The following is a 69909-nucleotide window of genomic DNA, read 5'->3' as shown; positions in this document are numbered from 1 at the left end:
AGAGTGGCAGCAGGCTCTGGCTCACAGGCCTCTTCAGGGCCTTCTTTCCCTTTGCCGCTACCAGCTTCATCACCTCCTCCAAGAGCTGAATGGAGAGCAGCTGCACAAGGCTCTTCTCCTGTTGGAAAGGAAGCAAAAGCCCTCCACATCAGCTGCTCCAGGCCCCCCTGTGTACACGCCCCAAAGTCCATGGGGCACCACACCTGCGGGCAGCAGCCAGTGCCCGTGGCTGGTGGCACAGAGCCTTACGTGGTCAAAGAGTTGCCACAGCGCCTCAGCCATGTGCAGGGCAATAGGGCCGGATATTTTGAGGTCCTTGTGCGAGAGCAGAAAGCCCAGGACGACAAGGGTCATCTCAACGATGTCTTCCTTCACATGCCACAGCAGGTGCCCAAGGCTTTCTGTCAGGCTCCTCAGTCTTTTGCTCTGTGTGGAACACAAGGCTGGTGTCCAGCTGGGCAAGCCCACGCTGCTGCTGCAGGGCCCCGAGGCCGAAGGCCTGCCCCAGGGCACTCAGGCAGCTGAGCAGCGACGCACGAGAGCTGGCAGCAGCTGCCGCAGCTGCCACAGCTGCCAAAGCCCAGGCAAGCCCAAGGGGCTGCTTTCCCCAGCCCCACGCTGCCAGCACAGCTTCAGCTGCTGCCTCCTTCTCACCATCCAGGGGTCTTTGCCGAGTCCCACGAGGCCTCTGAGCACCAGGCGACGCATCTGCGTGGACTTGTTCTGCAGGTGCCTTGGCATGATCTCCAGGATGTTTTCCCGGCATCCTTTCAATTGCAGGCACTCCAGGACCTGAAAGGCAGAGCAGTGGCAGGGGTGCCCGGCTGGCAGGAGCTGAGAAGTGCACAAGGCAGTTGTGCACCGTCCCAGGCAGCTGCAGCTGTGAGAGGGCAGAGAGGTGGGAGGCCGGGGGAGCGCCCGGCCGGGTGGCCCTGAAGCTTGGCCCTGAGCCAGGTGTGAGCCCAGTGCCTCCAGAGGCAGGGAGATGCAGATGGAGGGAGGACAGAGAGCTAGCTGCTTGACAGGTGGCCTGGCTGCAAGCAAAGGTCAGGAGGAGAAACTCACCGGCAGGGCAAAGACTCCTGTGTTGTCCCCATGGGAGGTGTACACAGCCTGCAGTGGCCAGGGGCTCAGCACTGCGCCGAGGATCTGCAGCGCCAGCTCCGCAGTCCCGCTCGAGGTCATGATGGCCCTCCACATGGCGGCGGCAGCTCTGCGGGGTCACAGCTCTGTCTCAGGGGCGTCTCGGCCACAGCACCATGGCCTGGGCAGCTGCAGGGGCCCGCTCTGGCCGTCAGCCCTGCTTGTGCCACTGCCCCTGGCTGGCAGCACCCAGCCAGCCCAGCTTGGTACAGGCCCCGAAAGGGCAGCGAGGGAGCGTGGCAGCAGGCTCAGGGGCTGACATGGCAGCACGGGAAAACACAGGAGCCAGAGAGCCCTGCAAGTCTCTGCCTGTGTGGCCGTCAGCAGGGACAGGCTCTCCAGGGTGGCAGGGCCCGTCAACCCTAAGGCCTGAAGGCAGCTGGGGCTGCTCTACCTGTCACACGATGGGGCCCAACGCAAGAGAGTCATCAGCACGCTGCAGGGGTATTCCTTGGTCAGCTTCACAAGGGACTTGTCCAGCCTGTGCTCAGCAGACTCATTGGCCGTGAGCCAGCGGTGGATGAAGCTCACCATGCCTGGCACCTGCAGAAGGCCCAGGGAGACTTGGAGAGCTGCCAGAGCAGCCATTTGCCCAGCTTGCCCCGACAAGGGCTTCCCTTGCCACCACCTTGGGCTGGGCCTCAAAGGCTGAGGGAGCCCAGCAGAGGCAGCCTGAGGTGTCACACGATTTGTGGGGCAATCAAGGCCTGGCCACAGGCTGCTTACTTGTTTTGCATTGGAGACACCCTTGTCCACAAGCAAATCCAGCAGGCCAGCACTGGTGTCGGCACCCAAGAGGTGAAAGTGTGCCGAGAGTCCAGTGCCCACACCAGTGGTGTCTTCCTGGCCAAGGCACACGAGGAATTCACAGATCATCTGCAGGAGAAGGGCAGCAAGAGAGGGAGAGTCCATGGAGTGCTGCAAGCACGGTGCTGGGCTGGGCAGGGACAGCAGGCCCAGCGCAGGTGGGGGTGGCTGCAGGTACCTGCGCTGCCCTGCGGAAGCGGCCACGGGCAGGGTGCTGCTGTTGTGCGCGGTCCCTCCCTGCATCTGGTAAAGAGCGAGCGCAGCCAGAGCTGAGGGGCCACGGGAGAGGCCAGAGAACACAGCCCAGCCCTGCCCTGCCCAGGCAGGGACAGCCCCGTGGGATGGCCCGGGGATGGAGCCCAGCTGCCAGGGGGTCCAGCCCCAGCCTCTCTTCTGCCCTATCCATGGGTGGGTGGGATGGGGCGGGATGGGGCAAGGTTGGCTCTAGGCACCAGCCCTTCTGGCCCAGCTCTGCCACTCACCTTCGTGCAGCAGCTGGAAGTGCTCCAGCTCCTGAGGCTGCTGTGCTGAGGTAGCTGCAGCCTCCTCCTCCTTCAGCCCGGCCAGCACAATGGGGGGTTTCTGCTCCATGTCACTCTTTGGAGTTGGGACTGTTGGCAGGAGAGATGCTTCAGCAAAGCTCCATAGCAGCAAGTGCTGCAATTGTGCCTTGAAGGCACCTCCAAGAGAGAAGCCTTGGCAAGGCTACAGGACAGCAAGTCTTGCAGTCTCTCCTGGAGGCCACCGGCCACAGGGATGCCTTTGGAAATGCTCGGGCTCACCAAGTCGTGCAGCCTGGCCTCGAGGTCACCTGCACAGGGAACGCCTTGCAAGAGCTGCGGCTCAGCGAGGAACGAGTTGCCTGTGTGGGGGCTCCTCACAGCGCTGCTCTGTCCCGTGCTGTCCCACTGCGTGCACCAAGCACTGTGGCGTGGCCGTGTCAACGCCAGCACCTATGTGCCGACGCGTCACAAAGGGTCACGGTTCTATGCTCCGTGCCCACGTGTCACAAAGAGCGCTAGGACACACCCTGCCCTGGGGACACGCCCAGCCCACCCAAACTGCCCCAGCTTGCAAAGAAGTTCTTTTCAGGCTAGAACTACATCAACAAAGGACCGTGAACAAAAAGAAGAAAGCTTGTTTATGTTGCAAAGTGTGAGCAAGTGAAAAACTGACCCTTCCTATTGTACAGAAACTAGAGAGCTGACTCCTTCTTATGAACAAGTAGAAGGCTTTCAAAAAAGTCAGAAAAAGCAGGGCAACGCCAAGGGCAACTTTAGGAATGGCTCAAACAACAAAGCACATGCTCCTCTGCTCTGCCTGCTCAGGGCAGCAGAAGGAGCCCCCAGGGCTGCTGGTGCAGCTGCAGCAGGAAGGGCACAAGGACCTTCCAGAGATGCTGCCACGGCCTCTTTGGGCCATGTGCCGGGGGTGGGTGGCCCTCTCACACACAGGGCTGTGACACAGACACGAGGGCGTGTGCCCCAGGGCACCAATGCTGCTCTGAGCCCTGGGGCCAGGGAGCACGGACATCAAGAGGCGTGGCAGAGTCCCTGCCAAAGCAGAGCTGCCACCCCCCAAGCCCTGCCAGTGCTGGTGCCCCTGTCCTGCCACACACAGCTGTGCCCCTGGGGACTTCTCTGCCACACGGCAGCCAAAGCCAACTTGGTGCACTCGGGCCTGTGCTCCTTTCTGCACGAGCACCTGCAGCAATTGGTGGCAACACTCGGTGTGTGTCACATGTTGCTCCTTCCTGGAAGGATTTTGGCGTGGCACTGCTCATCTGCAGCGCAAACCCACCAGCCACGCTTGGCTTCCACAGGACAAGGAGATTCTTACAGAGATAGTGTTTCCTTCTGTTCCAAGTTTTCCTTCTGATACAAGTTTCCTTCTGTTCTTCTGCCTGTTTTTCTTGCTTTCTGCACAGAAACATCAGCCCGGTGTCTGATGCCCAGTGCTGTGGCTGCTGCCAGGCTGGCTGTAGCCAGCAGCTCATGTCCAAACACAAGCGGGTGCCTGCGGGGCAAGGGAATGGACAGGCACGAGCAGCGATCTTCCCTGGCAAAGGTGGCAGGAAGGTGGGCAGGTGCAGAAGATGGGGAGAACTCTGGCATGAGAGAACCTGCTGTGTGTCTCTGATGATGGTGCCAGCAGCGTGAAGGAACAGCCAAGACAAGTGCTGGAAGCAGACATCTCCTGCCACTTGCTGCTGCACCAAGGGCATGGAACACACTCGTTCGCACGGCTCCACAAGGCTTGATCCAGGAACAAGAGAGGGCCTGCACTGGTAGGGAATGGCCTTCAACAAGACCAGAGCAGAATGGTCGTATGAGCAGAGCCTCAGCTTGTGACCTGGGCCATGTGTTCAGCAGACACCAGAGTGCTTCCTTCCCTCCGTCCCTGAACCTCAGCCACACGAGTGCTGCTTTTCTTCAGCATCTGCTGCTTGTCCCTTTGTTCTCAGCAAGTCTAGGGTTTAGAGGCTCCTAGGGCTTTTGTTTCAGGTGTCTGACTGGAGGAGAGTGTCAGCTGCTGCAGCTCAGGCCTTGTGTGCCACCGCAGTAAGGATGGCAGCAATGCTGCTGCCTTGGGCCACACAAGTGTGGAAGGTGAGTCTGCCTTCAAGCACAGCCATTGAAGACACTCAGGGGGACAGGCTGCAGCCAAAGCTGCCAAACGTTGCTGTGAGGCTGGCAAGTGCCGAGAAAGCCATGGTGACCGCTTTTTCTGACACCTTCTGCCAACCTGTGTAAAATGGTGCCCATAGCATGCCCTCTTTTGGCATCATCTCAGCTGCTGTGGATGCCTTGCTGAGGAGGCACAGCCTTCTGGCTCCTGTTGTTGCCATGCACACTCTGGTGCTTTTTCTCTGGTATCCAGAGCCACGTGGACAGCAGCGACTCGGCAGGCCAGCTCAGTGAGACGTTGCCCTTGCCATGGTGGCAGCAGCTGTGTGGGCCCTGAGCTCTGTGCCAGGGGCCTCTGGGCCACACAGCACCGGGGCCTGGGCAGCTGTGGGGAGCCCGGCTGAGCAGCAGCCCTGCCTCTGCCCACTGGCCCTGGCCAGCAGCAGCCAGTGGCCGTGCCCCAGCAGGGCCTGCTTGCCCTCCTTGTCCCTAGCCAAAGCAGCCTGGGCACCTCGGGGATGTCCCCACCGTCCCGCTGAGGCTCAGCCTCCAAGCCTTCTGCCGCAGGCATGAGAGGTGCGTCGGGGAAGCGCCAGAGCAGCCGTGTGGCAGGAAGAATGTGGCAGTCTGGGGGCTGTTCATGGCTTCTGCCACCCAATTGGTCAGGCCTTCCCACCAGCCCATCCAAGTGCAGTCCTCCTGTCCCGGCATAGCCTCCCGCCACCCAGCACCACGTGCATCCCCCTCGCGCCTTCCCACTGCCTCCTCCTGTCAGCCCTTGGCAGCCCCGCATCCCCTCGTGGCCTCCCTCTGTCCTGTCCCCTCCAGGCCTCCCCCAGGCCTGCCTGGCTGCTGAAGGAGCTCCAGAGGAGCCCGATCAAGAGGCAGCCAAGAGCCCTCAGCAACCCAGCCAGCAACACACGGCCACGACACAGATGGCGCTTCCAGGCTGGCACAGGGCTGGTGGCCATCTGCAGGGACCCCTCTCACGGATCCCTGCTGCAGGGTCGGCCTCTGCCCACCCGCTCTGCCGCAAGCCTTAAGGCTTCAGCACAAGCACCAAAGGCCAAGGGCTTTTTGGACGCTTTCCCTTCCACACCGCATGCTTGGGCACCTTGCTGAGCACAAGCACCCTTTTTCCTCCCTTCCCTGTGCGTCTGAAAACTCTGGGCACCAAAAGAAAACTCCTGCATCTCTGTGTGTGACAACAACAATTTAACAATCCTAACACAGAAGAATTGAACAATCTGAACATTGAACAATTTAACAATCCTAACAATATAACAATTTTGCAATATAAAAATATATCAAAATAACAATATAATAATAGAACAATAAACCAATAAACAAATTAAAAAAACCAGTAGAGCAATAGAAAAAAAGAACAATAGAACAACAATATAACACTATAACAATACAACACTATAACAGTATAACATTATAACACTATAACACAATACTATAACACTATAACAGTATAACAGTATAACACTATAACAGTATAACAGTATAACTGTATAACACTATAACAATATAACACTATAACAGTATAAGAGTATACCTGTATAACAATATAACAATATAACAAGATAACACTATAGCACTATAACACTATAACACTATAACTATATAAAAATATAAGACTATAACAGTATAACAGTATAACAATATAACAATGTAAGTGGTGTGAAGGAAGAGCTGTCAGAGGTGTTCCCGGCAGGTGCAGGTGGCTCCAGCAGATGCAGCCTCCCGCATCAGTTGTGCAGTGCGCTGCAGCAGGAGAAGCAGGCACAGAGGGAAGGCCATGACCTCCAGAGGTGCTGGTGTTGATTTTGCATCCTCTGGAGTTAGGAGGAGGGAATGTTGTGCACAGCTAAGAGGATGTGGAATGTTTGAAGTGCCAGGCATGAGATGGCAGGGCTGGGGTCCTGTGCCATGTCCTGAAGGGCTGGAAGAGAGAGAAACAGAGCCACAATGAGAGCCTGCATCTGGGGGCGCCTGGGGAGACCCTCCTGACACGTCCATCCCACCCAGGACCTTCCTGACACATCCATGCCACCCAGCCTTGCCATGGCCTGGAGGAAGCAGGAGACAACAAGGAGCAGCTGCAAGGTGATCACAGCATGCCCTCCAACAAGAATCAGCTGGCCACCAATCTCCCACAGGCCCCTGAACTGTGTCAAGTGCTGTGAACGGGGAGCAGAGCCCTCGGCAGGCGGGGCAGGGGCCGCAGCTGCCAGCGGCAGCCCCTGCTGGTCTCACTCACCCCGCCAGATGATGTGGAGCTCTTGGTGCTGCTGCTGCTGAGTCAGGTACCTGCCGGCCATGCCTGCAAAGACAGAGCGTGTCTGGGCCCCAGCGGCACAGCTGCCCCACCACGGGCGCTGCCAGCGCTGTGGCCACACGGCCTCCTGGCCCGGCAGGGCTCGGCCGGGCCCTGCCGCATGCTGCCGCCCAGGGGCGGGCACGGCTGCGGGAGGGCGGCAGCAGCCCCGAGGGCAGGCGGGGCTCCACGGCGCCGCGCCCGGAGCCTGCTGCAGGGGCAGCGAGCGGGGCTGGGGCCCAGCTGCCCCCGGCGGGCCGGGGAAGGAAGGCTCGTGCCTCACCGATGAACCTGACGGCCGCCTCTCGCAGGGGCTCCTGTGGGCTGCTCACATACGACACGGCCAGGTGCAGGTGGTCCGGCACTCGGCTCCTGTGCTCTGCCAGCTGCAGAGAGCGGCACAAGGGCAGGGTTGGCGCGGGCTGTGGCCCTTGTGTGGGTGCCCACGGAGCCCTGCGCTGCTTGCCCTGCCCGCACGGCCCTGAGGCCCGGGCAGCAGCCGCTGGCGCCGGGCTGTGGAGGGCGCAGAGGGCCCGGGGAGCGGCGCTGCTGCCCCGCAGCAGAGCCCAGCCGGGCCGGGGCTCCATCAGCACCCGGCTTGGGGCCACAGGAGCCTGGCCAAGAGCCTGCACAGCCCAGGCAAAGGAGCGGCGTGTGGGGCACAGGCCAGTGCCGCTGGCTGCAGCACCAGCCAGGGGCCACCGCTGCCAGCCCCGCAGACCGGGCATCGTGGGCTTCTCCAGGCTGGGGCTGGGGCTGGGGCTTGCGGGCTGTCCTTACCAGGCACTCGGCAAGCCTCCACATCTGATCTGTCTTCAGCAGGTGCTTGAGATCCCTCCTGTTCAGGAATCTCACAGCAGCAAGCAGCGTTTGCCGAGAGGCCTGCAGGGCAGCAGAGAGGCAGCGATGGCACCGCAGCCCGGGCCACAGGACCTGCATCCCTGTGCCAAGGCCAGCAGGAGGCTGGAGCCCGTCAGGTGCCAGGCTGCTGGGGGAGAGTCGAGCCCCCTCCCACGGGGACACAGCGCCCACGAGTCCTCACCTTTGCCACAGGCCCGTTCTCATCATGGCAATGGAAAAAGAGTGGCAGCAGGCTCTGGCTCACAGGCCTCTTCAGGGCCTTCTTTCCCTTTGCCGCTACCAGCTTCATCACCTCCTCCAAGAGCTGAATGGAGAGCAGCTGCACAAGGCTCTTCTCCTGTTGGAAAGGAAGCAAAAGCCCTCCACATCAGCTGCTCCAGGCCCCCCTGTGTACACGCCCCAAAGTCCATGGGGCACCACACCTGCGGGCAGCAGCCAGTGCCTGTGGCTGGTGGCACAGAGCCTTACGTGGTCAAAGAGTTGCCACAGCGCCTCAGCCATGTGCAGGGCAATAGGGCCGGATATTTTGAGGTCCTTGTGCGAGAGCAGAAAGCCCAGGACGACAAGGGTCATCTCAACGATGTCTTCCTTCACATGCCACAGCAGGTGCCCAAGGCTTTCTGTCAGGCTCCTCAGTCTTTTGCTCTGTGTGGAACACAAGGCTGGTGTCCAGCTGGGCAAGCCCACGCTGCTGCTGCAGGGCCCCGAGGCCGAAGGCCTGCCCCAGGGCACTCAGGCAGCTGAGCAGCGACGCACGAGAGCTGGCAGCAGCTGCCGCAGCTGCCACAGCTGCCAAAGCCCAGGCAAGCCCAAGGGGCTGCTTTCCCCAGCCCCACGCTGCCAGCACAGCTTCAGCTGCTGCCTCCTTCTCACCATCCAGGGGTCTTTGCTGAGTCCCACGAGGCCTCTGAGCACCAGGCGACGCATCTGCGTGGACTTGTTCTGCAGGTGCCTTGGCATGATCTCCAGGATGTTTTCCCGGCATCCTTTCAATTGCAGGCACTCCAGGACCTGAAAGGCAGAGCAGTGGCAGGGGTGCCCGGCTGGCAGGAGCTGAGAAGTGCACAAGGCAGTTGTGCACCGTCCCAGGCAGCTGCAGCTGTGAGAGGGCAGAGAGGTGGGAGGCCGGGGGAGCGCCCGGCCGGGTGGCCCTGAAGCTTGGCCCTGAGCCAGGTGTGAGCCCAGTGCCTCCAGAGGCAGGGAGATGCAGATGGAGGGAGGACAGAGAGCTAGCTGCTTGACAGGTGGCCTGGCTGCAAGCAAAGGTCAGGAGGAGAAACTCACCGGCAGGGCAAAGACTCCTGTGTTGTCCCCATGGGAGGTGTACACAGCCTGCAGTGGCCAGGGGCTCAGCACTGCGCCGAGGATCTGCAGCGCCAGCTCCGCAGTCCCGCTCGAGGTCATGATGGCCCTCCACATGGCGGCGGCAGCTCTGCGGGGTCACAGCTCTGTCTCAGGGGGGTCTCGGCCACAGCACCATGGCCTGGGCAGCTGCAGGGGCCCGCTCTGGCCGTCAGCCCTGCTTGTGCCACTGCCCCTGGCTGGCAGCACCCAGCCAGCCCAGCTTGGTACAGGCCCCGAAAGGGCAGCGAGGGAGTGTGGCAGCAGGCTCAGGGGCTGACATGGCAGCACGGGAAAACACAGGAGCCAGAGAGCCCTGCAAGTCTCTGCCTGTGTGGCCGTCAGCAGGGACAGGCTCTCCAGGGTGGCAGGGCCCGTCAACCCTAAGGCCTGAAGGCAGCTGGGGCTGCTCTACCTGTCACACGATGGGGCCCAACGCAAGAGAGTCATCAGCACGCTGCAGGGGTATTCCTTGGTCAGCTTCACAAGGGACTTGTCCAGCCTGTGCTCAGCAGACTCATTGGCCGTGAGCCAGCGGTGGATGAAGCTCACCATGCCTGGCACCTGCAGAAGGCCCAGGGAGACTTGGAGAGCTGCCAGAGCAGCCATTTGCCCAGCTTGCCCCGACAAGGGCTTCCCTTGCCACCACCTTGGGCTGGGCCTCAAAGGCTGAGGGAGCCCAGCAGAGGCAGCCTGAGGTGTCACACGATTTGTGGGGCAATCAAGGCCTGGCCACAGGCTGCTTACTTGTTTTGCATTGGAGACACCCTTGTCCACAAGCAAATCCAGCAGGCCAGCACTGGTGTCGGCACCCAAGAGGTGAAAGTGTGCCGAGAGTCCAGTGCCCACACCAGTGGTGTCTTCCTGGCCAAGGCACACGAGGAATTCACAGATCATCTGCAGGAGAAGGGCAGCAAGAGAGGGAGAGTCCATGGAGTGCTGCAAGCACGGTGCTGGGCTGGGCAGGGACAGCAGGCCCAGCGCAGGTGGGGGTGGCTGCAGGTACCTGCGCTGCCCTGCGGAAGCGGCCACGGGCAGGGTGCTGCTGTTGTGCGCGGTCCCTCCCTGCATCTGGTAAAGAGCGAGCGCAGCCAGAGCTGAGGGGCCACGGGAGAGGCCAGAGAACACAGCCCAGCCCTGCCCTGCCCAGGCAGGGACAGCCCCGTGGGATGGCCCGGGGATGGAGCCCAGCTGCCAGGGGGTCCAGCCCCAGCCTCTCTTCTGCCCTATCCATGGGTGGGTGGGATGGGGCGGGATGGGGCAAGGTTGGCTCTAGGCACCAGCCCTTCTGGCCCAGCTCTGCCACTCACCTTCGTGCAGCAGCTGGAAGTGCTCCAGCTCCTGAGGCTGCTGTGCTGAGGTAGCTGCAGCCTCCTCCTCCTTCAGCCCGGCCAGCACAATGGGGGGTTTCTGCTCCATGTCACTCTTTGGAGTTGGGACTGTTGGCAGGAGAGATGCTTCAGCAAAGCTCCATAGCAGCAAGTGCTGCAATTGTGCCTTGAAGGCACCTCCAAGAGAGAAGCCTTGGCAAGGCTACAGGACAGCAAGTCTTGCAGTCTCTCCTGGAGGCCACCGGCCACAGGGATGCCTTTGGAAATGCTCGGGCTCACCAAGTCGTGCAGCCTGGCCTCGAGGTCACCTGCACAGGGAACGCCTTGCAAGAGCTGCGGCTCAGCGAGGAACGAGTTGCCTGTGTGGGGGCTCCTCACAGCGCTGCTCTGTCCCGTGCTGTCCCACTGCGTGCACCAAGCACTGTGGCGTGGCCGTGTCAACGCCAGCACCTATGTGCCGACGCGTCACAAAGGGTCACGGTTCTATGCTCCGTGCCCACGTGTCACAAAGAGCGCTAGGACACACCCTGCCCTGGGGACACGCCCAGCCCACCCAAACTGCCCCAGCTTGCAAAGAAGTTCTTTTCAGGCTAGAACTACATCAACAAAGGACCGTGAACAAAAAGAAGAAAGCTTGTTTATGTTGCAAAGTGTGAGCAAGTGAAAAACTGACCCTTCCTATTGTACAGAAACTAGAGAGCTGACTCCTTCTTATGAACAAGTAGAAGGCTTTCAAAAAAGTCAGAAAAAGCAGGGCAACGCCAAGGGCAACTTTAGGAATGGCTCAAACAACAAAGCACATGCTCCTCTGCTCTGCCTGCTCAGGGCAGCAGAAGGAGCCCCCAGGGCTGCTGGTGCAGCTGCAGCAGGAAGGGCACAAGGACCTTCCAGAGATGCTGCCACGGCCTCTTTGGGCCATGTGCCGGGGGTGGGTGGCCCTCTCACACACAGGGCTGTGACACAGACACGAGGGCGTGTGCCCCAGGGCACCAATGCTGCTCTGAGCCCTGGGGCCAGGGAGCACGGACATCAAGAGGCGTGGCAGAGTCCCTGCCAAAGCAGAGCTGCCACCCCCCAAGCCCTGCCAGTGCTGGTGCCCCTGTCCTGCCACACACAGCTGTGCCCCTGGGGACTTCTCTGCCACACGGCAGCCAAAGCCAACTTGGTGCACTCGGGCCTGTGCTCCTTTCTGCACGAGCACCTGCAGCAATTGGTGGCAACACTCGGTGTGTGTCACATGTTGCTCCTTCCTGGAAGGATTTTGGCGTGGCACTGCTCATCTGCAGCGCAAACCCACCAGCCACGCTTGGCTTCCACAGGACAAGGAGATTCTTACAGAGATAGTGTTTCCTTCTGTTCCAAGTTTTCCTTCTGATACAAGTTTCCTTCTGTTCTTCTGCCTGTTTTTCTTGCTTTCTGCACAGAAACATCAGCCCGGTGTCTGATGCCCAGTGCTGTGGCTGCTGCCAGGCTGGCTGTGGCCAGCAGCTCATGTCCAAACACAAGCGGGTGCCTGCGGGGCAAGGGAATGGACAGGCACGAGCAGCGATCTTCCCTGGCAAAGGTGGCAGGAAGGTGGGCAGGTGCAGAAGATGGGGAGAACTCTGGCATGAGAGAACCTGCTGTGTGTCTCTGATGATGGTGCCAGCAGCGTGAAGGAACAGCCAAGACAAGTGCTGGAAGCAGACATCTCCTGCCACTTGCTGGTGCACCAAGGGCATGGAACACACTTGTTCGCACGGCTCCACAAGGCTTGATCCAGGAACAAGAGAGGGCCTGCATTGGTAGGGAATGGCCTTCAACAAGACCAGAGCAGAATGGTCGTATGAGCAGAGCCTCAGCTTGTGACCTGGGCCATGTGTTCAGCAGACACCAGAGTGCTTCCTTCCCTCCGTCCCTGAACCTCAGCCACACGAGTGCTGCTTTTCTTCAGCATCTGCTGCTTGTCCCTTTGTTCTCAGCAAGTCTAGGGTTTAGAGGCTCCTAGGGCTTTTGTTTCAGGTGTCTGACTGGAGGAGAGTGTCAGCTGCTGCAGCTCAGGCCTTGTGTGCCACCGCAGTAAGGATGGCAGCAATGCTGCTGCCTTGGGCCACACAAGTGTGGAAGGTGAGTCTGCCTTCAAGCACAGCCATTGAAGACACTCAGGGGGACAGGCTGCAGCCAAAGCTGCCAAACGTTGCTGTGAGGCTGGCAAGTGCCGAGAAAGCCATGGTGACCGCTTTTTCTGACACCTTCTGCCAACCTGTGTAAAATGGTGCCCATAGCATGCCCTCTTTTGGCATCATCTCAGCTGCTGTGGATGCCTTGCTGAGGAGGCACAGCCTTCTGGCTCCTGTTGTTGCCATGCACACTCTGGTGCTTTTTCTCTGGTATCCAGAGCCACGTGGACAGCAGCGACTCGGCAGGCCAGCTCAGTGAGACGTTGCCCTTGCCATGGTGGCAGCAGCTGTGTGGGCCCTGAGCTCTGTGCCAGGGGCCTCTGGGCCACACAGCACCGGGGCCTGGGCAGCTGTGGGGAGCCCGGCTGAGCAGCAGCCCTGCCTCTGCCCACTGGCCCTGGCCAGCAGCAGCCAGTGGCCGTGCCCCAGCAGGGCCTGCTTGCCCTCCTTGTCCCTAGCCAAAGCAGCCTGGGCACCTCGGGGATGTCCCCACCGTCCCGCTGAGGCTCAGCCTCCAAGCCTTCTGCCGCAGGCATGAGAGGTGCGTCGGGGAAGCGCCAGAGCAGCCGTGTGGCAGGAAGAATGTGGCAGTCTGGGGGCTGTTCATGGCTTCTGCCACCCAATTGGTCAGGCCTTCCCACCAGCCCATCCAAGTGCAGTCCTCCTGTCCCGGCATAGCCTCCCGCCACCCAGCACCACGTGCATCCCCCTCGCGCCTTCCCACTGCCTCCTCCTGTCAGCCCTTGGCAGCCCCGCATCCCCTCGTGGCCTCCCTCTGTCCTGTCCCCTCCAGGCCTCCCCCAGGCCTGCCTGGCTGCTGAAGGAGCTCCAGAGGAGCCCGATCAAGAGGCAGCCAAGAGCCCTCAGCAACCCAGCCAGCAACACACGGCCACGACACAGATGGCGCTTCCAGGCTGGCACAGGGCTGGTGGCCATCTGCAGGGACCCCTCTCACGGATCCCTGCTGCAGGGTCGGCCTCTGCCCACCCGCTCTGCCGCAAGCCTTAAGGCTTCAGCACAAGCACCAAAGGCCAAGGGCTTTTTGGACGCTTTCCCTTCCACACCGCATGCTTGGGCACCTTGCTGAGCACAAGCACCCTTTTTCCTCCCTTCCCTGTGCGTCTGAAAACTCTGGGCACCAAAAGAAAACTCCTGCATCTCTGTGTGTGACAACAACAATTTAACAATCCTAACACAGAAGAATTGAACAATCTGAACATTGAACAATTTAACAATCCTAACAATATAACAATTTTGCAATATAAAAATATATCAAAATAACAATATAATAATAGAACAATAAACCAATAAACAAATTAAAAAAACCAGTAGAGCAATAGAAAAAAAGAACAATAGAACAACAATATAACACTATAACAATACAACACTATAACAGTATAACATTATAACACTATAACACAATACTATAACACTATAACAGTATAACAGTATAACAGTATAACTGTATAACAATATAACAATATAACACTATAACAGTATAAGAGTATACCTGTATAACAATATAACAATATAACAAGATAACACTATAGCACTATAACACTATAACACTATAACTATATAAAAATATAAGACTATAACAGTATAACAGTATAACAATATAACAGTATAACAATATAACAATGTAAGTGGTGTGAAGGAAGAGCTGTCAGAGGTGTTCCCGGCAGGTGCAGGTGGCTCCAGCAGATGCAGCCTCCCGCATCAGTTGTGCAGTGCGCTGCAGCAGGAGAAGCAGGCACAGAGGGAAGGCCATGACCTCCAGAGGTGCTGGTGTTGATTTTGCATCCTCTGGAGTTAGGAGGAGGGAATGTTGTGCACAGCTAAGAGGATGTGGAATGTTTGAAGTGCCAGGCATGAGATGGCAGGGCTGGGGTCCTGTGCCATGTCCTGAAGGGCTGGAAGAGAGAGAAACAGAGCCACAATGAGAGCCTGCATCTGGGGGCGCCTGGGGAGACCCTCCTGACACGTCCATCCCACCCAGGACCCTCCTGACACATCCATGCCACCCAGCCTTGCCATGGCCTGGAGGAAGCAGGAGACAACAAGGAGCAGCTGCAAGGTGATCACAGCATGCCCTCCAACAAGAATCAGCTGGCCACCAATCTCCCACAGGCCCCTGAACTGTGTCAAGTGCTGTGAACGGGGAGCAGAGCCCTCGGCAGGCGGGGCAGGGGCCGCAGCTGCCAGCGGCAGCCCCTGCTGGTCTCACTCACCCCGCCAGATGATGTGGAGCTCTTGGTGCTGCTGCTGCTGAGTCAGGTACCTGCCGGCCATGCCTGCAAAGACAGAGCGTGTCTGGGCCCCAGCGGCACAGCTGCCCCACCACGGGCGCTGCCAGCGCTGTGGCCACACGGCCTCCTGGCCCGGCAGGGCTCGGCCGGGCCCTGCCGCATGCTGCCGCCCAGGGGCGGGCACGGCTGCGGGAGGGCGGCAGCAGCCCCGAGGGCAGGCGGGGCTCCACGGCGCCGCGCCCGGAGCCTGCTGCAGGGGCAGCGAGCGGGGCTGGGGCCCAGCTGCCCCCGGCGGGCCGGGGAAGGAAGGCTCGTGCCTCACCGATGAACCTGACGGCCGCCTCTCGCAGGGGCTCCTGTGGGCTGCTCACATACGACACGGCCAGGTGCAGGTGGTCCGGCACTCGGCTCCTGTGCTCTGCCAGCTGCAGAGAGCGGCACAAGGGCAGGGTTGGCGCGGGCTGTGGCCCTTGTGTGGGTGCCCACGGAGCCCTGCGCTGCTTGCCCTGCCCGCACGGCCCTGAGGCCCGGGCAGCAGCCGCTGGCGCCGGGCTGTGGAGGGCGCAGAGGGCCCGGGGAGCGGCGCTGCTGCCCCGCAGCAGAGCCCAGCCGGGCCGGGGCTCCATCAGCACCCGGCTTGGGGCCACAGGAGCCTGGCCAAGAGCCTGCACAGCCCAGGCAAAGGAGCGGCGTGTGGGGCACAGGCCAGTGCCGCTGGCTGCAGCACCAGCCAGGGGCCACCGCTGCCAGCCCCGCAGACCGGGCATCGTGGGCTTCTCCAGGCTGGGGCTGGGGCTGGGGCTTGCGGGCTGTCCTTACCAGGCACTCGGCAAGCCTCCACATCTGATCTGTCTTCAGCAGGTGCTTGAGATCCCTCCTGTTCAGGAATCTCACAGCAGCAAGCAGCGTTTGCCGAGAGGCCTGCAGGGCAGCAGAGAGGCAGCGATGGCACCGCAGCCCGGGCCACAGGACCTGCATCCCTGTGCCAAGGCCAGCAGGAGGCTGGAGCCCGTCAGGTGCCAGGCTGCTGGGGGAGAGTCGAGCCCCCTCCCACGGGGACACAGCGCCCACGAGTCCTCACCTTTGCCACAGGCCCGTTCTCATCATGGCAATGGAAAAAGAGTGGCAGCAGGCTCTGGCTCACAGGCCTCTTCAGGGCCTTCTTTCCCTTTGCCGCTACCAGCTTCATCACCTCCTCCAAGAGCTGAATGGAGAGCAGCTGCACAAGGCTCTTCTCCTGTTGGAAAGGAAGCAAAAGCCCTCCACATCAGCTGCTCCAGGCCCCCCTGTGTACACGCCCCAAAGTCCATGGGGCACCACACCTGCGGGCAGCAGCCAGTGCCCGTGGCTGGTGGCACAGAGCCTTACGTGGTCAAAGAGTTGCCACAGCGCCTCAGCCATGTGCAGGGCAATAGGGCCGGATATTTTGAGGTCCTTGTGCGAGAGCAGAAAGCCCAGGACGACAAGGGTCATCTCAACGATGTCTTCCTTCACACGCCACAGCAGGTGCCCAAGGCTTTCTGTCAGGCTCCTCAGTCTTTTGCTCTGTGTGGAACACAAGGCTGGTGTCCAGCTGGGCAAGCCCACGCTGCTGCTGCAGGGCCCCGAGGCCGAAGGCCTGCCCCAGGGCACTCAGGCAGCTGAGCAGCGACGCACGAGAGCTGGCAGCAGCTGCCACAGCTGCCACAGCTGCCAAAGCCCAGGCAAGCCCAAGGGGCTGCTTTCCCCAGCCCCACGCTGCCAGCACAGCTTCAGCTGCTGCCTCCTTCTCACCATCCAGGGGTCTTTGCTGAGTCCCACGAGGCCTCTGAGCACCAGGCGACGCATCTGCGTGGACTTGTTCTGCAGGTGCCTTGGCATGATCTCCAGGATGTTTTCCCGGCATCCTTTCAATTGCAGGCACTCCAGGACCTGAAGGGCAGAGCAGTGGCAGGGGTGCCCGGCTGGCAGGAGCTGAGAAGTGCACAAGGCAGTTGTGCACCGTCCCAGGCAGCTGCAGCTGTGAGAGGGCAGAGAGGTGGGAGGCCGGGGGAGCGCCCGGCCGGGTGGCCCTGAAGCTTGGCCCTGAGCCAGGTGTGAGCCCAGTGCCTCCAGAGGCAGGGAGATGCAGATGGAGGGAGGACAGAGAGCTAGCTGCTTGACAGGTGGCCTGGCTGCAAGCAAAGGTCAGGAGGAGAAACTCACCGGCAGGGCAAAGACTCCTGTGTTGTCCCCATGGGAGGTGTACACAGCCTGCAGTGGCCAGGGGCTCAGCACTGCGCCGAGGATCTGCAGCGCCAGCTCCGCAGTCCCGCTCGAGGTCATGATGGCCCTCCACATGGCGGCGGCAGCTCTGCGGGGTCACAGCTCTGTCTCAGGGGGGTCTCGGCCACAGCACCATGGCCTGGGCAGCTGCAGGGGCCCGCTGTGGCCATCAGCCCTGCTTGTGCCACTGCCCCTGGCTGGCAGCACCCAGCCAGCCCAGCTTGGTACAGGCCCCGAAAGGGCAGCGAGGGAGCGTGGCAGCAGGCTCAGGGGCTGACATGGCAGCACGGGAAAACACAGGAGCCAGAGAGCCCTGCAAGTCTCTGCCTGTGTGGCCGTCAGCAGGGACAGGCTCTCCAGGGTGGCAGGGCCCGTCAACCCTAAGGCAGCTGGGGCTGCTCTACCTGTCACACGATGGGGCCCAACGCAAGAGAGTCATCAGCACGCTGCAGGGGTATTCCTTGGTCAGCTTCACAAGGGACTTGTCCAGCCTGTGCTCAGCAGACTCATTGGCCGTGAGCCAGCGGTGGATGAAGCTCACCATGCCTGGCACCTGCAGAAGGCCCAGGGAGACTTGGAGAGCTGCCAGAGCAGCCATTTGCCCAGCTTGCCCTGACAAGGGCTTCCCTTGCCACCACCTTGGGCTGGGCCTCAAAGGCTGAGGGAGCCCAGCAGAGGCAGCCTGAGGTGTCACACGATTTGTGGGGCAATCAAGGCCTGGCCACAGGCTGCTTACTTGTTTTGCATTGGAGACACCCTTGTCCACAAGCAAATCCAGCAGGCCAGCACTGGTGTCGGCACCCAAGAGGTGAAAGTGTGCCGAGAGTCCAGTGCCCACACCAGTGGTGTCTTCCTGGCCAAGGCACACGAGGAATTCACAGATCATCTGCAGGAGAAGGGCAGCAAGAGAGGGAGAGTCCATGGAGTGCTGCAAGCACGGTGCTGGGCTGGGCAGGGACAGCAGGCCCAGCGCAGGTGGGGGTGGCTGCAGGTACCTGCGCTGCCCTGCGGAAGCGGCCACGGGCAGGGTGCTGCTGTTGTGCGCGGTCCCTCCCTGCATCTGGTAAAGAGCGAGCGCAGCCAGAGCTGAGGGGCCACGGGAGAGGCCAGAGAACACAGCCCAGCCCTGCCCTGCCCAGGCAGGGACAGCCCCGTGGGATGGCCCGGGGATGGAGCCCAGCTGCCAGGGGGTCCAGCCCCAGCCTCTCTTCTGCCCTATCCATGGGTGGGTGGGATGGGGCGGGATGGGGCAAGGTTGGCTCTAGGCACCAGCCCTTCTGGCCCAGCTCTGCCACTCACCTTCGTGCAGCAGCTGGAAGTGCTCCAGCTCCTGAGGCTGCTGTGCTGAGGTAGCTGCAGCCTCCTCCTCCTTCAGCCCGGCCAGCACAATGGGGGGTTTCTGCTCCATGTCACTCTTTGGAGTTGGGACTGTTGGCAGGAGAGATGCTTCAGCAAAGCTCCATAGCAGCAAGTGCTGCAATTGTGTCTTGAAGGCACCTCCAAGAGAGAAGCCTTGGCAAGGCTACAGGACAGCAAGTCTTGCAGTCTCTCCTGGAGGCCACCGGCCACAGGGATGCCTTTGGAAATGCTCGGGCTCACCAAGTCGTGCAGCCTGGCCTCGAGGTCACCTGCACAGGGAACGCCTTGCAAGAGCTGCGGCTCAGCGAGGAACGAGTTGCCTGTGTGGGGGCTTCTCACAGCACTGCTCTGTCCCGTGCTGTCCCACTGCGTGCACCAAGCACTGTGGCGTGGCCGTGTCAACGCCAGCACCTATGTGCCGACGCGTCACAAAGGGTCACGGTTCTACGCTCCGTGCCCACGTGTCACAAAGAGCGCTAGGACACACCCTGCCCTGGGGACACGCCCAGCCCACCCAAACTGCCCCAGCTTGCAAAGAAGTTCTTTTCAGGCTAGAACTACGTAAACAAAGGACCGTGAACAAAAAGAAGAAAGCTTGTTTATGTTGCAAAGTGTGAGCAAGTGAAAAACTGACCCTTCCTATTGTACAGAAACTAGAGAGCTGACTCCTTCTTATGAACAAGTAGAAGGCTTTCAAAAAAGTCAGAAAAAGCAGGGCAACGCCAAGGGCAACTTTAGGAATGGCTCAAACAACAAAGCACATGCTCCTCTGCTCTGCCTGCTCAGGGCAGCAGAAGGAGCCCCCAGGGCTGCTGGTGCAGCTGCAGCAGGAAGGGCACAAGGACCTTCCAGAGATGCTGCCACAGCCTCTTTGGGCCATGTGCCGGGGGTGGGTGGCCCTCATACACACAGGGCTGTGACACAGACACGAGGGCGTGTGCCCCAGGGCACCAATGCTGCTCTGAGCCCCGGGGCCAGGGAGCACGGACATCAAGAGGCGTGGCAGAGTCCCTGCCAAAGCAGAGCTGCCACCCCCCAAGCCCTGCCAGTGCTAGTGCCCCTGTCCTGCCACACACACCTGTGCCCCTGGGGACTTCTCTGCCACACGGCAGCCAAAGCCAACTTGGTGCACTCGGGCCTGTGCACTCGGGCCTGTGCTCCTTTCTGCACGAGCACCTGCAGCAATTGGTGGCAACACTCGGTGTGTGTCACATGTTGCTCCTTCCTGGAAGGATTTTGGCGTGGCACTGCTCATCTGCAGCGCAAACCCACCAGCCACGCTTGGCTTCCACAGGACAAGGAGATTCTTACAGAGATAGTGTTTCCTTCTGTTCCAAGTTTTCCTTCTGATACAAGTTTCCTTCTGTTCTTCTGCCTGTTTTTCTTGCTTTCTGCACAGAAACATCAGCCCGGTGTCTGATGCCCAGTGCTGTGGCTGCTGCCAGGCTGGCTGTGGCCAGCAGCTCATGTCCAAACACAAGCGGGTGCCTGCGGGGCAAGGGAATGGACAGGCACGAGCAGCGATCTTCCCTGGCAAAGGTGGCAGGAAGGTGGGCAGGTGCAGAAGATGGGGAGAACTCTGGCATGAGAGAACCTGCTGTGTGTCTCTGATGATGGTGCCAGCAGCGTGAAGGAACAGCCAAGACAAGTGCTGGAAGCAGACATCTCCTGCCACTTGCTGGTGCACCAAGGGCATGGAACACACTTGTTCGCACGGCTCCACAAGGCTTGATCCAGGAACAAGAGAGGGCCTGCATTGGTAGGGAATGGCCTTCAACAAGACCAGAGCAGAATGGTCGTATGAGCAGAGCCTCAGCTTGTGACCTGGGCCATGTGTTCAGCAGACACCAGAGTGCTTCCTTCCCTCCGTCCCTGAACCTCAGCCACACGAGTGCTGCTTTTCTTCAGCATCTGCTGCTTGTCCCTTTGTTCTCAGCAAGTCTAGGGTTTAGAGGCTCCTAGGGCTTTTGTTTCAGGTGTCTGACTGGAGGAGAGTGTCAGCTGCTGCAGCTCAGGCCTTGTGTGCCACCGCAGTAAGGATGGCAGCAATGCTGCTGCCTTGGGCCACACAAGTGTGGAAGGTGAGTCTGCCTTCAAGCACAGCCATTGAAGACACTCAGGGGGACAGGCTGCAGCCAAAGCTGCCAAACGTTGCTGTGAGGCTGGCAAGTGCCGAGAAAGCCATGGTGACCGCTTTTTCTGACACCTTCTGCCAACCTGTGTAAAATGGTGCCCATAGCATGCCCTCTTTTGGCATCATCTCAGCTGCTGTGGATGCCTTGCTGAGGAGGCACAGCCTTCTGGCTCCTGTTGTTGCCATGCACACTCTGGTGCTTTTTCTCTGGTATCCAGAGCCACGTGGACAGCAGCGACTCGGCAGGCCAGCTCAGTGAGACGTTGCCCTTGCCATGGTGGCAGCAGCTGTGTGGGCCCTGAGCTCTGTGCCAGGGGCCTCTGGGCCACACAGCACCGGGGCCTGGGCAGCTGTGGGGAGCCCGGCTGAGCAGCAGCCCTGCCTCTGCCCACTGGCCCTGGCCAGCAGCAGCCAGTGGCCGTGCCCCAGCAGGGCCTGCTTGCCCTCCTTGTCCCTAGCCAAAGCAGCCTGGGCACCTCGGGGATGTCCCCACCGTCCCGCTGAGGCTCAGCCTCCAAGCCTTCTGCCGCAGGCATGAGAGGTGCGTCGGGGAAGCGCCAGAGCAGCCGTGTGGCAGGAAGAATGTGGCAGTCTGGGGGCTGTTCATGGCTTCTGCCACCCAATTGGTCAGGCCTTCCCACCAGCCCATCCAAGTGCAGTCCTCCTGTCCCGGCATAGCCTCCCGCCACCCAGCACCACGTGCATCCCCCTCGCGCCTTCCCACTGCCTCCTCCTGTCAGCCCTTGGCAGCCCCGCATCCCCTCGTGGCCTCCCTCTGTCCTGTCCCCTCCAGGCCTCCCCCAGGCCTGCCTGGCTGCTGAAGGAGCTCCAGAGGAGCCCGATCAAGAGGCAGCCAAGAGCCCTCAGCAACCCAGCCAGCAACACACGGCCACGACACAGATGGCGCTTCCAGGCTGGCACAGGGCTGGTGGCCATCTGCAGGGACCCCTCTCACGGATCCCTGCTGCAGGGTCGGCCTCTGCCCACCCGCTCTGCCGCAAGCCTTAAGGCTTCAGCACAAGCACCAAAGGCCAAGGGCTTTTTGGACGCTTTCCCTTCCACACCGCATGCTTGGGCACCTTGCTGAGCACAAGCACCCTTTTTCCTCCCTTCCCTGTGCGTCTGAAAACTCTGGGCACCAAAAGAAAACTCCTGCATCTCTGTGTGTGACAACAACAATTTAACAATCCTAACACAGAAGAATTGAACAATCTGAACATTGAACAATTTAACAATCCTAACAATATAACAATTTTGCAATATAAAAATATATCAAAATAACAATATAATAATAGAACAATAAACCAATAAACAAATTAAAAAAAACAGTAGAGCAATAGAAAAAAAGAACAATAGAACAACAATATAACACTATAACAATACAACACTATAACAGTATAACATTATAACACTATAACACAATACTATAACACTATAACAGTATAACAGTATAACACTATAACAGTATAACAGTATAACTGTATAACAATATAACAATATAACACTATAACAGTATAAGAGTATACCTGTATAACAATATAACAATATAACAAGATAACACTATAGCACTATAACACTATAACACTATAACTATATAAAAATATAAGACTATAACAGTATAACAGTATAACAATATAACAGTATAAACAATATAACAATGTAAGTGGTGTGAAGGAAGAGCTGTCAGAGGTGTTCCCGGCAGGTGCAGGTGGCTCCAGCAGATGCAGCCTCCCGCATCAGTTGTGCAGTGCGCTGCAGCAGGAGAAGCAGGCACAGAGGGAAGGCCATGACCTCCAGAGGTGCTGGTGTTGATTTTGCATCCTCTGGAGTTAGGAGGAGGGAATGTTGTGCACAGCTAAGAGGATGTGGAATGTTTGAAGTGCCAGGCATGAGATGGCAGGGCTGGGGTCCTGTGCCATGTCCTGAAGGGCTGGAAGAGAGAGAAACAGAGCCACAATGAGAGCCTGCATCTGGGGGCGCCTGGGGAGACCCTCCTGACACGTCCATCCCACCCAGGACCCTCCTGACACATCCATGCCACCCAGCCTTGCCATGGCCTGGAGGAAGCAGGAGACAACAAGGAGCAGCTGCAAGGTGATCACAGCATGCCCTCCAACAAGAATCAGCTGGCCACCAATCTCCCACAGGCCCCTGAACTGTGTCAAGTGCTGTGAACGGGGAGCAGAGCCCTCGGCAGGCGGGGCAGGGGCCGCAGCTGCCAGCGGCAGCCCCTGCTGGTCTCACTCACCCCGCCAGATGATGTGGAGCTCTTGGTGCTGCTGCTGCTGGAGTCAGGTACCTGCCGGCCATGCCTGCAAAGACAGAGCGTGTCTGGGCCCCAGCGGCACAGCTGCCCCACCACGGGCGCTGCCAGCGCTGTGGCCACACGGCCTCCTGGCCCGGCAGGGCTCGGCCGGGCCCTGCCGCATGCTGCCGCCCAGGGGCGGGCACGGCTGCGGGGAGGGCGGCAGCAGCCCCGAGGGCAGGCGGGGCTCCACGGCGCCGCGCCCGGAGCCTGCTGCAGGGGCAGCGAGCGGGGCTGGGGCCCAGCTGCCCCCGGCGGGCCGGGGGAAGGAAGGCTCGTGCCTCACCGATGAACCTTGACGGCCGCCTCTCGCAGGGGCTCCTGTGGGCTGCTCACATACGACACGGCCAGGTGCAGGTGGTCCGGCACTCGGCTCCTGTGCTCTGCCAGCTGCAGAGAGCGGCACAAGGGCAGGGTTGGCGCGGGCTGTGGCCCTTGTGTGGGTGCCCACGGAGCCCTGCGCTGCTTGCCCTGCCCGCACGGCCCTGAGGCCCGGGCAGCAGCCGCTGGCGCCGGGGCTGTGGAGGGCGCAGAGGGCCCGGGGAGCGGCGCTGCTGCCCCGCAGCAGAGCCCAGCCGGGCCGGGGCTCCATCAGCACCCGGCTTGGGGCCACAGGAGCCTGGCCAAGAGCCTGCACAGCCCAGGCAAAGGAGTGGCGTGTGGGGCACAGGCCAGTGCCGCTGGCTGCAGCACCAGCCAGGGGCCACCGCTGCCAGCCCCGCAGACCGGGCATCGTGGGGCTTCTCCAGGCTGGGGCTGGGGCTGGGGCTTGCGGGCTGTCCTTACCAGGCACTCGGCAAGCCTCCACATCTGATCTGTCTTCAGCAGGTGCTTGAGATCCCTCCTGTTCAGGAATCTCACAGCAGCAAGCAGCGTTTGCCGAGAGGCCTGCAGGGCAGCAGAGAGGCAGCGATGGCACCGCAGCCCGGGCCACAGGACCTGCATCCCTGTGCCAAGGCCAGCAGGAGGCTGGAGCCCGTCAGGTGCCAGGCTGCTGGGGGAGAGTCGAGCCCCCTCCCACGGGGACACAGCGCCCACGAGTCCTCACCTTTGCCACAGGCCCGTTCTCATCATGGCAATGGAAAAAGAGTGGCAGCAGGCTCTGGCTCACAGGCCTCTTCAGGGCCTTCTTTCCCTTTGCCGCTACCAGCTTCAATCACCTCCTCCAAGAGCTGAATGGAGAGCAGCTGCACAAGGCTCTTCTCCTGTTGGAAAGGAAGCAAAAGCCCTCCACATCAGCTGCTCCAGGCCCCCCTGTGTACACGCCCCAAAGTCCATGGGGCACCACACCTGCGGGCAGCAGCCAGTGCCCGTGGCTGGTGGCACAGAGCCTTACGTGGTCAAAGAGTTGCCACAGCGCCTCAGCCATGTGCAGGGCAATAGGGGCCGGATATTTTGAGGTCCTTGTGCGAGAGCAGAAAGCCCAGGACGACAAGGGTCATCTCAACGATGTCTTCCTTCACATGCCACAGCAGGTGCCCAAGGCTTTCTGTCAGGCTCCTCAGTCTTTTGCTCTGTGTGGAACACAAGGCTGGTGTCCAGCTGGGCAAGCCCACGCTGCTGCTGCAGGGCCCCGAGGCCGAAGGCCTGCCCCAGGGCACTCAGGCAGCTGAGCAGCGACGCACGAGAGCTGGCAGCAGCTGCCCGCAGCTGCCACAGCTGCCAAAGCCCAGGCAAGCCCAAGGGGCTGCTTTCCCCAGCCCCACGCTGCCAGCACAGCTTCAGCTGCTGCCTCCTTCTCACCATCCAGGGGTCTTTGCTGAGTCCCACGAGGCCTCTGAGCACCAGGCGACGCATCTGCGTGGACTTGTTCTGCAGGTGCCTTGGCATGATCTCCAGGATGTTTTCCCGGCATCCTTTCAATTGCAGGCACTCCAGGACCTGAAAGGCAGAGCAGTGGCAGGGGTGCCCGGCTGGCAGGAGCTGAGAAGTGCACAAGGCAGTTGTGCACCGTCCCAGGCAGCTGCAGCTGTGAGAGGGCAGAGAGGTGGGAGGCCGGGGGAGCGCCCCGGCCGGGTGGCCCTGAAGCTTGGCCCTGAGCCAGGTGTGAGCCCAGTGCCTCCAGAGGCAGGGAGATGCAGATGGAGGGAGGACAGAGAGCTAGCTGCTTGACAGGTGGCCTGGCTGCAAGCAAAGGTCAGGAGGAGAAACTCACCGGCAGGGCAAAGACTCCTGTGTTGTCCCCATGGGAGGTGTACACAGCCTGCAGTGGCCAGGGGCTCAGCACTGCGCCGAGGATCTGCAGCGCCAGCTCCGCAGTCCCGCTCGAGGTCATGATGGCCCTCCACATGGCGGCGGCAGCTCTGCGGGGTCACAGCTCTGTCTCAGGGGCGTCTCGGCCACAGCACCATGGCCTGGGCAGCTGCAGGGGCCGCTCTGGCCGTCAGCCCTGCTTGTGCCACTGCCCCTGGCTGGCAGCACCCAGCCAGCCCAGCTTGGTACAGGCCCCGAAAGGGCAGCGAGGGAGCGTGGCAGCAGGCTCAGGGGCTGACATGGCAGCACGGGAAAACACAGGAGCCAGAGAGCCCTGCAAGTCTCTGCCTGTGTGGCCGTCAGCAGGGACAGGCTCTCCAGGGTGGCAGGGCCCGTCAACCCTAAGGCCTGAAGGCAGCTGGGGCTGCTCTACCTGTCACACGATGGGGCCCAACGCAAGAGAGTCATCAGCACGCTGCAGGGGGTATTCCTTGGTCAGCTTCACAAGGGACTTGTCCAGCCTGTGCTCAGCTAGACTCATTGGCCGTGAGCCAGCGGTGGATGAAGCTCACCATGCCTGGCACCTGCAGAAGGCCCAGGGAGACTTGGAGAGCTGCCAGAGCAGCCATTTGCCCAGCTTGCCCCGACAAGGGCTTCCCTTGCCACCACCTTGGGCTGGGCCTCAAAGGCTGAGGGAGCCCAGCAGAGGCAGCCTGAGGTGTCACACGATTTGTGGGGCAATCAAGGCCTGGCCACAGGCTGCTTACTTGTTTTGCATTGGAGACACCCTTGTCCACAAGCAAATCCAGCAGGCCAGCACTGGTGTCGGCACCCAAGAGGTGAAAGTGTGCCGAGAGTCCAGTGCCCACACCAGTGGTGTCTTCCTGGCCAAGGCACACGAGGAATTCACAGATCATCTGCAGGAGAAGGGCAGCAAGAGAGGGAGAGTCCATGGAGTGCTGCAAGCACGGTGCTGGGCTGCGCAGGGACAGCAGGCCCAGCGCAGGTGGGGGTGGCTGCAGGTACCTGCGCTGCCCTGCGGAAACGGCCACAGGCAGGGTGCTGCTGTTGTGCGCGGTCCCTCCCTGCATCTGGTAAAGAGCGAGCGCAGCCAGAGCTGAGGGGCCACGGGAGAGGCCAGAGAACACAGCCCAGCCCTGCACTCCCCAGGCAGGGACAGCCCCGGGGGATGGCCCGGGGATGGAGCCCAGCTGCCAGGGGGTCCAGCCCCAGCCTCTCTTCTGCCCTATCCATGGGTGGGTGGGATGGGGCGGGATGGGGCAAGGTTGGCTCTAGGCACCAGCCCTTCTGGCCCAGCTCTGCCACTCACCTTCGTGCAGCAGCTGGAAGTGCTCCAGCTCCTGAGGCTGCTGTGCTGAGGTAGCTGCAGCCTCCTCCTCCTTCAGCCCGGCCAGCACAATGGGGGGTTTCTGCTCCATGTCACTCTTTGGAGTTGGGACTGTTGGCAGGAGAGATGCTTCAGCAAAGCTCCATAGCAGCAAGTGCTGCAATTGTGCCTTGAAGGCACCTCCAAGAGAGAAGCCTTGGCAAGGCTACAGGACAGCAAGTCTTGCAGTCTCTCCTGGAGGCCACCGGCCACAGGGATGCCTTTGGAAATGCTCGGGCTCACCAAGTCGTGCAGCCTGGCCTCGAGGTCACCTGCACAGGGAACGCCTTGCAAGAGCTGCGGCTCAGCGAGGAACGAGTTGCCTGTGTGGGGGCTCCTCACAGCGCTGCTCTGTCCCGTGCTGTCCCACTGCGTGCACCAAGCACTGTGGCGTGGCCGTGTCAACGCCAGCACCTATGTGCCGACGCGTCACAAAGGGTCACGGTTCTATGCTCCGTGCCCACGTGTCACAAAGAGCGCTAGGACACACCCTGCCCTGGGGACACGCCCAGCCCACCCAAACTGCCCCAGCTTGCAAAGAAGTTCTTTTCAGGCTAGAACTACATCAACAAAGGACCGTGAACAAAAAGAAGAAAGCTTGTTTATGTTGCAAAGTGTGAGCAAGTGAAAAACTGACCCTTCCTATTGTACAGAAACTAGAGAGCTGACTCCTTCTTATGAACAAGTAGAAGGCTTTCAAAAAAGTCAGAAAAAGCAGGGCAACGCCAAGGGCAACTTTAGGAATGGCTCAAACAACAAAGCACATGCTCCTCTGCTCTGCCTGCTCAGGGCAGCAGAAGGAGCCCCCAGGGCTGCTGGTGCAGCTGCAGCAGGAAGGGCACAAGGACCTTCCAGAGATGCTGCCACGGCCTCTTTGGGCCATGTGCCGGGGGTGGGTGGCCCTCTCACACACAGGGCTGTGACACAGACACGAGGGCGTGTGCCCCAGGGCACCAATGCTGCTCTGAGCCCTGGGGCCAGGGAGCACGGACATCAAGAGGCGTGGCAGAGTCCCTGCCAAAGCAGAGCTGCCACCCCCCCAAGCCCTGCCAGTGCTGGTGCCCCTGTCCTGCCACACACAGCTGTGCCCCTGGGGACTTCTCTGCCACACGGCAGCCAAAGCCAACTTGGTGCACTCGGGCCTGTGCTCCTTTCTGCACGAGCACCTGCAGCAATTGGTGGCAACACTCGGTGTGTGTCACATGTTGCTCCTTCCTGGAAGGATTTTGGCGTGGCACTGCTCATCTGCAGCGCAAACCCACCAGCCACGCTTGGCTTCCACAGGACAAGGAGATTCTTACAGAGATAGTGTTTCCTTCTGTTCCAAGTTTTCCTTCTGATACAAGTTTCCTTCTGTTCTTCTGCCTGTTTTTCTTGCTTTCTGCACAGAAACATCAGCCCAGTGTCTGATGCCCAGTGCTGTGGCTGCTGCCAGGCTGGCTGTGGCCAGCAGCTCATGTCCAAACACAAGCGGGTGCCTGCGGGGCAAGGGAATGGACAGGCACGAGCAGCGATCTTCCCTGGCAAAGGTGGCAGGAAGGTGGGCAGGTGCAGAAGATGGGGAGAACTCTGGCATGAGAGAACCTGCTGTGTGTCTCTGATGATGGTGCCAGCAGCGTGAAGGAACAGCCAAGACAAGTGCTGGAAGCAGACATCTCCTGCCACTTGCTGCTGCACCAAGGGCATGGAACACACTCGTTCGCACGGCTCCACAAGGCTTGATCCAGGAACAAGAGAGGGCCTGCATTGGTAGGGAATGGCCTTCAACAAGACCAGAGCAGAATGGTCGTATGAGCAGAGCCTCAGCTTGTGACCTGGGCCATGTGTTCAGCAGACACCAGAGTGCTTCCTTCCCTCCGTCCCTGAACCTCAGCCACACGAGTGCTGCTTTTCTTCAGCATCTGCTGCTTGTCCCTTTGTTCTCAGCAAGTCTAGGGTTTAGAGGCTCCTAGGGCTTTTGTTTCAGGTGTCTGACTGGAGGAGAGTGTCAGCTGCTGCAGCTCAGGCCTTGTGTGCCACCGCAGTAAGGATGGCAGCAATGCTGCTGCCTTGGGCCACACAAGTGTGGAAGGTGAGTCTGCCTTCAAGCACAGCCATTGAAGACACTCAGGGGGACAGGCTGCAGCCAAAGCTGCCAAACGTTGCTGTGAGGCTGGCAAGTGCCGAGAAAGCCATGGTGACCGCTTTTTCTGACACCTTCTGCCAACCTGTGTAAAATGGTGCCCATAGCATGCCCTCTTTTGGCATCATCTCAGCTGCTGTGGATGCCTTGCTGAGGAGGCACAGCCTTCTGGCTCCTGTTGTTGCCATGCACACTCTGGTGCTTTTTCTCTGGTATCCAGAGCCACGTGGACAGCAGCGACTCGGCAGGCCAGCTCAGTGAGACGTTGCCCTTGCCATGGTGGCAGCAGCTGTGTGGGCCCTGAGCTCTGTGCCAGGGGCCTCTGGGCCACACAGCACCGGGGCCTGGGCAGCTGTGGGGAGCCCGGCTGAGCAGCAGCCCTGCCTCTGCCCACTGGCCCTGGCCAGCAGCAGCCAGTGGCCGTGCCCCAGCAGGGCCTGCTTGCCCTCCTTGTCCCTAGCCAAAGCAGCCTGGGCACCTCGGGGATGTCCCCACCGTCCCGCTGAGGCTCAGCCTCCAGGCCTTCTGCTGCAGGCATGAGAGGTGCGTTGGGGAAGCGCCAGAGCAGCCGTGTGGCAGGAAGAATGTGGCAGTCTGGGGGCTGTTCATGGCTTCTGCCACCCAATTGGTCAGGCCTTCCCACCAGCCCATCCAAGTGCAGTCCTCCTGTCCCGGCATAGCCTCCCGCCACCCAGCACCACGTGCATCCCCCTCGCGCCTTCCCACTGCCTCCTCCTGTCAGCCCTTGGCAGCCCCGCATCCCCTCGTGGCCTCCCTCTGTCCTGTCCCCTCCAGGCCTCCCCCAGGCCTGCCTGGCTGCTGAAGGAGCTCCAGAGGAGCCCGATCAAGAGGCAGCCAAGAGCCCTCAGCAACCCAGCCAGCAACACACGGCCACGACACAGATGGCGCTTCCAGGCTGGCACAGGGCTGGTGGCCATCTGCAGGGACCCCTCTCACGGATCCCTGCTGCAGGGTCGGCCTCTGCCCACCCGCTCTGCCGCAAGCCTTAAGGCTTCAGCACAAGCACCAAAGGCCAAGGGCTTTTTGGACGCTTTCCCTTCCACACCGCATGCTTGGGCACCTTGCTGAGCACAAGCACCCTTTTTCCTCCCTTCCCTGTGCGTCTGAAAACTCTGGGCACCAAAAGAAAACTCCTGCATCTCTGTGTGTGACAACAACAATTTAACAATCCTAACACAGAAGAATTGAACAATCTGAACATTGAACAATTTAACAATCCTAACAATATAACAATTTTGCAATATAAAAATATATCAAAATAACAATATAATAATAGAACAATAAACCAATAAACAAATTAAAAAAACCAGTAGAGCAATAGAAAAAAAGAACAATAGAACAACAATATAACACTATAACAATACAACACTATAACAGTATAACATTATAACACTATAACACAATACTATAACACTATAACAGTATAACAGTATAACACTATAACAGTATAACAGTATAACTGTATAACAATATAACAATATAACACTATAACAGTATAAGAGTATACCTGTATAACAATATAACAATATAACAAGATAACACTATAGCACTATAACACTATAACACTATAACTATATAAAAATATAAGACTATAACAGTATAACAGTATAACAATATAACAGTATAACAATATAACAATGTAAGTGGTGTGAAGGAAGAGCTGTCAGAGGTGTTCCCGGCAGGTGCAGGTGGCTCCAGCAGATGCAGCCTCCCGCATCAGTTGTGCAGTGCGCTGCAGCAGGAGAAGCAGGCACAGAGGGAAGGCCATGACCTCCAGAGGTGCTGGTGTTGATTTTGCATCCTCTGGAGTTAGGAGGAGGGAATGTTGTGCACAGCTAAGAGGATGTGGAATGTTTGAAGTGCCAGGCATGAGATGGCAGGGCTGGGGTCCTGTGCCATGTCCTGAAGGGCTGGAAGAGAGAGAAACAGAGCCACAATGAGAGCCTGCATCTGGGGGCGCCTGGGGAGACCCTCCTGACACGTCCATCCCACCCAGGACCCTCCTGACACATCCATGCCACCCAGCCTTGCCATGGCCTGGAGGAAGCAGGAGACAACAAGGAGCAGCTGCAAGGTGATCACAGCATGCCCTCCAACAAGAATCAGCTGGCCACCAATCTCCCACAGGCCCCTGAACTGTGTCAAGTGCTGTGAACAGGGAGCAGAGCCCTCGGCAGGCGGGGCAGGGGCCGCAGCTGCCAGCGGCAGCCCCTGCTGGTCTCACTCACCCCGCCAGATGATGTGGAGCTCTTGGTGCTGCTGCTGCTGAGTCAGGTACCTGCCGGCCATGCCTGCAAAGACAGAGCGTGTCTGGGCCCCAGCGGCACAGCTGCCCCACCACGGGCGCTGCCAGCGCTGTGGCCACACGGCCTCCTGGCCCGGCAGGGCTCGGCCGGGCCCTGCCGCATGCTGCCGCCCAGGGGCGGGCACGGCTGCGGGAGGGCGGCAGCAGCCCCGAGGGCAGGCGGGGCTCCACGGCGCCGCGCCCGGAGCCTGCTGCAGGGGCAGCGAGCGGGGCTGGGGCCCAGCTGCCCCCGGCGGGCCGGGGCAGGAAGGCTCGTGCCTCACCGATGAACCTGACGGCCGCCTCTCGCAGGGGCTCCTGTGGGCTGCTCACATACGACACGGCCAGGTGCAGGTGGTCCGGCACTCGGCTCCTGTGCTCTGCCAGCTGCAGAGAGCGGCACAAGGGCAGGGTTGGCGCGGGCTGTGGCCCTTGTGTGGGTGCCCACGGAGCCCTGCGCTGCTTGCCCTGCCTGCACGGCCCTGAGGCCCGGGCAGCAGCCGCTGGCGCCGGGCTGTGGAGGGCGCAGAGGGCCCGGGGAGCGGCGCTGCTGCCCCGCAGCAGAGCCCAGCCGGGCCGGGGCTCCATCAGCACCCGGCTTGGGGCCACAGGAGCCTGGCCAAGAGCCTGCACAGCCCAGGCAAAGGAGTGGCGTGTGGGGCACAGGCCAGTGCCGCTGGCTGCAGCACCAGCCAGGGGCCACCGCTGCCAGCCCCGCAGACCGGGCATCGTGGGCTTCTCCAGGCTGGGGCTGGGGCTGGGGCTTGCGGGCTGTCCTTACCAGGCACTCGGCAAGCCTCCACATCTGATCTGTCTTCAGCAGGTGCTTGAGATCCCTCCTGTTCAGGAATCTCACAGCAGCAAGCAGCGTTTGCCGAGAGGCCTGCAGGGCAGCAGAGAGGCAGCGATGGCACCGCAGCCCGGGCCACAGGACCTGCATCCCTGTGCCAAGGCCAGCAGGAGGCTGGAGCCCGTCAGGTGCCAGGCTGCTGGGGGAGAGTCGAGCCCCCTCCCACGGGGACACAGCGCCCACGAGTCCTCACCTTTGCCACAGGCCCGTTCTCATCATGGCAATGGAAAAAGAGTGGCAGCAGGCTCTGGCTCACAGGCCTCTTCAGGGCCTTCTTTCCCTTTGCCGCTACCAGCTTCATCACCTCCTCCAAGAGCTGAATGGAGAGCAGCTGCACAAGGCTCTTCTCCTGTTGGAAAGGAAGCAAAAGCCCTCCACATCAGCTGCTCCAGGCCCCCCTGTGTACACGCCCCAAAGTCCATGGGGCACCACACCTGCGGGCAGCAGCCAGTGCCCGTGGCTGGTGGCACAGAGCCTTACGTGGTCAAAGAGTTGCCACAGCGCCTCAGCCATGTGCAGGGCAATAGGGCCGGATATTTTGAGGTCCTTGTGCGAGAGCAGAAAGCCCAGGACGACAAGGGTCATCTCAACGATGTCTTCCTTCACACGCCACAGCAGGTGCCCAAGGCTTTCTGTCAGGCTCCTCAGTCTTTTGCTCTGTGTGGAACACAAGGCTGGTGTCCAGCTGGGCAAGCCCACGCTGCTGCTGCAGGGCCCCGAGGCCGAAGGCCTGCCCCAGGGCACTCAGGATGCTGAGCAGCGACGCACGAGAGCTGGCAGCAGCTGCCACAGCTGCCACAGCTGCCAAAGCCCAGGCAAGCCCAAGGGGCTGCTTTCCCCAGCCCCACGCTGCCAGCACAGCTTCAGCTGCTGCCTCCTTCTCACCATCCAGGGGTCTTTGCTGAGTCCCACGAGGCCTCTGAGCACCAGGCGACGCATCTGCGTGGACTTGTTCTGCAGGTGCCTTGGCATGATCTCCAGGATGTTTTCCCGGCATCCTTTCAATTGCAGGCACTCCAGGACCTGAAAGGCAGAGCAGTGGCAGGGGTGCCCGGCTGGCAGGAACTGAGAAGTGCACAAGGCAGTTGTGCACCGTCCCAGGCAGCTGCAGCTGTGAGAGGGCAGAGAGGTGGGAGGCCGGGGGAGCGCCCGGCCGGGTGGCCCTGAAGCTTGGCCCTGAGCCAGGTGTGAGCCCAGTGCCTCCAGAGGCAGGGAGATGCAGATGGAGGGAGGACAGAGAGCTAGCTGCTTGACAGGTGGCCTGGCTGCAAGCAAAGGTCAGGAGGAGAAACTCACCGGCAGGGCAAAGACTCCTGTGTTGTCCCCATGGGAGGTGTACACAGCCTGCAGTGGCCAGGGGCTCAGCACTGCGCCGAGGATCTGCAGCGCCAGCTCCGCAGTCCCGCTCGAGGTCATGATGGCCCTCCACATGGCGGCGGCAGCTCTGCGGGGTCACAGCTCTGTCTCAGGGGGGTCTCGGCCACAGCACCATGGCCTGGGCAGCTGCAGGGGCCCGCTGTGGCCATCAGCCCTGCTTGTGCCACTGCCCCTGGCTGGCAGCACCCAGCCAGCCCAGCTTGGTACAGGCCCCGAAAGGGCAGCGAGGGAGCGTGGCAGCAGGCTCAGGGGCTGACATGGCAGCACGGGAAAACACAGGAGCCAGAGAGCCCTGCAAGTCTCTGCCTGTGTGGCCGTCAGCAGGGACAGGCTCTCCAGGGTGGCAGGGCCCGTCAACCCTAAGGCAGCTGGGGCTGCTCTACCTGTCACACGATGGGGCCCAACGCAAGAGAGTCATCAGCACGCTGCAGGGGTATTCCTTGGTCAGCTTCACAAGGGACTTGTCCAGCCTGTGCTCAGCAGACTCATTGGCCGTGAGCCAGCGGTGGATGAAGCTCACCATGCCTGGCACCTGCAGAAGGCCCAGGGAGACTTGGAGAGCTGCCAGAGCAGCCATTTGCCCAGCTTGCCCCGACAAGGGCTTCCCTTGCCACCACCTTGGGCTGGGCCTCAAAGGCTGAGGGAGCCCAGCAGAGGCAGCCTGAGGTGTCACACGATTTGTGGGGCAATCAAGGCCTGGCCACAGGCTGCTTACTTGTTTTGCATTGGAGACACCCTTGTCCACAAGCAAATCCAGCAGGCCAGCACTGGTGTCGGCACCCAAGAGGTGAAAGTGTGCCGAGAGTCCAGTGCCCACACCAGTGGTGTCTTCCTGGCCAAGGCACACGAGGAATTCACAGATCATCTGCAGGAGAAGGGCAGCAAGAGAGGGAGAGTCCATGGAGTGCTGCAAGCACGGTGCTGGGCTGGGCAGGGACAGCAGGCCCAGCGCAGGTGGGGGTGGCTGCAGGTACCTGCGCTGCCCTGTGGAAGCGGCCACGGGCAGGGTGCTGCTGTTGTGCGCGGTCCCTCCCTGCATCTGGTAAAGAGCGAGCGCAGCCAGAGCTGAGGGGCCACGGGAGAGGCCAGAGAACACAGCCCAGCCCTGCACTCCCCAGGCAGGGACAGCCCCGGGGGATGGCCCGGGGATGGAGCCCAGCTGCCAGGGGGTCCAGCCCCAGCCTCTCTTCTGCCCTATCCATGGGTGGGTGGGATGGGGCGGGATGGGGCAAGGTTGGCTCTAGGCACCAGCCCTTCTGGCCCAGCTCTGCCACTCACCTTCGTGCAGCAGCTGGAAGTGCTCCAGCTCCTGAGGCTGCTGTGCTGAGGTAGCTGCAGCCTCCTCCTCCTTCAGCCCGGCCAGCACAATGGGGGGTTTCTGCTCCATGTCACTCTTTGGAGTTGGGACTGTTGGCAGGAGAGATGCTTCAGCAAAGCTCCATAGCAGCAAGTGCTGCAATTGTGCCTTGAAGGCACCTCCAAGAGAGAAGCCTTGGCAAGGCTACAGGACAGCAAGTCTTGCAGTCTCTCCTGGAGGCCACCGGCCACAGGGATGCCTTTGGAAATGCTCGGGCTCACCAAGTCGTGCAGCCTGGCCTCGAGGTCACCTGCACAGGGAACGCCTTGCAAGAGCTGCGGCTCAGCGAGGAACGAGTTGCCTGTGTGGGGGCTCCTCACAGCGCTGCTCTGTCCCGTGCTGTCCCACTGCGTGCACCAAGCACTGTGGCGTGGCCGTGTCAACGCCAGCACCTATGTGCCGACGCGTCACAAAGGGTCACGGTTCTACGCTCCGTGCCCACGTGTCACAAAGAGCGCTAGGACACACCCTGCCCTGGGGACACGCCCAGCCCACCCAAACTGCCCCAGCTTGCAAAGAAGTTCTTTTCAGGCTAGAACTACGTAAACAAAGGACCGTGAACAAAAAGAAGAAAGCTTGTTTATGTTGCAAAGTGTGAGCAAGTGAAAAACTGACCCTTCCTATTGTACAGAAACTAGAGAGCTGACTCCTTCTTATGAACAAGTAGAAGGCTTTCAAAAAAGTCAGAAAAAGCAGGGCAACGCCAAGGGCAACTTTAGGAATGGCTCAAACAACAAAGCACATGCTCCTCTGCTCTGCCTGCTCAGGGCAGCAGAAGGAGCCCCCAGGGCTGCTGGTGCAGCTGCAGCAGGAAGGGCACAAGGACCTTCCAGAGATGCTGCCACGGCCTCTTTGGGCCATGTGCCGGGGGTGGGTGGCCCTCATACACACAGGGCTGTGACACAGACACGAGGGCGTGTGCCCCAGGGCACCAATGCTGCTTTGAGCCCCGAGGCCAGGGAGCACGGACATCAAGAGGCGTGGCAGAGTCCCTGCCAAAGCAGAGCTGCCACCCCCCAAGCCCTGCCAGTGCTGGTGCCCCTGTCCTGCCACACACAGCTGTGCCCCTGGGGACTTCTCTGCCACACGGCAGCCAAAGCCAACTTGGTGCACTCGGGCCTGTGCTCCTTTCTGCACGAGCACCTGCAGCAATTGGTGGCAACACTCGGTGTGTGTCACATGTTGCTCCTTCCTGGAAGGATTTTGGCGTGGCACTGCTCATCTGCAGCGCAAACCCACCAGCCACTCTTGGCTTCCACAGGACAAGGAGATTCTTACAGAGATAGTGTTTCCTTCTGTTCCAAGTTTTCCTTCTGATACAAGTTTCCTTCTGTTCTTCTGCCTGTTTTTCTTGCTTTCTGCACAGAAACATCAGCCCAGTGTCTGATGCCCAGTGCTGTGGCTGCTGCCAGGCTGGCTGTGGCCAGCAGCTCATGTCCAAACACAAGCGGGTGCCTGCGGGGCAAGGGAATGGACAGGCACGAGCAGCGATCTTCCCTGGCAAAGGTGGCAGGAAGGTGGGCAGGTGCAGAAGATGGGGAGAACTCTGGCATGAGGGAACCTTCTGTGTGTCTCTGATGATGGTGCCAGCAGCGTGAAGGAACAGCCAAGACAAGTGCTGGAAGCAGACATCTCCTGCCACTTGCTGCTGCATCAAGGGCATGGAACACACTTGTTCGCACGGCTCCACAAGGCTTGATCCAGGAACAAGAGAGGGCCTGCATTGGTAGGGAATGGCCTTCAACAAGACCAGAGCAGAATGGTCGTATGAGCAGAGCCTCAGCTTGTGACCTGGGCCATGTGTTCAGCAGACACCAGAGTGCTTCCTTCCCTCCGTCCCTGAACCTCAGCCACACGAGTGCTGCTTTTCTTCAGCATCTGCTGCTTGTCCCTTTGTTCTCAGCAAGTCTAGGGTTTAGAGGCTTCTAGGGCTTTTGTTTCAGGTGTCTGACTGGAGGAGAGTGTCAGCTGCTGCAGCTCAGGCCTTGTGTGCCACCGCAGTAAGGATGGCAGCAATGCTGCTGCCTTGGGCCACACAAGTGTGGAAGGTGAGTCTGCCTTCAAGCACAGCCATTGAAGACACTCAGGGGGACAGGCTGCAGCCAAAGCTGCCAAACGTTGCTGTGAGGCTGGCAAGTGCCGAGAAAGCCATGGTGACCGCTTTTTCTGACACCTTCTGCCAACCTGTGTAAAATGGTGCCCATAGCATGCCCTCTTTTGGCATCATCTCAGCTGCTGTGGATGCCTTGCTGAGGAGGCACAGCCTTCTGGCTCCTGTTGTTGCCATGCACACTCTGGTGCTTTTTCTCTGGTATCCAGAGCCACGTGGACAGCAGCGACTCGGCAGGCCAGCTCAGTGAGACGTTGCCCTTGCCATGGTGGCAGCAGCTGTGTGGGCCCTGAGCTCTGTGCCAGGGGCCTCTGGGCCACACAGCACCGGGGCCTGGGCAGCTGTGGGGAGCCCGGCTGAGCAGCAGCCCTGCCTCTGCCCACTGGCCCTGGCCAGCAGCAGCCAGTGGCCATGCCCCAGCAGGGCCTGCTTGCCCTCCTTGTCCCTAGCCAAAGCAGCCTGGGCACCTCGGGGATGTCCCCACCGTCCCGCTGAGGCTCAGCCTCCAGGCCTTCTGCTGCAGGCATGAGAGGTGCGTCGGGGAAGCGCCAGAGCAGCCGTGTGGCAGGAAGAATGTGGCAGTCTGGGGGCTGTTCATGGCTTCTGCCACCCAATTGGTCAGGCCTTCCCACCAGCCCATCCAAGTGCAGTCCTCCTGTCCCGGCATAGCCTCCCGCCACCCAGCACCACGTGCATCCCCCTCGCGCCTTCCCACTGCCTCCTCCTGTCAGCCCTTGGCAGCCCCGCATCCCCTCGTGGCCTCCCTCTGTCCTGTCCCCTCCAGGCCTCCCCCAGGCCTGCCTGGCTGCTGAAGGAGCTCCAGAGGAGCCCGATCAAGAGGCAGCCAAGAGCCCTCAGCAACCCAGCCAGCAACACACGGCCACGACACAGATGGCGCTTCCAGGCTTGCACAGGGCTGGTGGCCATCTGCAGGGACCCCTCTCACGGATCCCTGCTGCAGGGTCGGCCTCTGCCCACCCACTCTGCCGCAAGCCTTAAGGCTTCAGCACAAGCACCAAAGGCCAAGGGCTTTTTGGACGCTTTCCCTTCCACACCGCATGCTTGGGCACCTTGCTGAGCACAAGCACCCTTTTTCCTCCCTTCCCTGTGCGTCTGAAAACTCTGGGCACCAAAAGAAAACTCCTGCATCTCTGTGTGTGACAACAACAATTTAACAATCCTAACACAGAAGAATTGAACAATCTGAACATTGAACAATTTAACAATCCTAACAATATAACAATTTTGCAATATAAAAATATATCAAAATAACAATATAATAATAGAACAATAAACCAATAAACAAATTAAAAAAAACAGTAGAGCAATAGAAAAAAAGAACAATAGAACAACAATATAACACTATAACAATACAACACTATAACAGTATAACATTATAACACTATAACACAATACTATAACACTATAACAGTATAACAGTATAACACTATAACAGTATAACAGTATAACTGTATAACAATATAACAATATAACACTATAACAGTATAACACTATAACACTATAACAGTATAAGAGTATACCTGTATAACAATATAACAATATAACATGATAACACTATAACACTATAACACTATAACTATATAAAAATATAAGACTATAACAGTATAACAGTATAACAATATAAGAGTATAACAATATAACAATGTAAGTGAAGGAAGAGCTGTCAGAGGAGAGGTGTTCCCTGCAGGTGCAGGTGGCTCCAGCAGATGCAGCCTCCCGCATCAGTTGTGCAGTGCGCTGCAGCAGGAGAAGCAGGCACAGAGGGAAGGCCATGGCCTCCAGAGGTGCTGGTGTTGATTTTGCATCCTCTGGAGTTAGGAGGAGGGAATGTTGTGCACAGCTAAGAGGATGTGGAATGTTTGAAGTGCCAGGCATGAGATGGCAGGGCTGGGGTCCTGTGCCATGTCCTGAAGGGCTGGAAGAGAGAGAAACAGAGCCACAATGAGAGCCTGCATCTGGGGGCGCCTGGGGAGACCCTCCTGACACGTCCATCCCACCCAGGACCCTCCTGACACATCCATGCCACCCAGCCTTGCCATGGCCTGGAGGAAGCAGGAGACAACAAGGAGCAGCTGCAAGGTGATCACAGCATGCCCTCCAACAAGAATCAGCTGGCCACCAATCTCCCACAGGCCCCTGAACTGTGTCAAGTGCTGTGAACGGGGAGCAGAGCCCTCGGCAGGCGGGGCAGGGGCCGCAGCTGCCAGCGGCAGCCCCTGCTGGTCTCACTCACCCCGCCAGATGATGTGGAGCTCTTGGTGCTGCTGCTGCTGAGTCAGGTACCTGCCGGCCATGCCTGCAAAGACAGAGCGTGTCTGGGCCCCAGCGGCACAGCTGCCCCACCACGGGCGCTGCCAGCGCTGTGGCCACACGGCCTCCTGGCCCGGCAGGGCTCGGCCGGGCCCTGCCGCATGCTGCCGCCCAGGGGCGGGCACGGCTGCGGGAGGGCGGCAGCAGCCCCGAGGGCAGGCGGGGCTCCACGGCGCCGCGCCCGGAGCCTGCTGCAGGGGCAGCGAGCGGGGCTGGGGCCCAGCTGCCCCCGGCGGGCCGGGGAAGGAAGGCTCGTGCCTCACCGATGAACCTGACGGCCGCCTCTCGCAGGGGCTCCTGTGGGCTGCTCACATACGACACGGCCAGGTGCAGGTGGTCCGGCACTCGGCTCCTGTGCTCTGCCAGCTGCAGAGAGCGGCACAAGGGCAGGGTTGGCGCGGGCTGTGGCCCTTGTGTGGGTGCCCACGGAGCCCTGCGCTGCTTGCCCTGCCCGCACGGCCCTGAGGCCCGGGCAGCAGCCGCTGGCGCCGGGCTGTGGAGGGCGCAGAGGGCCCGGGGAGCGGCGCTGCTGCCCCGCAGCAGAGCCCAGCCGGGCCGGGGCTCCATCAGCACCCGGCTTGGGGCCACAGGAGCCTGGCCAAGAGCCTGCACAGCCCAGGCAAAGGAGCGGCGTGTGGGGCACAGGCCAGTGCCGCTGGCTGCAGCACCAGCCAGGGGCCACCGCTGCCAGCCCCGCAGACCGGGCATCGTGGGCTTCTCCAGGCTGGGGCTGGGGCTGGGGCTTGCGGGCTGTCCTTACCAGGCACTCGGCAAACCTCCACATCTGATCTGTCTTCAGCAGGTGCTTGAGATCCCTCCTGTTCAGGAATCTCACAGCAGCAAGCAGCGTTTGCCGAGAGGCCTGCAGGGCAGCAGAGAGGCAGCGATGGCACCACAGCCCGGGCCACAGGACCTGCATCCCTGTGCCAAGGCCAGCAGGAGGCTGGAGCCCGTCAGGTGCCAGGCTGCTGGGGGAGAGTCGAGCCCCCTCCCACGGGGACACAGCGCCCACGAGTCCTCACCTTTGCCACAGGCCCGTTCTCATCATGGCAATGGAAAAAGAGTGGCAGCAGGCTCTGGCTCACAGGCCTCTTCAGGGCCTTCTTTCCCTTTGCCGCTACCAGCTTCATCACCTCCTCCAAGAGCTGAATGGAGAGCAGCTGCACAAGGCTCTTCTCCTGTTGGAAAGGAAGCAAAAGCCCTCACATCAGCTGCTCCAGGCCCCCCTGTGTACACGCCCCAAAGTCCATGGGGCACCACACCTGCGGGCAGCAGCCAGTGCCCGTGGCTGGTGGCACAGAGCCTTACGTGGTCAAAGAGTTGCCACAGCGCCTCAGCCATGTGCAGGGCAATAGGGCCGGATATTTTGAGGTCCTTGTGCGAGAGCAGAAAGCCCAGGACGACAAGGGTCATCTCAACGATGTCTTCCTTCACATGCCACAGCAGGTGCCCAAGGCTTTCTGTCAGGCTCCTCAGTCTTTTGCTCTGTGTGGAACACAAGGCTGGTGTCCAGCTGGGCAAGCCCACGCTGCTGCTGCAGGGCCCCGAGGCCGAAGGCCTGCCCCAGGGCACTCAGGCAGCTGAGCAGCGACGCACGAGAGCTGGCAGCAGCTGCCACAGCTGCCACAGCTGCCAAAGCCCAGGCAAGCCCAAGGGGCTGCTTTCCCCAGCCCCACGCTGCCAGCACAGCTTCAGCTGCTGCCTCCTTCTCACCATCCAGGGGTCTTTGCTGAGTCCCACGAGGCCTCTGAGCACCAGGCGACGCATCTGCGTGGACTTGTTCTGCAGGTGCCTTGGCATGATCTCCAGGATGTTTTCCCGGCATCCTTTCAATTGCAGGCACTCCAGGACCTGAAAGGCAGAGCAGTGGCAGGGGTGCCCGGCTGGCAGGAGCTGAGAAGTGCACAAGGCAGTTGTGCACCGTCCCAGGCAGCTGCAGCTGTGAGAGGGCAGAGAGGTGGGAGGCCGGGGGAGCGCCCGGCCGGGTGGCCCTGAAGCTTGGCCCTGAGCCAGGTGTGAGCCCAGTGCCTCCAGAGGCAGGGAGATGCAGATGGAGGGAGGACAGAGAGCTAGCTGCTTGACAGGTGGCCTGGCTGCAAGCAAAGGTCAGGAGGAGAAACTCACCGGCAGGGCAAAGACTCCTGTGTTGTCCCCATGGGAGGTGTACACAGCCTGCAGTGGCCAGGGGCTCAGCACTGCGCCGAGGATCTGCAGCGCCAGCTCCGCAGTCCCGCTCGAGGTCATGATGGCCCTCCACATGGCGGCGGCAGCTCTGCGGGGTCACAGCTCTGTCTCAGGGGCGTCTCGGCCACAGCACCATGGCCTGGGCAGCTGCAGGGGCCCGCTCTGGCCGTCAGCCCTGCTTGTGCCACTGCCCCTGGCTGGCAGCACCCAGCCAGCCCAGCTTGGTACAGGCCCCGAAAGGGCAGCGAGGGAGCGTGGCAGCAGGCTCAGGGGCTGACATGGCAGCACGGGAAAACACAGGAGCCAGAGAGCCCTGCAAGTCTCTGCCTGTGTGGCCGTCAGCAGGGACAGGCTCTCCAGGGTGGCAGGGCCCGTCAACCCTAAGGCCTGAAGGCAGCTGGGGCTGCTCTACCTGTCACACGATGGGGCCCAACGCAAGAGAGTCATCAGCACGCTGCAGGGGTATTCCTTGGTCAGCTTCACAAGGGACTTGTCCAGCCTGTGCTCAGCAGACTCATTGGCCGTGAGCCAGCGGTGGATGAAGCTCACCATGCCTGGCACCTGCAGAAGGCCCAGGGAGACTTGGAGAGCTGCCAGAGCAGCCATTTGCCCAGCTTGCCCTGACAAGGGCTTCCCTTGCCACCACCTTGGGCTGGGCCTCAAAGGCTGAGGGAGCCCAGCAGAGGCAGCCTGAGGTGTCACACGATTTGTGGGGCAATCAAGGCCTGGCCACAGGCTGCTTACTTGTTTTGCATTGGAGACACCCTTGTCCACAAGCAAATCCAGCAGGCCAGCACTGGTGTCGGCACCCAAGAGGTGAAAGTGTGCCGAGAGCCCAGTGCCCACACCAGTGGTGTCTTCCTGGCCAAGGCACACGAGGAATTCACAGATCATCTGCAGGAGAAGGGCAGCAAGAGAGGGAGAGTCCATGGAGTGCTGCAAGCACGGTGCTGGGCTGGGCAGGGACAGCAGGCCCAGCGCAGGCGGGGGTGGCTGCAGGTACCTGCGCTGCCCTGCGGAAGCGGCCACGGGCAGGGTGCTGCTGTTGTGCGCGGTCCCTCCCTGCATCTGGTAAAGAGCGAGCGCAGCCAGAGCTGAGGGGCCACGGGAGAGGCCAGAGAACACAGCCCAGCCCTGCACTCCCCAGGCAGGGACAGCCCCGGGGGATGGCCCGGGGATGGAGCCCAGCTGCCAGGGGGTCCAGCCCCAGCCTCTCTTCTGCCCTATCCATGGGTGGGTGGGATGGGGCGGGATGGGGCAAGGTTGGCTCTAGGCACCAGCCCTTCTGGCCCAGCTCTGCCACTCACCTTCGTGCAGCAGCTGGAAGTGCTCCAGCTCCTGAGGCTGCTGTGCTGAGGTAGCTGCAGCCTCCTCCTCCTTCAGCCCGGCCAGCACAATGGGGGGTTTCTGCTCCATGTCACTCTTTGGAGTTGGGACTGTTGGCAGGAGAGATGCTTCAGCAAAGCTCCATAGCAGCAAGTGCTGCAATTGTGCCTTGAAGGCACCTCCAAGAGAGAAGCCTTGGCAAGGCTACAGGACAGCAAGTCTTGCAGTCTCTCCTGGAGGCCACCGGCCACAGGGATGCCTTTGGAAATGCTCGGGCTCACCAAGTCGTGCAGCCTGGCCTCGAGGTCACCTGCACAGGGAACGCCTTGCAAGAGCTGCGGCTCAGCGAGGAACGAGTTGCCTGTGTGGGGGCTCCTCACAGCGCTGCTCTGTCCCGTGCTGTCCCACTGCGTGCACCAAGCACTGTGGCGTGGCCGTGTCAACGCCAGCACCTATGTGCCGACGCGTCACAAAGGGTCACGGTTCTATGCTCCGTGCCCACGTGTCACAAAGAGCGCTAGGACACACCCTGCCCTGGGGACACGCCCAGCCCACCCAAACTGCCCCAGCTTGCAAAGAAGTTCTTTTCAGGCTAGAACTACATCAACAAAGGACCGTGAACAAAAAGAAGAAAGCTTGTTTATGTTGCAAAGTGTGAGCAAGTGAAAAACTGACCCTTCCTATTGTACAGAAACTAGAGAGCTGACTCCTTCTTATGAACAAGTAGAAGGCTTTCAAAAAAGTCAGAAAAAGCAGGGCAACGCCAAGGGCAACTTTAGGAATGGCTCAAACAACAAAGCACATGCTCCTCTGCTCTGCCTGCTCAGGGCAGCAGAAGGAGCCCCCAGGGCTGCTGGTGCAGCTGCAGCAGGAAGGGCACAAGGACCTTCCAGAGATGCTGCCACGGCCTCTTTGGGCCATGTGCCGGGGGTGGGTGGCCCTCATACACACAGGGCTGTGACACAGACACGAGGGCGTGTGCCCCAGGGCACCAATGCTGCTCTGAGCCCTGGGGCCAGGGAGCACGGACATCAAGAGGCGTGGCAGAGTCCCTGCCAAAGCAGAGCTGCCACCCCCCAAGCCCTGCCAGTGCTGGTGCCCCTGTCCTGCCACACACAGCTGTGCCCCTGGGGACTTCTCTGCCACACGGCAGCCAAAGCCAACTTGGTGCACTCGGGCCTGTGCTCCTTTCTGCACGAGCACCTGCAGCAATTGGTGGCAACACTCGGTGTGTGTCACATGTTGCTCCTTCCTGGAAGGATTTTGGCGTGGCACTGCTCATCTGCAGCGCAAACCCACCAGCCACGCTTGGCTTCCACAGGACAAGGAGATTCTTACAGAGATAGTGTTTCCTTCTGTTCCAAGTTTTCCTTCTGATACAAGTTTCCTTCTGTTCTTCTGCCTGTTTTTCTTGCTTTCTGCACAGAAACATCAGCCCGGTGTCTGATGCCCAGTGCTGTGGCTGCTGCCAGGCTGGCTGTAGCCAGCAGCTCATGTCCAAACACAAGCGGGTGCCTGCGGGGCAAGGGAATGGACAGGCACGAGCAGCGATCTTCCCTGGCAAAGGTGGCAGGAAGGTGGGCAGGTGCAGAAGATGGGGAGAACTCTGGCATGAGAGAACCTGCTGTGTGTCTCTGATGATGGTGCCAGCAGCGTGAAGGAACAGCCAAGACAAGTGCTGGAAGCAGACATCTCCTGCCACTTGCTGCTGCACCAAGGGCATGGAACACACTCGTTCGCACGGCTCCACAAGGCTTGATCCAGGAACAAGAGAGGGCCTGCATTGGTAGGGAATGGCCTTCAACAAGACCAGAGCAGAATGGTCGTATGAGCAGAGCCTCAGCTTGTGACCTGGGCCATGTGTTCAGCAGACACCAGAGTGCTTCCTTCCCTCCGTCCCTGAACCTCAGCCACACGAGTGCTGCTTTTCTTCAGCATCTGCTGCTTGTCCCTTTGTTCTCAGCAAGTCTAGGGTTTAGAGGCTCCTAGGGCTTTTGTTTCAGGTGTCTGACTGGAGGAGAGTGTCAGCTGCTGCAGCTCAGGCCTTGTGTGCCACCGCAGTAAGGATGGCAGCAATGCTGCTGCCTTGGGCCACACAAGTGTGGAAGGTGAGTCTGCCTTCAAGCACAGCCATTGAAGACACTCAGGGGGACAGGCTGCAGCCAAAGCTGCCAAACGTTGCTGTGAGGCTGGCAAGTGCCGAGAAAGCCATGGTGACCGCTTTTTCTGACACCTTCTGCCAACCTGTGTAAAATGGTGCCCATAGCATGCCCTCTTTTGGCATCATCTCAGCTGCTGTGGATGCCTTGCTGAGGAGGCACAGCCTTCTGGCTCCTGTTGTTGCCATGCACACTCTGGTGCTTTTTCTCTGGTATCCAGAGCCACGTGGACAGCAGCGACTCGGCAGGCCAGCTCAGTGAGACGTTGCCCTTGCCATGGTGGCAGCAGCTGTGTGGGCCCTGAGCTCTGTGCCAGGGGCCTCTGGGCCACACAGCACCGGGGCCTGGGCAGCTGTGGGGAGCCCGGCTGAGCAGCAGCCCTGCCTCTGCCCACTGGCCCTGGCCAGCAGCAGCCAGTGGCCGTGCCCCAGCAGGGCCTGCTTGCCCTCCTTGTCCCTAGCCAAAGCAGCCTGGGCACCTCGGGGATGTCCCCACCGTCCCGCTGAGGCTCAGCCTCCAAGCCTTCTGCCGCAGGCATGAGAGGTGCGTCGGGGAAGCGCCAGAGCAGCCGTGTGGCAGGAAGAATGTGGCAGTCTGGGGGCTGTTCATGGCTTCTGCCACCCAATTGCTCAGGCCTTCCCACCAGCCCATCCAAGTGCAGTCCTCCTGTCCCGGCATAGCCTCCCGCCACCCAGCACCACGTGCATCCCCCTCGCGCCTTCCCACTGCCTCCTCCTGTCAGCCCTTGGCAGCCCCGCATCCCCTCGTGGCCTCCCTCTGTCCTGTCCCCTCCAGGCCTCCCCCAGGCCTGCCTGGCTGCTGAAGGAGCTCCAGAGGAGCCCGATCAAGAGGCAGCCAAGAGCCCTCAGCAACCCAGCCAGCAACACACGGCCACGACACAGATGGCGCTTCCAGGCTGGCACAGGGCTGGTGGCCATCTGCAGGGACCCCTCTCACGGATCCCTGCTGCAGGGTCGGCCTCTGCCCACCCGCTCTGCCGCAAGCCTTAAGGCTTCAGCACAAGCACCAAAGGCCAAGGGCTTTTTGGACGCTTTCCCTTCCACACCGCATGCTTGGGCACCTTGCTGAGCACAAGCACCCTTTTTCCTCCCTTCCCTGTGCGTCTGAAAACTCTGGGCACCAAAAGAAAACTCCTGCATCTCTGTGTGTGACAACAACAATTTAACAATCCTAACACAGAAGAATTGAACAATCTGAACATTGAACAATTTAACAATCCTAACAATATAACAATTTTGCAATATAAAAATATATCAAAATAACAATATAATAATAGAACAATAAACCAATAAACAAATTTAAAAAACCAGTAGAGCAATAGAAAAAAAGAACAATAGAACAACAATATAACACTATAACAATACAACACTATAACAGTATAACATTATAACACTATAACACAATACTATAACACTATAACAGTATAACAGTATAACACTATAACAGTATAACAGTATAACTGTATAACAATATAACAATATAACACTATAACAGTATAAGAGTATACCTGTATAACAATATAACAATATAACAAGATAACACTATAGCACTATAACACTATAACACTATAACTATATAAAAATATAAGACTATAACAGTATAACAGTATAACAATATAACAGTATAACAATATAACAATGTAAGTGGTGTGAAGGAAGAGCTGTCAGAGGTGTTCCCGGCAGGTGCAGGTGGCTCCAGCAGATGCAGCCTCCCGCATCAGTTGTGCAGTGCGCTGCAGCAGGAGAAGCAGGCACAGAGGGAAGGCCATGACCTCCAGAGGTGCTGGTGTTGATTTTGCATCCTCTGGAGTTAGGAGGAGGGAATGTTGTGCACAGCTAAGAGGATGTGGAATGTTTGAAGTGCCAGGCATGAGATGGCAGGGCTGGGGTCCTGTGCCATGTCCTGAAGGGCTGGAAGAGAGAGAAACAGAGCCACAATGAGAGCCTGCATCTGGGGGCGCCTGGGGAGACCCTCCTGACACGTCCATCCCACCCAGGACCCTCCTGACACATCCATGCCACCCAGCCTTGCCATGGCCTGGAGGAAGCAGGAGACAACAAGGAGCAGCTGCAAGGTGATCACAGCATGCCCTCCAACAAGAATCAGCTGGCCACCAATCTCCCACAGGCCCCTGAACTGTGTCAAGTGCTGTGAACGGGGAGCAGAGCCCTCGGCAGGCGGGGCAGGGGCCGCAGCTGCCAGCGGCAGCCCCTGCTGGTCTCACTCACCCCGCCAGATGATGTGGAGCTCTTGGTGCTGCTGCTGCTGAGTCAGGTACCTGCCGGCCATGCCTGCAAAGACAGAGCGTGTCTGGGCCCCAGCGGCACAGCTGCCCCACCACGGGCGCTGCCAGCGCTGTGGCCACACGGCCTCCTGGCCCGGCAGGGCTCGGCCGGGCCCTGCCGCATGCTGCCGCCCAGGGGCGGGCACGGCTGCGGGAGGGCGGCAGCAGCCCCGAGGGCAGGCGGGGCTCCACGGCGCCGCGCCCGGAGCCTGCTGCAGGGGCAGCGAGCGGGGCTGGGGCCCAGCTGCCCCCGGCGGGCCGGGGCAGGAAGGCTCGTGCCTCACCGATGAACCTGACGGCCGCCTCTCGCAGGGGCTCCTGTGGGCTGCTCACATACGACACGGCCAGGTGCAGGTGGTCCGGCACTCGGCTCCTGTGCTCTGCCAGCTGCAGAGAGCGGCACAAGGGCAGGGTTGGCGCGGGCTGTGGCCCTTGTGTGGGTGCCCACGGAGCCCTGCGCTGCTTGCCCTGCCTGCACGGCCCTGAGGCCCGGGCAGCAGCCGCTGGCGCCGGGCTGTGGAGGGCGCAGAGGGCCCGGGGAGCGGCGCTGCTGCCCCGCAGCAGAGCCCAGCCGGGCCGGGGCTCCATCAGCACCCGGCTTGGGGCCACAGGAGCCTGGCCAAGAGCCTGCACAGCCCAGGCAAAGGAGTGGCGTGTGGGGCACAGGCCAGTGCCGCTGGCTGCAGCACCAGCCAGGGGCCACCGCTGCCAGCCCCGCAGACCGGGCATCGTGGGCTTCTCCAGGCTGGGGCTGGGGCTGGGGCTTGCGGGCTGTCCTTACCAGGCACTCGGCAAGCCTCCACATCTGATCTGTCTTCAGCAGGTGCTTGAGATCCCTCCTGTTCAGGAATCTCACAGCAGCAAGCAGCGTTTGCCGAGAGGCCTGCAGGGCAGCAGAGAGGCAGCGATGGCACCGCAGCCCGGGCCACAGGACCTGCATCCCTGTGCCAAGGCCAGCAGGAGGCTGGAGCCCGTCAGGTGCCAGGCTGCTGGGGGAGAGTCGAGCCCCCTCCCACGGGGACACAGCGCCCACGAGTCCTCACCTTTGCCACAGGCCCGTTCTCATCATGGCAATGGAAAAAGAGTGGCAGCAGGCTCTGGCTCACAGGCCTCTTCAGGGCCTTCTTTCCCTTTGCCGCTACCAGCTTCATCACCTCCTCCAAGAGCTGAATGGAGAGCAGCTGCACAAGGCTCTTCTCCTGTTGGAAAGGAAGCAAAAGCCCTCCACATCAGCTGCTCCAGGCCCCCCTGTGTACACGCCCCAAAGTCCATGGGGCACCACACCTGCGGGCAGCAGCCAGTGCCCGTGGCTGGTGGCACAGAGCCTTACGTGGTCAAAGAGTTGCCACAGCGCCTCAGCCATGTGCAGGGCAATAGGGCCGGATATTTTGAGGTCCTTGTGCGAGAGCAGAAAGCCCAGGACGACAAGGGTCATCTCAACGATGTCTTCCTTCACACGCCACAGCAGGTGCCCAAGGCTTTCTGTCAGGCTCCTCAGTCTTTTGCTCTGTGTGGAACACAAGGCTGGTGTCCAGCTGGGCAAGCCCACGCTGCTGCTGCAGGGCCCCGAGGCCGAAGGCCTGCCCCAGGGCACTCAGGCAGCTGAGCAGCAACGCACGAGAGCTGGCAGCAGCTGCCGCAGCTGCCACAGCTGCCAAAGCCCAGGCAAGCCCAAGGGGCTGCTTTCCCCAGCCCCACGCTGCCAGCACAGCTTCAGCTGCTGCCTCCTTCTCACCATCCAGGGGTCTTTGCTGAGTCCCACGAGGCCTCTGAGCACCAGGCGACGCATCTGCGTGGACTTGTTCTGCAGGTGCCTTGGCATGATCTCCAGGATGTTTTCCCGGCATCCTTTCAATTGCAGGCACTCCAGGACCTGAAAGGCAGAGCAGTGGCAGGGGTGCCCGGCTGGCAGGAGCTGAGAAGTGCACAAGGCAGTTGTGCACCGTCCCAGGCAGCTGCAGCTGTGAGAGGGCAGAGAGGTGGGAGGCCGGGGGAGCGCCCGGCCGGGTGGCCCTGAAGCTTGGCCCTGAGCCAGGTGTGAGCCCAGTGCCTCCAGAGGCAGGGAGATGCAGATGGAGGGAGGACAGAGAGCTAGCTGCTTGACAGGTGGCCTGGCTGCAAGCAAAGGTCAGGAGGAGAAACTCACCGGCAGGGCAAAGACTCCTGTGTTGTCCCCATGGGAGGTGTACACAGCCTGCAGTGGCCAGGGGCTCAGCACTGCGCCGAGGATCTGCAGCGCCAGCTCCGCAGTCCCGCTCGAGGTCATGATGGCCCTCCACATGGCGGCGGCAGCTCTGCGGGGTCACAGCTCTGTCTCAGGGGGGTCTCGGCCACAGCACCATGGCCTGGGCAGCTGCAGGGGCCCGCTGTGGCCATCAGCCCTGCTTGTGCCACTGCCCCTGGCTGGCAGCACCCAGCCAGCCCAGCTTGGTACAGGCCCCGAAAGGGCAGCGAGGGAGCGTGGCAGCAGGCTCAGGGGCTGACATGGCAGCACGGGAAAACACAGGAGCCAGAGAGCCCTGCAAGTCTCTGCCTGTGTGGCCGTCAGCAGGGACAGGCTCTCCAGGGTGGCAGGGCCCGTCAACCCTAAGGCAGCTGGGGCTGCTCTACCTGTCACACGATGGGGCCCAACGCAAGAGAGTCATCAGCACGCTGCAGGGGTATTCCTTGGTCAGCTTCACAAGGGACTTGTCCAGCCTGTGCTCAGCAGACTCATTGGCCGTGAGCCAGCGGTGGATGAAGCTCACCATGCCTGGCACCTGCAGAAGGCCCAGGGAGACTTGGAGAGCTGCCAGAGCAGCCATTTGCCCAGCTTGCCCTGACAAGGGCTTCCCTTGCCACCACCTTGGGCTGGGCCTCAAAGGCTGAGGGAGCCCAGCAGAGGCAGCCTGAGGTGTCACACGATTTGTGGGGCAATCAAGGCCTGGCCACAGGCTGCTTACTTGTTTTGCATTGGAGACACCCTTGTCCACAAGCAAATCCAGCAGGCCAGCACTGGTGTCGGCACCCAAGAGGTGAAAGTGTGCCGAGAGCCCAGTGCCCACACCAGTGGTGTCTTCCTGGCCAAGGCACACGAGGAATTCACAGATCATCTGCAGGAGAAGGGCAGCAAGAGAGGGAGAGTCCATGGAGTGCTGCAAGCACGGTGCTGGGCTGGGCAGGGACAGCAGGCCCAGCGCAGGCGGGGGTGGCTGCAGGTACCTGCGCTGCCCTGCGGAAGCGGCCACGGGCAGGGTGCTGCTGTTGTGCGCGGTCCCTCCCTGCATCTGGTAAAGAGCGAGCGCAGCCAGAGCTGAGGGGCCACGGGAGAGGCCAGAGAACACAGCCCAGCCCTGCACTCCCCAGGCAGGGACAGCCCCGGGGGATGGCCCGGGGATGGAGCCCAGCTGCCAGGGGGTCCAGCCCCAGCCTCTCTTCTGCCCTATCCATGGGTGGGTGGGATGGGGCGGGATGGGGCAAGGTTGGCTCTAGGCACCAGCCCTTCTGGCCCAGCTCTGCCACTCACCTTCGTGCAGCAGCTGGAAGTGCTCCAGCTCCTGAGGCTGCTGTGCTGAGGTAGCTGCAGCCTCCTCCTCCTTCAGCCCGGCCAGCACAATGGGGGGTTTCTGCTCCATGTCACTCTTTGGAGTTGGGACTGTTGGCAGGAGAGATGCTTCAGCAAAGCTCCATAGCAGCAAGTGCTGCAATTGTGCCTTGAAGGCACCTCCAAGAGAGAAGCCTTGGCAAGGCTACAGGACAGCAAGTCTTGCAGTCTCTCCTGGAGGCCACCGGCCACAGGGATGCCTTTGGAAATGCTCGGGCTCACCAAGTCGTGCAGCCTGGCCTCGAGGTCACCTGCACAGGGAACGCCTTGCAAGAGCTGCGGCTCAGCGAGGAACGAGTTGCCTGTGTGGGGGCTCCTCACAGCGCTGCTCTGTCCCGTGCTGTCCCACTGCGTGCACCAAGCACTGTGGCGTGGCCGTGTCAACGCCAGCACCTATGTGCCGACGCGTCACAAAGGGTCACGGTTCTATGCTCCGTGCCCACGTGTCACAAAGAGCGCTAGGACACACCCTGCCTGGGGACACGCCCAGCCCACCCAAACTGCCCCAGCTTGCAAAGAAGTTCTTTTCAGGCTAGAACTACATCAACAAAGGACCGTGAACAAAAAGAAGAAAGCTTGTTTATGTTGCAAAGTGTGAGCAAGTGAAAAACTGACCCTTCCTATTGTACAGAAACTAGAGAGCTGACTCCTTCTTATGAACAAGTAGAAGGCTTTCAAAAAAGTCAGAAAAAGCAGGGCAACGCCAAGGGCAACTTTAGGAATGGCTCAAACAACAAAGCACATGCTCCTCTGCTCTGCCTGCTCAGGGCAGCAGAAGGAGCCCCCAGGGCTGCTGGTGCAGCTGCAGCAGGAAGGGCACAAGGACCTTCCAGAGATGCTGCCACGGCCTCTTTGGGCCATGTGCCGGGGGTGGGTGGCCCTCATACACACAGGGCTGTGACACAGACACGAGGGCGTGTGCCCCAGGGCACCAATGCTGCTCTGAGCCCTGGGGCCAGGGAGCACGGACATCAAGAGGCGTGGCAGAGTCCCTGCCAAAGCAGAGCTGCCACCCCCCAAGCCCTGCCAGTGCTGGTGCCCCTGTCCTGCCACACACAGCTGTGCCCCTGGGGACTTCTCTGCCACACGGCAGCCAAAGCCAACTTGGTGCACTCGGGCCTGTGCTCCTTTCTGCACGAGCACCTGCAGCAATTGGTGGCAACACTCGGTGTGTGTCACATGTTGCTCCTTCCTGGAAGGATTTTGGCGTGGCACTGCTCATCTGCAGCGCAAACCCACCAGCCACGCTTGGCTTCCACAGGACAAGGAGATTCTTACAGAGATAGTGTTTCCTTCTGTTCCAAGTTTTCCTTCTGATACAAGTTTCCTTCTGTTCTTCTGCCTGTTTTTCTTGCTTTCTGCACAGAAACATCAGCCCGGTGTCTGATGCCCAGTGCTGTGGCTGCTGCCAGGCTGGCTGTAGCCAGCAGCTCATGTCCAAACACAAGCGGGTGCCTGCGGGGCAAGGGAATGGACAGGCACGAGCAGCGATCTTCCCTGGCAAAGGTGGCAGGAAGGTGGGCAGGTGCAGAAGATGGGGAGAACTCTGGCATGAGAGAACCTGCTGTGTGTCTCTGATGATGGTGCCAGCAGCGTGAAGGAACAGCCAAGACAAGTGCTGGAAGCAGACATCTCCTGCCACTTGCTGCTGCACCAAGGGCATGGAACACACTCGTTCGCACGGCTCCACAAGGCTTGATCCAGGAACAAGAGAGGGCCTGCATTGGTAGGGAATGGCCTTCAACAAGACCAGAGCAGAATGGTCGTATGAGCAGAGCCTCAGCTTGTGACCTGGGCCATGTGTTCAGCAGACACCAGAGTGCTTCCTTCCCTCCGTCCCTGAACCTCAGCCACACGAGTGCTGCTTTTCTTCAGCATCTGCTGCTTGTCCCTTTGTTCTCAGCAAGTCTAGGGTTTAGAGGCTCCTAGGGCTTTTGTTTCAGGTGTCTGACTGGAGGAGAGTGTCAGCTGCTGCCAGCTCAGGCCTTGTGTGCCACCGCAGTAAGGATGGCAGCAATGCTGCTGCCTTGGGCCACACAAGTGTGGAAGGTGAGTCTGCCTTCAAGCACAGCCATTGAAGACACTCAGGGGGACAGGCTGCAGCCAAAGCTGCCAAACGTTGCTGTGAGGCTGGCAAGTGCCGAGAAAGCCATGGTGACCCGCTTTTTCTGACACCTTCTGCCAACCTGTGTAAAATGGTGCCCATAGCATGCCCTCTTTTGGCATCATCTCAGCTGCTGTGGATGCCTTGCTGAGGAGGCACAGCCTTCTGGCTCCTGTTGTTGCCATGCACACTCTGGTGCTTTTTCTCTGGTATCCAGAGCCACGTGGACAGCAGCGACTCGGCAGGCCAGCTCAGTGAGACGTTGCCCTTGCCATGGTGGCAGCAGCTGTGTGGGCCCTGAGCTCTGTGCCAGGGGCCTCTGGCCACACAGCACCGGGGCCTGGGCAGCTGTGGGGAGCCCGGCTGAGCAGCAGCCCTGCCTCTGCCCACTGGCCCTGGCCAGCAGCAGCCAGTGGCCGTGCCCCAGCAGGGCCTGCTTGCCCTCCTTGTCCCTAGCCAAAGCAGCCTGGGCACCTCGGGGATGTCCCCACCGTCCCGCTGAGGCTCAGCCTCCAAGCCTTCTGCCGCAGGCATGAGAGGTGCGTCGGGGAAGCGCCAGAGCAGCCGTGTGGCAGGAAGAATGTGGCAGTCTGGGGGCTGTTCATGGCTTCTGCCACCCAATTGCTCAGGCCTTCCCACCAGCCCATCCAAGTGCAGTCCTCCTGTCCCGGCATAGCCTCCCGCCACCCAGCACCACGTGCATCCCCCCTCGCGCCTTCCCACTGCCTCCTCCTGTCAGCCCTTGGCAGCCCCGCATCCCCTCGTGGCCTCCCTCTGTCCTGTCCCCTCCAGGCCTCCCCCAGGCCTGCCTGGCTGCTGAAGGAGCTCCAGAGGAGCCCGATCAAGAGGCAGCCAAGAGCCCTCAGCAACCCAGCCAGCAACACACGGCCACGACACAGATGGCGCTTCCAGGCTGGCACAGGGCTGGTGGCCATCTGCAGGGACCCCTCTCACGGATCCCTGCTGCAGGGTCGGCCTCTGCCCACCCGCTCTGCCGCAAGCCTTAAGGCTTCAGCACAAGCACCAAAGGCCAAGGGCTTTTTGGACGCTTTCCCTTCCACACCGCATGCTTGGGCACCTTGCTGAGCACAAGCACCCTTTTTCCTCCCTTCCCTGTGCGTCTGAAAACTCTGGGCACCAAAAGAAAACTCCTGCATCTCTGTGTGTGACAACAACAATTTAACAATCCTAACACAGAAGAATTGAACAATCTGAACATTGAACAATTTAACAATCCTAACAATATAACAATTTTGCAATATAAAAATATATCAAAATAACAATATAATAATAGAACAATAAACCAATAAACAAATTTAAAAAACCAGTAGAGCAATAGAAAAAAAGAACAATAGAACAACAATATAACACTATAACAATACAACACTATAACAGTATAACATTATAACACTATAACACAATACTATAACACTATAACAGTATAACAGTATAACACTATAACAGTATAACAGTATAACTGTATAACAATATAACAATATAACACTATAACAGTATAAGAGTATACCTGTATAACAATATAACAATATAACAAGATAACACTATAGCACTATAACACTATAACACTATAACTATATAAAAATATAAGACTATAACAGTATAACAGTATAACAATATAACAGTATAACAATATAACAATGTAAGTGGTGTGAAGGAAGAGCTGTCAGAGGTGTCCCGGCAGGTGCAGGTGGCTCCAGCAGATGCAGCCTCCCGCATCAGTTGTGCAGTGCGCTGCAGCAGGAGAAGCAGGCACAGAGGGAAGGCCATGACCTCCAGAGGTGCTGGTGTTGATTTTGCATCCTCTGGAGTTAGGAGGAGGGAATGTTGTGCACAGCTAAGAGGATGTGGAATGTTTGAAGTGCCAGGCATGAGATGGCAGGGCTGGGGTCCTGTGCCATGTCCTGAAGGGCTGGAAGAGAGAGAAACAGAGCCACAATGAGAGCCTGCATCTGGGGGCGCCTGGGGAGACCCTCCTGACACGTCCATCCCACCCAGGACCCTCCTGACACATCCATGCCACCCAGCCTTGCCATGGCCTGGAGGAAGCAGGAGACAACAAGGAGCAGCTGCAAGGTGATCACAGCATGCCCTCCAACAAGAATCAGCTGGCCACCAATCTCCCACAGGCCCCTGAACTGTGTCAAGTGCTGTGAACGGGGAGCAGAGCCCTCGGCAGGCGGGGCAGGGGCCGCAGCTGCCAGCGGCAGCCCCTGCTGGTCTCACTCACCCCGCCAGATGATGTGGAGCTCTTGGTGCTGCTGCTGCTGAGTCAGGTACCTGCCGGCCATGCCTGCAAAGACAGAGCGTGTCTGGGCCCCAGCGGCACAGCTGCCCCACCACGGGCGCTGCCAGCGCTGTGGCCACACGGCCTCCTGGCCCGGCAGGGCTCGGCCGGGCCCTGCCGCATGCTGCCGCCCAGGGGCGGGCACGGCTGCGGGAGGGCGGCAGCAGCCCCGAGGGCAGGCGGGGCTCCACGGCGCCGCGCCCGGAGCCTGCTGCAGGGGCAGCGAGCGGGGCTGGGGCCCAGCTGCCCCCGGCGGGCCGGGGCAGGAAGGCTCGTGCCTCACCGATGAACCTGACGGCCGCCTCTCGCAGGGGCTCCTGTGGGCTGCTCACATACGACACGGCCAGGTGCAGGTGGTCCGGCACTCGGCTCCTGTGCTCTGCCAGCTGCAGAGAGCGGCACAAGGGCAGGGTTGGCGCGGGCTGTGGCCCTTGTGTGGGTGCCCACGGAGCCCTGCGCTGCTTGCCCTGCCTGCACGGCCCTGAGGCCCGGGCAGCAGCCGCTGGCGCCGGGCTGTGGAGGGCGCAGAGGGCCCGGGGAGCGGCGCTGCTGCCCCGCAGCAGAGCCCAGCCGGGCCGGGGCTCCATCAGCACCCGGCTTGGGGCCACAGGAGCCTGGCCAAGAGCCTGCACAGCCCAGGCAAAGGAGTGGCGTGTGGGGCACAGGCCAGTGCCGCTGGCTGCAGCACCAGCCAGGGGCCACCGCTGCCAGCCCCGCAGACCGGGCATCGTGGGCTTCTCCAGGCTGGGGCTGGGGCTGGGGCTTGCGGGCTGTCCTTACCAGGCACTCGGCAAGCCTCCACATCTGATCTGTCTTCAGCAGGTGCTTGAGATCCCTCCTGTTCAGGAATCTCACAGCAGCAAGCAGCGTTTGCCGAGAGGCCTGCAGGGCAGCAGAGAGGCAGCGATGGCACCGCAGCCCGGGCCACAGGACCTGCATCCCTGTGCCAAGGCCAGCAGGAGGCTGGAGCCCGTCAGGTGCCAGGCTGCTGGGGGAGAGTCGAGCCCCCTCCCACGGGGACACAGCGCCCACGAGTCCTCACCTTTGCCACAGGCCCGTTCTCATCATGGCAATGGAAAAAGAGTGGCAGCAGGCTCTGGCTCACAGGCCTCTTCAGGGCCTTCTTTCCCTTTGCCGCTACCAGCTTCATCACCTCCTCCAAGAGCTGAATGGAGAGCAGCTGCACAAGGCTCTTCTCCTGTTGGAAAGGAAGCAAAAGCCCTCCACATCAGCTGCTCCAGGCCCCCCTGTGTACACGCCCCAAAGTCCATGGGGCACCACACCTGCGGGCAGCAGCCAGTGCCCGTGGCTGGTGGCACAGAGCCTTACGTGGTCAAAGAGTTGCCACAGCGCCTCAGCCATGTGCAGGGCAATAGGGCCGGATATTTTGAGGTCCTTGTGCGAGAGCAGAAAGCCCAGGACGACAAGGGTCATCTCAACGATGTCTTCCTTCACACGCCACAGCAGGTGCCCAAGGCTTTCTGTCAGGCTCCTCAGTCTTTTGCTCTGTGTGGAACACAAGGCTGGTGTCCAGCTGGGCAAGCCCACGCTGCTGCTGCAGGGCCCCGAGGCCGAAGGCCTGCCCCAGGGCACTCAGGCAGCTGAGCAGCGACGCACGAGAGCTGGCAGCAGCTGCCACAGCTGCCACAGCTGCCAAAGCCCAGGCAAGCCCAAGGGGCTGCTTTCCCCAGCCCCACGCTGCCAGCACAGCTTCAGCTGCTGCCTCCTTCTCACCATCCAGGGGTCTTTGCTGAGTCCCACGAGGCCTCTGAGCACCAGGCGACGCATCTGCGTGGACTTGTTCTGCAGGTGCCTTGGCATGATCTCCAGGATGTTTTCCCGGCATCCTTTCAATTGCAGGCACTCCAGGACCTGAAAGGCAGAGCAGTGGCAGGGGTGCCCGGCTGGCAGGAGCTGAGAAGTGCACAAGGCAGTTGTGCACCGTCCCAGGCAGCTGCAGCTGTGAGAGGGCAGAGAGGTGGGAGGCCGGGGGAGCGCCCGGCCGGGTGGCCCTGAAGCTTGGCCCTGAGCCAGGTGTGAGCCCAGTGCCTCCAGAGGCAGGGAGATGCAGATGGAGGGAGGACAGAGAGCTAGCTGCTTGACAGGTGGCCTGGCTGCAAGCAAAGGTCAGGAGGAGAAACTCACCGGCAGGGCAAAGACTCCTGTGTTGTCCCCATGGGAGGTGTACACAGCCTGCAGTGGCCAGGGGCTCAGCACTGCGCCGAGGATCTGCAGCGCCAGCTCCGCAGTCCCGCTCGAGGTCATGATGGCCCTCCACATGGCGGCGGCAGCTCTGCGGGGTCACAGCTCTGTCTCAGGGGCGTCTCGGCCACAGCACCATGGCCTGGGCAGCTGCAGGGGCCCGCTGTGGCCATCAGCCCTGCTTGTGCCACTGCCCCTGGCTGGCAGCACCCAGCCAGCCCAGCTTGGTACAGGCCCCGAAAGGGCAGCGAGGGAGCGTGGCAGCAGGCTCAGGGGCTGACATGGCAGCACGGGAAAACACAGGAGCCAGAGAGCCCTGCAAGTCTCTGCCTGTGTGGCCGTCAGCAGGGACAGGCTCTCCAGGGTGGCAGGGCCCGTCAACCCTAAGGCAGCTGGGGCTGCTCTACCTGTCACACGATGGGGCCCAACGCAAGAGAGTCATCAGCACGCTGCAGGGGTATTCCTTGGTCAGCTTCACAAGGGACTTGTCCAGCCTGTGCTCAGCAGACTCATTGGCCGTGAGCCAGCGGTGGATGAAGCTCACCATGCCTGGCACCTGCAGAAGGCCCAGGGAGACTTGGAGAGCTGCCAGAGCAGCCATTTGCCCAGCTTGCCCCGACAAGGGCTTCCCTTGCCACCACCTTGGGCTGGGCCTCAAAGGCTGAGGGAGCCCAGCAGAGGCAGCCTGAGGTGTCACACGATTTGTGGGGCAATCAAGGCCTGGCCACAGGCTGCTTACTTGTTTTGCATTGGAGACACCCTTGTCCACAAGCAAATCCAGCAGGCCAGCACTGGTGTCGGCACCCAAGAGGTGAAAGTGTGCCGAGAGTCCAGTGCCCACACCAGTGGTGTCTTCCTGGCCAAGGCACACGAGGAATTCACAGATCATCTGCAGGAGAAGGGCAGCAAGAGAGGGAGAGTCCATGGAGTGCTGCAAGCACGGTGCTGGGCTGCGCAGGGACAGCAGGCCCAGCGCAGGTGGGGGTGGCTGCAGGTACCTGCGCTGCCCTGTGGAAGCGGCCACGGGCAGGGTGCTGCTGTTGTGCGCGGTCCCTCCCTGCATCTGGTAAAGAGCGAGCGCAGCCAGAGCTGAGGGGCCACGGGAGAGGCCAGAGAACACAGCCCAGCCCTGCACTCCCCAGGCAGGGACAGCCCCGGGGGATGGCCCGGGGATGGAGCCCAGCTGCCAGGGGGTCCAGCCCCAGCCTCTCTTCTGCCCTATCCATGGGTGGGTGGGATGGGGCGGGATGGGGCAAGGTTGGCTCTAGGCACCAGCCCTTCTGGCCCAGCTCTGCCACTCACCTTCGTGCAGCAGCTGGAAGTGCTCCAGCTCCTGAGGCTGCTGTGCTGAGGTAGCTGCAGCCTCCTCCTCCTTCAGCCCGGCCAGCACAATGGGGGGTTTCTGCTCCATGTCACTCTTTGGAGTTGGGACTGTTGGCAGGAGAGATGCTTCAGCAAAGCTCCATAGCAGCAAGTGCTGCAATTGTGCCTTGAAGGCACCTCCAAGAGAGAAGCCTTGGCAAGGCTACAGGACAGCAAGTCTTGCAGTCTCTCCTGGAGGCCACCGGCCACAGGGATGCCTTTGGAAATGCTCGGGCTCACCAAGTCGTGCAGCCTGGCCTCGAGGTCACCTGCACAGGGAACGCCTTGCAAGAGCTGCGGCTCAGCGAGGAACGAGTTGCCTGTGTGGGGGCTCCTCACAGCGCTGCTCTGTCCCGTGCTGTCCCACTGCGTGCACCAAGCACTGTGGCGTGGCCGTGTCAACGCCAGCACCTATGTGCCGACGCGTCACAAAGGGTCACGGTTCTACGCTCCGTGCCCACGTGTCACAAAGAGCGCTAGGACACACCCTGCCCTGGGGACACGCCCAGCCCACCCAAACTGCCCCAGCTTGCAAAGAAGTTCTTTTCAGGCTAGAACTACGTAAACAAAGGACCGTGAACAAAAAGAAGAAAGCTTGTTTATGTTGCAAAGTGTGAGCAAGTGAAAAACTGACCCTTCCTATTGTACAGAAACTAGAGAGCTGACTCCTTCTTATGAACAAGTAGAAGGCTTTCAAAAAAGTCAGAAAAAGCAGGGCAACGCCAAGGGCAACTTTAGGAATGGCTCAAACAACAAAGCACATGCTCCTCTGCTCTGCCTGCTCAGGGCAGCAGAAGGAGCCCCCAGGGCTGCTGGTGCAGCTGCAGCAGGAAGGGCACAAGGACCTTCCAGAGATGCTGCCACGGCCTCTTTGGGCCATGTGCCGGGGGTGGGTGGCCCTCATACACACAGGGCTGTGACACAGACACGAGGGCGTGTGCCCCAGGGCACCAATGCTGCTTTGAGCCCCGAGGCCAGGGAGCACGGACATCAAGAGGCGTGGCAGAGTCCCTGCCAAAGCAGAGCTGCCACCCCCCAAGCCCTGCCAGTGCTGGTGCCCCTGTCCTGCCACACACAGCTGTGCCCCTGGGGACTTCTCTGCCACACGGCAGCCAAAGCCAACTTGGTGCACTCGGGCCTGTGCTCCTTTCTGCACGAGCACCTGCAGCAATTGGTGGCAACACTCGGTGTGTGTCACATGTTGCTCCTTCCTGGAAGGATTTTGGCGTGGCACTGCTCATCTGCAGCGCAAACCCACCAGCCACTCTTGGCTTCCACAGGACAAGGAGATTCTTACAGAGATAGTGTTTCCTTCTGTTCCAAGTTTTCCTTCTGATACAAGTTTCCTTCTGTTCTTCTGCCTGTTTTTCTTGCTTTCTGCACAGAAACATCAGCCCAGTGTCTGATGCCCAGTGCTGTGGCTGCTGCCAGGCTGGCTGTGGCCAGCAGCTCATGTCCAAACACAAGCGGGTGCCTGCGGGGCAAGGGAATGGACAGGCACGAGCAGCGATCTTCCCTGGCAAAGGTGGCAGGAAGGTGGGCAGGTGCAGAAGATGGGGAGAACTCTGGCATGAGGGAACCTTCTGTGTGTCTCTGATGATGGTGCCAGCAGCGTGAAGGAACAGCCAAGACAAGTGCTGGAAGCAGACATCTCCTGCCACTTGCTGCTGCATCAAGGGCATGGAACACACTTGTTCGCACGGCTCCACAAGGCTTGATCCAGGAACAAGAGAGGGCCTGCATTGGTAGGGAATGGCCTTCAACAAGACCAGAGCAGAATGGTCGTATGAGCAGAGCCTCAGCTTGTGACCTGGGCCATGTGTTCAGCAGACACCAGAGTGCTTCCTTCCCTCCGTCCCTGAACCTCAGCCACACGAGTGCTGCTTTTCTTCAGCATCTGCTGCTTGTCCCTTTGTTCTCAGCAAGTCTAGGGTTTAGAGGCTTCTAGGGCTTTTGTTTCAGGTGTCTGACTGGAGGAGAGTGTCAGCTGCTGCAGCTCAGGCCTTGTGTGCCACCGCAGTAAGGATGGCAGCAATGCTGCTGCCTTGGGCCACACAAGTGTGGAAGGTGAGTCTGCCTTCAAGCACAGCCATTGAAGACACTCAGGGGGACAGGCTGCAGCCAAAGCTGCCAAACGTTGCTGTGAGGCTGGCAAGTGCCGAGAAAGCCATGGTGACCGCTTTTTCTGACACCTTCTGCCAACCTGTGTAAAATGGTGCCCATAGCATGCCCTCTTTTGGCATCATCTCAGCTGCTGTGGATGCCTTGCTGAGGAGGCACAGCCTTCTGGCTCCTGTTGTTGCCATGCACACTCTGGTGCTTTTTCTCTGGTATCCAGAGCCACGTGGACAGCAGCGACTCGGCAGGCCAGCTCAGTGAGACGTTGCCCTTGCCATGGTGGCAGCAGCTGTGTGGGCCCTGAGCTCTGTGCCAGGGGCCTCTGGGCCACACAGCACCGGGGCCTGGGCAGCTGTGGGGAGCCCGGCTGAGCAGCAGCCCTGCCTCTGCCCACTGGCCCTGGCCAGCAGCAGCCAGTGGCCATGCCCCAGCAGGGCCTGCTTGCCCTCCTTGTCCCTAGCCAAAGCAGCCTGGGCACCTCGGGGATGTCCCCACCGTCCCGCTGAGGCTCAGCCTCCAGGCCTTCTGCTGCAGGCATGAGAGGTGCGTCGGGGAAGCGCCAGAGCAGCCGTGTGGCAGGAAGAATGTGGCAGTCTGGGGGCTGTTCATGGCTTCTGCCACCCAATTGGTCAGGCCTTCCCACCAGCCCATCCAAGTGCAGTCCTCCTGTCCCGGCATAGCCTCCCGCCACCCAGCACCACGTGCATCCCCCTCGCGCCTTCCCACTGCCTCCTCCTGTCAGCCCTTGGCAGCCCCGCATCCCCTCGTGGCCTCCCTCTGTCCTGTCCCCTCCAGGCCTCCCCCAGGCCTGCCTGGCTGCTGAAGGAGCTCCAGAGGAGCCCGATCAAGAGGCAGCCAAGAGCCCTCAGCAACCCAGCCAGCAACACACGGCCACGACACAGATGGCGCTTCCAGGCTTGCACAGGGCTGGTGGCCATCTGCAGGGACCCCTCTCACGGATCCCTGCTGCAGGGTCGGCCTCTGCCCACCCACTCTGCCGCAAGCCTTAAGGCTTCAGCACAAGCACCAAAGGCCAAGGGCTTTTTGGACGCTTTCCCTTCCACACCGCATGCTTGGGCACCTTGCTGAGCACAAGCACCCTTTTTCCTCCCTTCCCTGTGTGTCTGAAAACTCTGGGCACCAAAAGAAAACTCCTGCATCTCTGTGTGTGACAACAACAATTTAACAATCCTAACACAGAAGAATTGAACAATCTGAACATTGAACAATTTAACAATCCTAACAATATAACAATTTTGCAATATAAAAATATATCAAAATAACAATATAATAATAGAACAATAAACCAATAAACAAATTAAAAAAAACAGTAGAGCAATAGAAAAAAAGAACAATAGAACAACAATATAACACTATAACAATACAACACTATAACAGTATAACATTATAACACTATAACACAATACTATAACACTATAACAGTATAACAGTATAACACTATAACAGTATAACAGTATAACTGTATAACAATATAACAATATAACACTATAACAGTATAACACTATAACACTATAACAGTATAAGAGTATACCTGTATAACAATATAACAATATAACATGATAACACTATAACACTATAACACTATAACTATATAAAAATATAAGACTATAACAGTATAACAGTATAACAATATAAGAGTATAACAATATAACAATGTAAGTGAAGGAAGAGCTGTCAGAGGAGAGGTGTTCCCTGCAGGTGCAGGTGGCTCCAGCAGATGCAGCCTCCCGCATCAGTTGTGCAGTGCGCTGCAGCAGGAGAAGCAGGCACAGAGGGAAGGCCATGGCCTCCAGAGGTGCTGGTGTTGATTTTGCATCCTCTGGAGTTAGGAGGAGGGAATGTTGTGCACAGCTAAGAGGATGTGGAATGTTTGAAGTGCCAGGCATGAGATGGCAGGGCTGGGGTCCTGTGCCATGTCCTGAAGGGCTGGAAGAGAGAGAAACAGAGCCACAATGAGAGCCTGCATCTGGGGGCGCCTGGGGAGACCCTCCTGACACGTCCATCCCACCCAGGACCCTCCTGACACATCCATGCCACCCAGCCTTGCCATGGCCTGGAGGAAGCAGGAGACAACAAGGAGCAGCTGCAAGGTGATCACAGCATGCCCTCCAACAAGAATCAGCTGGCCACCAATCTCCCACAGGCCCCTGAACTGTGTCAAGTGCTGTGAACGGGGAGCAGAGCCCTCGGCAGGCGGGGCAGGGGCCGCAGCTGCCAGCGGCAGCCCCTGCTGGTCTCACTCACCCCGCCAGATGATGTGGAGCTCTTGGTGCTGCTGCTGCTGAGTCAGGTACCTGCCGGCCATGCCTGCAAAGACAGAGCGTGTCTGGGCCCCAGCGGCACAGCTGCCCCACCACGGGCGCTGCCAGCGCTGTGGCCACACGGCCTCCTGGCCCGGCAGGGCTCGGCCGGGCCCTGCCGCATGCTGCCGCCCAGGGGCGGGCACGGCTGCGGGAGGGCGGCAGCAGCCCCGAGGGCAGGCGGGGCTCCACGGCGCCGCGCCCGGAGCCTGCTGCAGGGGCAGCGAGCGGGGCTGGGGCCCAGCTGCCCCCGGCGGGCCGGGGAAGGAAGGCTCGTGCCTCACCGATGAACCTGACGGCCGCCTCTCGCAGGGGCTCCTGTGGGCTGCTCACATACGACACGGCCAGGTGCAGGTGGTCCGGCACTCGGCTCCTGTGCTCTGCCAGCTGCAGAGAGCGGCACAAGGGCAGGGTTGGCGCGGGCTGTGGCCCTTGTGTGGGTGCCCACGGAGCCCTGCGCTGCTTGCCCTGCCCGCACGGCCCTGAGGCCCGGGCAGCAGCCGCTGGCGCCGGGCTGTGGAGGGCGCAGAGGGCCCGGGGAGCGGCGCTGCTGCCCCGCAGCAGAGCCCAGCCGGGCCGGGGCTCCATCAGCACCCGGCTTGGGGCCACAGGAGCCTGGCCAAGAGCCTGCACAGCCCAGGCAAAGGAGCGGCGTGTGGGGCACAGGCCAGTGCCGCTGGCTGCAGCACCAGCCAGGGGCCACCGCTGCCAGCCCCGCAGACCGGGCATCGTGGGCTTCTCCAGGCTGGGGCTGGGGCTGGGGCTTGCGGGCTGTCCTTACCAGGCACTCGGCAAACCTCCACATCTGATCTGTCTTCAGCAGGTGCTTGAGATCCCTCCTGTTCAGGAATCTCACAGCAGCAAGCAGCGTTTGCCGAGAGGCCTGCAGGGCAGCAGAGAGGCAGCGATGGCACCACAGCCCGGGCCACAGGACCTGCATCCCTGTGCCAAGGCCAGCAGGAGGCTGGAGCCCGTCAGGTGCCAGGCTGCTGGGGGAGAGTCGAGCCCCCTCCCACGGGGACACAGCGCCCACGAGTCCTCACCTTTGCCACAGGCCCGTTCTCATCATGGCAATGGAAAAAGAGTGGCAGCAGGCTCTGGCTCACAGGCCTCTTCAGGGCCTTCTTTCCCTTTGCCGCTACCAGCTTCATCACCTCCTCCAAGAGCTGAATGGAGAGCAGCTGCACAAGGCTCTTCTCCTGTTGGAAAGGAAGCAAAAGCCCTCACATCAGCTGCTCCAGGCCCCCCTGTGTACACGCCCCAAAGTCCATGGGGCACCACACCTGCGGGCAGCAGCCAGTGCCCGTGGCTGGTGGCACAGAGCCTTACGTGGTCAAAGAGTTGCCACAGCGCCTCAGCCATGTGCAGGGCAATAGGGCCGGATATTTTGAGGTCCTTGTGCGAGAGCAGAAAGCCCAGGACGACAAGGGTCATCTCAACGATGTCTTCCTTCACACGCCACAGCAGGTGCCCAAGGCTTTCTGTCAGGCTCCTCAGTCTTTTGCTCTGTGTGGAACACAAGGCTGGTGTCCAGCTGGGCAAGCCCACGCTGCTGCTGCAGGGCCCCGAGGCCGAAGGCCTGCCCCAGGGCACTCAGGCAGCTGAGCAGCGACGCACGAGAGCTGGCAGCAGCTGCCACAGCTGCCACAGCTGCCAAAGCCCAGGCAAGCCCAAGGGGCTGCTTTCCCCAGCCCCACGCTGCCAGCACAGCTTCAGCTGCTGCCTCCTTCTCACCATCCAGGGGTCTTTGCTGAGTCCCACGAGGCCTCTGAGCACCAGGCGACGCATCTGCGTGGACTTGTTCTGCAGGTGCCTTGGCATGATCTCCAGGATGTTTTCCCGGCATCCTTTCAATTGCAGGCACTCCAGGACCTGAAAGGCAGAGCAGTGGCAGGGGTGCCCGGCTGGCAGGAGCTGAGAAGTGCACAAGGCAGTTGTGCACCGTCCCAGGCAGCTGCAGCTGTGAGAGGGCAGAGAGGTGGGAGGCCGGGGGAGCGCCCGGCCGGGTGGCCCTGAAGCTTGGCCCTGAGCCAGGTGTGAGCCCAGTGCCTCCAGAGGCAGGGAGATGCAGATGGAGGGAGGACAGAGAGCTAGCTGCTTGACAGGTGGCCTGGCTGCAAGCAAAGGTCAGGAGGAGAAACTCACCGGCAGGGCAAAGACTCCTGTGTTGTCCCCATGGGAGGTGTACACAGCCTGCAGTGGCCAGGGGCTCAGCACTGCGCCGAGGATCTGCAGCGCCAGCTCCGCAGTCCCGCTCGAGGTCATGATGGCCCTCCACATGGCGGCGGCAGCTCTGCGGGGTCACAGCTCTGTCTCAGGGGGGTCTCGGCCACAGCACCATGGCCTGGGCAGCTGCAGGGGCCCGCTCTGGCCGTCAGCCCTGCTTGTGCCACTGCCCCTGGCTGGCAGCACCCAGCCAGCCCAGCTTGGTACAGGCCCCGAAAGGGCAGCGAGGGAGCGTGGCAGCAGGCTCAGGGGCTGACATGGTAGCACGGGAAAACACAGGAGCCAGAGAGCCCTGCAAGTCTCTGCCTGTGTGGCCGTCAGCAGGGACAGGCTCTCCAGGGTGGCAGGGCCCGTCAACCCTAAGGCCTGAAGGCAGCTGGGGCTGCTCTACCTGTCACACGATGGGGCCCAACGCAAGAGAGTCATCAGCACGCTGCAGGGGTATTCCTTGGTCAGCTTCACAAGGGACTTGTCCAGCCTGTGCTCAGCAGACTCATTGGCCGTGAGCCAGCGGTGGATGAAGCTCACCATGCCTGGCACCTGCAGAAGGCCCAGGGAGACTTGGAGAGCTGCCAGAGCAGCCATTTGCCCAGCTTGCCCTGACAAGGGCTTCCCTTGCCACCACCTTGGGCTGGGCCTCAAAGGCTGAGGGAGCCCAGCAGAGGCAGCCTGAGGTGTCACACGATTTGTGGGGCAATCAAGGCCTGGCCACAGGCTGCTTACTTGTTTTGCATTGGAGACACCCTTGTCCACAAGCAAATCCAGCAGGCCAGCACTGGTGTCGGCACCCAAGAGGTGAAAGTGTGCCGAGAGCCCAGTGCCCACACCAGTGGTGTCTTCCTGGCCAAGGCACACGAGGAATTCACAGATCATCTGCAGGAGAAGGGCAGCAAGAGAGGGAGAGTCCATGGAGTGCTGCAAGCACGGTGCTGGGCTGGGCAGGGACAGCAGGCCCAGCGCAGGCGGGGGTGGCTGCAGGTACCTGCGCTGCCCTGCGGAAGCGGCCACGGGCAGGGTGCTGCTGTTGTGCGCGGTCCCTCCCTGCATCTGGTAAAGAGCGAGCGCAGCCAGAGCTGAGGGGCCACGGGAGAGGCCAGAGAACACAGCCCAGCCCTGCACTCCCCAGGCAGGGACAGCCCCGGGGGATGGCCCGGGGATGGAGCCCAGCTGCCAGGGGGTCCAGCCCCAGCCTCTCTTCTGCCCTATCCATGGGTGGGTGGGATGGGGCGGGATGGGGCAAGGTTGGCTCTAGGCACCAGCCCTTCTGGCCCAGCTCTGCCACTCACCTTCGTGCAGCAGCTGGAAGTGCTCCAGCTCCTGAGGCTGCTGTGCTGAGGTAGCTGCAGCCTCCTCCTCCTTCAGCCCGGCCAGCACAATGGGGGGTTTCTGCTCCATGTCACTCTTTGGAGTTGGGACTGTTGGCAGGAGAGATGCTTCAGCAAAGCTCCATAGCAGCAAGTGCTGCAATTGTGCCTTGAAGGCACCTCCAAGAGAGAAGCCTTGGCAAGGCTACAGGACAGCAAGTCTTGCAGTCTCTCCTGGAGGCCACCGGCCACAGGGATGCCTTTGGAAATGCTCGGGCTCACCAAGTCGTGCAGCCTGGCCTCGAGGTCACCTGCACAGGGAACGCCTTGCAAGAGCTGCGGCTCAGCGAGGAACGAGTTGCCTGTGTGGGGGCTCCTCACAGCGCTGCTCTGTCCCGTGCTGTCCCACTGCGTGCACCAAGCACTGTGGCGTGGCCGTGTCAACGCCAGCACCTATGTGCCGACGCGTCACAAAGGGTCACGGTTCTATGCTCCGTGCCCACGTGTCACAAAGAGCGCTAGGACACACCCTGCCCTGGGGACACGCCCAGCCCACCCAAACTGCCCCAGCTTGCAAAGAAGTTCTTTTCAGGCTAGAACTACATCAACAAAGGACCGTGAACAAAAAGAAGAAAGCTTGTTTATGTTGCAAAGTGTGAGCAAGTGAAAAACTGACCCTTCCTATTGTACAGAAACTAGAGAGCTGACTCCTTCTTATGAACAAGTAGAAGGCTTTCAAAAAAGTCAGAAAAAGCAGGGCAACGCCAAGGGCAACTTTAGGAATGGCTCAAACAACAAAGCACATGCTCCTCTGCTCTGCCTGCTCAGGGCAGCAGAAGGAGCCCCCAGGGCTGCTGGTGCAGCTGCAGCAGGAAGGGCACAAGGACCTTCCAGAGATGCTGCCACGGCCTCTTTGGGCCATGTGCCGGGGGTGGGTGGCCCTCATACACACAGGGCTGTGACACAGACACGAGGGCGTGTGCCCCAGGGCACCAATGCTGCTCTGAGCCCTGGGGCCAGGGAGCACGGACATCAAGAGGCGTGGCAGAGTCCCTGCCAAAGCAGAGCTGCCACCCCCCAAGCCCTGCCAGTGCTGGTGCCCCTGTCCTGCCACACACACCTGTGCCCCTGGGGACTTCTCTGCCACACGGCAGCCAAAGCCAACTTGGTGCACTCGGGCCTGTGCTCCTTTCTGCACGAGCACCTGCAGCAATTGGTGGCAACACTCGGTGTGTGTCACATGTTGCTCCTTCCTGGAAGGATTTTGGCGTGGCACTGCTCATCTGCAGCGCAAACCCACCAGCCACGCTTGGCTTCCACAGGACAAGGAGATTCTTACAGAGATAGTGTTTCCTTCTGTTCCAAGTTTTCCTTCTGATACAAGTTTCCTTCTGTTCTTCTGCCTGTTTTTCTTGCTTTCTGCACAGAAACATCAGCCCGGTGTCTGATGCCCAGTGCTGTGGCTGCTGCCAGGCTGGCTGTGGCCAGCAGCTCATGTCCAAACACAAGCGGGTGCCTGCGGGGCAAGGGAATGGACAGGCACGAGCAGCGATCTTCCCTGGCAAAGGTGGCAGGAAGGTGGGCAGGTGCAGAAGATGGGGAGAACTCTGGCATGAGAGAACCTGCTGTGTGTCTCTGATGATGGTGCCAGCAGCGTGAAGGAACAGCCAAGACAAGTGCTGGAAGCAGACATCTCCTGCCACTTGCTGCTGCACCAAGGGCATGGAACACACTCGTTCGCACGGCTCCACAAGGCTTGATCCAGGAACAAGAGAGGGCCTGCATTGGTAGGGAATGGCCTTCAACAAGACCAGAGCAGAATGGTCGTATGAGCAGAGCCTCAGCTTGTGACCTGGGCCATGTGTTCAGCAGACACCAGAGTGCTTCCTTCCCTCCGTCCCTGAACCTCAGCCACACGAGTGCTGCTTTTCTTCAGCATCTGCTGCTTGTCCCTTTGTTCTCAGCAAGTCTAGGGTTTAGAGGCTCCTAGGGCTTTTGTTTCAGGTGTCTGACTGGAGGAGAGTGTCAGCTGCTGCAGCTCAGGCCTTGTGTGCCACCGCAGTAAGGATGGCAGCAATGCTGCTGCCTTGGGCCACACAAGTGTGGAAGGTGAGTCTGCCTTCAAGCACAGCCATTGAAGACACTCAGGGGGACAGGCTGCAGCCAAAGCTGCCAAACGTTGCTGTGAGGCTGGCAAGTGCCGAGAAAGCCATGGTGACCGCTTTTTCTGACACCTTCTGCCAACCTGTGTAAAATGGTGCCCATAGCATGCCCTCTTTTGGCATCATCTCAGCTGCTGTGGATGCCTTGCTGAGGAGGCACAGCCTTCTGGCTCCTGTTGTTGCCATGCACACTCTGGTGCTTTTTCTCTGGTATCCAGAGCCACGTGGACAGCAGCGACTCGGCAGGCCAGCTCAGTGAGACGTTGCCCTTGCCATGGTGGCAGCAGCTGTGTGGGCCCTGAGCTCTGTGCCAGGGGCCTCTGGGCCACACAGCACCGGGGCCTGGGCAGCTGTGGGGAGCCCGGCTGAGCAGCAGCCCTGCCTCTGCCCACTGGCCCTGGCCAGCAGCAGCCAGTGGCCGTGCCCCAGCAGGGCCTGCTTGCCCTCCTTGTCCCTAGCCAAAGCAGCCTGGGCACCTCGGGGATGTCCCCACCGTCCCGCTGAGGCTCAGCCTCCAAGCCTTCTGCCGCAGGCATGAGAGGTGCGTCGGGGAAGCGCCAGAGCAGCCGTGTGGCAGGAAGAATGTGGCAGTCTGGGGGCTGTTCATGGCTTCTGCCACCCAATTGCTCAGGCCTTCCCACCAGCCCATCCAAGTGCAGTCCTCCTGTCCCGGCATAGCCTCCCGCCACCCAGCACCACGTGCATCCCCCTCGCGCCTTCCCACTGCCTCCTCCTGTCAGCCCTTGGCAGCCCCGCATCCCCTCGTGGCCTCCCTCTGTCCTGTCCCCTCCAGGCCTCCCCCAGGCCTGCCTGGCTGCTGAAGGAGCTCCAGAGGAGCCCGATCAAGAGGCAGCCAAGAGCCCTCAGCAACCCAGCCAGCAACACACGGCCACGACACAGATGGCGCTTCCAGGCTGGCACAGGGCTGGTGGCCATCTGCAGGGACCCCTCTCACGGATCCCTGCTGCAGGGTCGGCCTCTGCCCACCCGCTCTGCCGCAAGCCTTAAGGCTTCAGCACAAGCACCAAAGGCCAAGGGCTTTTTGGACGCTTTCCCTTCCACACCGCATGCTTGGGCACCTTGCTGAGCACAAGCACCCTTTTTCCTCCCTTCCCTGTGCGTCTGAAAACTCTGGGCACCAAAAGAAAACTCCTGCATCTCTGTGTGTGACAACAACAATTTAACAATCCTAACACAGAAGAATTGAACAATCTGAACATTGAACAATTTAACAATCCTAACAATATAACAATTTTGCAATATAAAAATATATCAAAATAACAATATAATAATAGAACAATAAACCAATAAACAAATTAAAAAAACCAGTAGAGCA

This window comes from Prinia subflava, chromosome 27 (assembly GCF_021018805.1).
Source record: "Prinia subflava isolate CZ2003 ecotype Zambia chromosome 27, Cam_Psub_1.2, whole genome shotgun sequence".
Taxonomy (NCBI): Eukaryota; Metazoa; Chordata; class Aves; order Passeriformes; family Cisticolidae; genus Prinia; species Prinia subflava.
This window is presented reverse-complemented; position numbering follows the sequence as displayed.